The 72089-nt window shown below is 42.4% G+C and overlaps 2 protein-coding genes across 3 annotated transcripts in view; one reads left to right on the top strand and one right to left on the bottom strand.

The window, feature by feature from the left end:
• tmem242 (transmembrane protein 242) overlaps nt 1-1470 on the top strand; it is an 8032-nt gene extending 6562 nt beyond the window's left edge. The window contains exon 5 of the mRNA XM_036130546.1: nt 825-1470. Coding sequence (XP_035986439.1) covers nt 825-938 — 114 coding nt within the window. The 3' untranslated portion in view covers nt 939-1470. The remainder of the gene's footprint in view (nt 1-824) is intronic.
• Nucleotides 1471-5183: 3713 nt separating this feature from the next.
• Nucleotides 5184-48682, bottom strand: arid1b (AT rich interactive domain 1B (SWI1-like)). 2 transcript variants are annotated; one of them, XM_036130548.1, is made up of 22 exons: nt 47913-48682; nt 43664-43855; nt 36144-36287; nt 30917-31030; nt 28553-28793; nt 28394-28477; nt 26245-26379; nt 25847-26171; nt 24413-24528; nt 24221-24327; nt 20739-20882; nt 20451-20660; nt 20160-20361; nt 17333-17468; nt 17044-17222; nt 15150-15297; nt 14941-15057; nt 13037-13118; nt 11233-12001; nt 11025-11155; nt 10501-10933; nt 5184-7142 (listed from the first exon to the last, which is right to left on the bottom strand). In XM_036130548.1, exons 1-22 carry the CDS (start codon nt 48573-48575, stop codon nt 6082-6084), a joined length of 5733 nt encoding a protein of 1910 aa, XP_035986441.1. In that variant the 5' UTR covers nt 48576-48682; the 3' UTR covers nt 5184-6081. The 2 variants fall into 2 exon arrangements, with proteins under 2 accessions (XP_035986441.1, XP_035986440.1); XM_036130547.1 differs by having other exon boundaries at nt 20739-20885; nt 47913-48575.
• Between the last annotated feature and the right edge of the window lie 23407 nt (nt 48683-72089).

Here is a 72089-nt window from a genome sequence, read left to right on the forward strand (position 1 = left end):
AGTTTAATTTATCATGTGTTTTAAAATATATACAAACAACAAATCAATTTGTTTCCTCGCCATGTGGATTAGTTGCTAAAAGACCCGCAGCATCTAAACCTGGAGCAGAAATGATTGATTTCTGCCTACAATATATTTCAACCAAAATTGCAATTTTGACTTTTCTCTGCATTAACCACAAGCAACAAAAATGGCCTCTAAATAATTATGTTTGTAAACAAGGATTATTTTAAATTTGAACTTTTAATGTTTCTATTGATCAGAATATTATTCAAGAGAACAGCTTTTAGTTTAATTGTACATCAATCCTTGTTGAACATAAAGTGCAACCAACAAGCAAGTCAATGTATTAAACTGATTGACCTGTACTTAATGCTTTGTATGATTATATAAACTCTAAAACAAGTAATAAAATTAGATTATCTCACTGCTGCAACTGTCTTCCCTTCCATGTGGAGGCAAACCCACTTTAAACATTTTACCAACACCTAATGGACGCGTCTAATTCACTAATTGTTACATAGCCAAAAATTGCAGACTCTGCGATTTGGATTTGGAAATTGCGTTTTTTTAAATCACGATTATATTGAAAATGCGATTCATTGTTCAGCCCTATATCCTAGACTTAAATTCGGAGAAGTTGGAAATGTTTCCATAAGCCTTATTTAATAATTTAAATTTCAAGTTCAAACTAATCTGTAAAAACAAAGAACAATTGTTAGCTTGGCTAAAAACACTTACAAATATTTAAAAAAACAATGATACACGAATAGTTTGGTGGATTTCCATAAATATCAACGTTCCTCTTTCTGTGTCTCCCTCAGCTGGCAGAGTTCAGGCAGAAGATGCAGTCCATCTTCCCGGCCATCCCCAAGAGCCCGGAGGCCGCGGCCGGATCAGAACCGCTGGACTGGGACGCCGTGTTCAGGTCCAAGTGATCGGAATCAGCCAGAGACTGAAAAGCCGTGCAGTTCCAGAACTGTTCTCAGTTCTGGTCGGGTTTCAGGACGGACGAGGCTTCGTTTCTCCGTCTGTGGAGTTTACGGCTGAAAAAAATGGACAATTCTGACGTTAAAGTGACGCTGGAACAAGAACCATCACCAATATTTAAATATTTTGAAACTTTAATATAAAAAAAGTTCATTATGGAGCTTTTTTTCCTTCCTTTTGAGGATCTAAGAGCAGGAATCTTCATTTTTACTCTTGTTATTCAGCTCTTCCACAAAACTGTGTTACTCAAGAAGTCTGGATGTTTCCAGATGAGCTTCACGGTTTCTGCAGTGGAAAAAAACTCCAGATTAATTAATGATTAATTCCCGCAGCACCACTCCAACGGCCACGTCTTTGTTGCAAGATGCAACAGAGAAGAGTTTTGGAGCAACAAGCAGTAAAACAAGGAGTCCTGCTCTTAAAATGTATATAAATGTATTTAAGTTTTTGAAAAGAAAGCAAATGTTTCTGTAACATAAACTTGTTTCAGCAGCTCTGATCAAACACGAGAGGAAAAATGTCCTGAGAAGGCCACCATACAGCAGACCCAGACCATTTTGAGTTACGGCGGTTCTGGAAACAGTTTTTTTCCAGCCTTTCGCTGAAAGACATGAATTAATAAATATTTCTTTGAGTCGGTTTGTTTTCATGTGGTAAAAAGCAGAAAAACCTGAAACTGTTCAGTTACCTGCTCACATCAGCTGTAGGTGAGTTTTTACTTTTCACGCCATCTTTAATCTGTGAAATTCTTTTATACAAATATGAGATCTGAGAGATTTGAAATGTTCTGGTTCTTATGAAACAAACAAGCTGCATTTACAGGGTTAATGTTTGCAAACAGGCCCGCAGTCGGAGGCTAAACTGTGTTTCTTAGGCCTTTGGTTGCATAATTTTAATCAACATTATGGGGTTTTCTCCTAGGAAAACAATTAGTGTAATGAACATTCCCAGCCACACGGGGGCGCCAAAGAACCATTTATTTTTTTACCTTTAGGTCCAGACTTCTTGGTTCTTTCCTCGTAAATCTGATCTGTGAGTTTTTGTTGTTTCTGCTCCTGTAAACCAGAATCAAGGCAAAAATAAAGGAAAACCTGCAGGTGCCACACGAATGAGAGAATGATCAATCATCTCATTACGTTTTCAAGCTTTAATATGACGCTTATGCTGCCCAGTTAAAACCGTAAACCTTCCTGCAGATGCTTCAGGTTCTTCAGATGATCACACACGTTATCCTTCACATCTGGATCTGATATCTTAAGACTTTCCTTTTGCTCTCATGAAGTCCTGCTGATGTGGATCCATGTTTGGACTCACCGTGACGCTGATGAATAAAAAATCCTTCGTCGTCTTCTGCTGAATTAATTGATTCTTTTTTAAATAAACCAATTTCCTATGACAAAATTCTCATCTAAAAAAAAAAAGTCACCCCTCAGCATGATGCTACCACCACCGTGTTTCACAGGGAGCTTGGTGAAGGTCAAATATTTAACGTGTTTTTAAACAGTAATTCATGCTGGCCAACATGAACATTACCGCCCAAAGCCACAGGAGGGCGCTCTAAGCTTGTGAAAACTACATGCTGCTCCTGTAACACTTAAAATTAATTGTGTAACGGGCTGTTACGCTGAAATAGGTTGGTGAGAACCTTGGCAGTGACTTACTAATTGGAGTTGGTGGCTTGTTGTGCTAATTTCCTCCATTCATCCTCCCTGGTCTGTTCCAGGTTATTCAGCCGGTTATGGATGCAGCTGTAATTTAATAAACTGCAATACTAGATTAAATGTCACTTTTTAGTCTTGGATTTTGTGAAATAAATTTATAAATAAATGCAGTTTATGTTTTTTTTTTACTCTTTAAGACACATTGTTTTGACCGATTCACATGAAAACCAGAAGAAAAAAAATCATAAACGTTCACACGCTGCCATGAATTATCCTTAATTACATCCCGAGGAGGTAAGGATAAAACACATTAAGTTTTACACTTAATGTATGCATACATTTTACGCTCTTTTGGGAGTTTTTTTAAAATATGCAAATTTTCCAAGAGGGATTTCATCAATGGTTTCATTGTTTAACGTGACAGAAATCTGCCATTTTAACAGAGCTTGTAGGTTTTTTATTCCTGCTCTAAGCGCTAAAGAGAAACCGAGAACTAAGACTTAAAAACAGATTATTTTCCAAAGCTGTGAGGCTCTAGCGCCCCCTGCTGGAAACCAACAAACCATCAATCCGGTTCATATGTGTTACACTTTACCAACCTGCCAAGTTAGACCATGTGACAAACATGAGGCCTGCGGGCCGAAACCAGCCCGTCAAGGCAATTTATCTGGCCCTCAAGAGCCAAAAAAGGCATTTCATGTGATAAAGTAGAGGCATAAATCCTTTTAAAGTGTATAAAGTGGCTAAAACTGTTGCTCCTGTACCGAATGTTGATTGTTTTTTCTAACAGTGTAGTAACAGCATCCTGCCACTAGATGTCAGTTTTCCCACAACACTTTAAAACAACCCAGAAATGGCCATAAAGTGATGCAGCATTATGAGTTTAAAGTGTAAAATATCAACTTTTTTGCAGATAAACTGAATAAACTGGTCCAAAGGTGCTACTTTTTATACTGTGCATTATTTTACATTTTTATTTGAACTGGAATGAAATTATGAAATCAAATGTATCATCTGTAGAGGTGCAAGCAGCCCTTTTAATGACTTCATGACGCCAAAGTGGCCCCATGTAGAAATGATTTACACCGTCTCTGACTTGCAAATGTGTATCTGCCCACTTCCACCTTTCAGGAATGATCTGCTTAGACATTTATGCAAATTAAACGTCTCTGCAGCTAAATTTATTGGACAGTATCAGAGACTATCTGACCTTATGGCTCAGAGACTAAGGACTCTGCAGGCTTACGCTCCGGATGGAGAGTTGTGGCTCAGCGGCTTAGTTTGGAAAGCTAATGTCATGTTATGTGTGACTATGAGCGTCCTGAATTATAGTCGCACATAATGACAATAAAGAATAAAGATTCTGGATATGGTTCTAATCCTGAGATCTTGAAGTCGTTTAGCGCATAGACATCATATACGTAGACGCGTCATAGGGCGCAGGTTCGCACGTCAACGTCACCGCCATATTGTATGTGGCAGAAAAAAAGTTGAGTTCTGTTATTGTGAACGTGAATCAGAAAAGATGCCTCATTCCTGTGCTGCATGGAAATGTATTCTGGCTGATTTCACTACTTGTATCTGCCTTCTATAAACTAAGGCTGCACCATGATGCAAAACTGGACACACTAAAGCTGCAGAGTGGCAACACTAGAAAAAAGCTGTGCAAGACCATTCTTTTTTCAAGGTTTTTAGCTTGCATACATTACAGACTATTGTATTTAGACATAGATGTGCATATATAGATTTTCAAGTATTATAAATAAGCCAAATAAATAGCTGTGAGATATATATATATATATATATATATATATATATATATATATATATATATATATATATATATATATGTGTTATGAACATAAGGATCAATTTGTTAAATCTAAACATTGTGGTCTTCATTATTTCATAAAACCGTGTCACATGTGAAACTTTAGGAACAGACTTTTTGGGGGAGTATTAAAGAGGTAAAATTAATAATATGAGGAAAAAAAGACCTAGAACAATAAAGTAAAAAACAAACAAACACAAAAGTGATAATGTTATGAGAAAAACGTCATATTATGAGAATTAAGAGGGAACATTTCCAGAATAGTCACAGTTTGCAGAATTATTTCACTCCTGGAGTAATAGGGCCAGGTTCGATTATTTAAATAATTTTTATTCTTTGCGAGAATAAATTCAAGAGAATGAAGCTAAAGGGATACGAAAATAAACTTGTAATATTACAAAAACAAAAATACTACGAATACAAAGTATATTCTGAGACTAAAGTCCCTCTGATGCTGTGTAAGTGACTGAGTAACTGCAGATTTGCCACATCCAACATGGCGGACGGTCTGACGCATCGCAGCATAGGCAGAACCCGCCCTATGACGCGTCTACGTATATAATGTCTATGGTTTAGCTGATCAGTTTTACTGCGGTTATTTGGCGATAAGTTCTTGAGCTGCCTTGTGTATTTATTTCTGACAGGAAAGTTGTTGCCCCCCCCCCCCCCGGCGTAGTAAAGGACAGCGGCTGGCGCCCGGGTCACAGTGCTCAACAGGAGTTCATGTACATTTATTATTTAACATGTGGTGGAACATATAAAGATCTCATACAGAAGAAACAAAGTCCTTCTTCTCTCTTTACATTTGTTTACAACCGTTTTCTGAAGTGGCGTCAGTAAACCCCCCCCCCCCCCACCCAAAAGCCTGTACATGCAGTCCGTCGAATCAAACGCACCAGAGCGGCCCGCTGTGACCGGCGCCCTCTGCTGGAGCTCTGATGCACATCGTTTATTTACAGGAGGATGATGCTGGAGATCTGGATTTAAAATGTGGCGCAGACGTGAAAGTCCTCGGAACCAGAATGGGACGCTGATGATGCTGCGGCGGCGGCTGATGCTGCGGCGGCGGCTGCTGATGCTGCGGCGGCGAAGCGAACGTCAAACACTGATGGTTCAAAAATTCACATTTAAAAAACGGCCCCCCCAAAAAAAACCCAACTTATTGCACCAGAACAAAGAACACGACTGAACATCAGTGCTTCCTCTGTCAGAACACGTTTATCTACAACCTCTGGCCCCGCCCACACACGACAAGCCCCGCCCACACGTGACAAGCCCCGCCCACACAGAGCAGCCCTGCAAACCGAAAGAAAGAAAAAAGGGAGCCGGACCCGAAGGTTCAAACTCATTTTGGTTCAAACTAAAGAAAAAAAAACACACAAGGAATTTTAAAAAATAAAAAAGTATTAAATATTTTTTTTTTTGTATTAAAATTACTTAAAAACCCCAAATAAACATCTGTGGATGGAAACGGAGGAGCTTTATATATTCTATATATATTTTCATTTGTACGTAAAAACTTCTCTGTTCTTTAAATAAAAATAGAAGCGGCGCCAGCCAGCGCGGCGCCACTGAGCGCGCTCCGTGGCGCTCTGCGGGTCACGAGCGGCTGAGCTTGAACAGAACCTCGCACATGACGGCCGCCACCGACGAGTTGAGGGCTGACGACAGCGAGATGTCCAGCAGCCGGCTCTCGTGCAGAACAAACTCGCCGCGGTTCTCCTCCACGCTCGCCACGGCCAGCAGGGCCTTGGCGGCGCGGCACATCATGTTGATGCTGGGCGGCTCCGGCGGCGGCGGCGCCACGGCGGCGGCGGCGTGGGGGTTCTGCTGGTACTGAGCCACGGCCAGGCTGTCCTCCAGGAAGCCGATCAGCGTCGCCACGCTGCCCTTCTGCAGGCTGACGGCCCGCGCCGCCGCCGCGTCGCCCTGCGCCAGGTTGGACAGCACCGCCACCGCCATCTCCCGGCACACCTGGCTCCGCCTCTCGCCCACCAGGCGCACCAGCGCGGCGAAGAGCTGCCGCTGGCGGGCGTAGGGGGGCGTGGCCAGCAGCAGGTCCACGTTGCAGTCCTGGATGCTCAGCTTGCACAGACACTCCAGGACGAGCCGCTGAGGCGACAGCGCCGCCGCCGCCGAGCCGCCCGCCGCCGCCGCCGGCAGCGGGTCCTGGGCCTCGGCGGACGGACACACCATCCAGTGCAGCAGGCCGTCCAGGACGGGCAGGATGACGTCCTCCGGGTACTGCGACAGGTCCAGCTGGCCCGACACGTTGGCCAGCGTCACCAGCGTGTTCTCCCGCAGCGCCGCCAGGCAGTCCCACCACCACTCGTCCCGGCTGCAGGCCCGGCCCCGCTCCTCCTGGTACGCCGGCGCCGCCCGCCTCCTCCGCGGGTGGCGGTGGTGCAGCAGCACCAGCCGGCCCAGGATCAGCACCAGGCCCGGGTGGCGCGACAGCACGGCGTCGTTGCCGGGAACGAAGGAGAGGCTGCGGACGATGTTGGAGACGCAGACGCAGCGCTTGGCCAGAGAGTCCTGCCAGGGCTCGGCGGTGGACAGCGGCGCCTCGTCCCAGCAGCGGGGCTCGTCCTCCAGGGGGCTGATGTGACTGCGAGGCCCGGCTGGAGCCCAGCGCCGACCTTTGACCTCAGATGGGGAGCCTGCAGGGGAGGAAGAGCGACGGTGGCTGAGTTTAAACGACACATTTTACAGTTTTATGACTGAGTCGGGTTTGATTACTGCTGGTTCTGATCCAGAATCAGGGTTCCTACAGCATAAGGCAAGTTAAATTCAAGACTTTTTTAAGACTTTTTAATGCCACTTGAAATAAAAAGTTAAGACCAACTTCACGATAAACAAGATAAATTTGCGACAACTTCACCCAAATGTTTATTTTAACATAAACCATTATTTTCTGGCCCAGTAGACATGTTTAAAATTTTTAAAAAACATTTCATATAGGAAGAAAGCTAATTACAGATATATTTTTAACAACTACTGAACTGAATTCACAAACTTTGTTTTGTTCCCTACTAAAATAAACTATAAATCAGTTTTAAAAACCACAACAAAACCAGTGCCAACTCTTTTTCGCAGCTATGGTCCGGCTGCAACAGTTTTTATTGGTTCCGCTATCGGGACGGAACCAATAATTGTTACATTGAGCCGTTCAGTAAATAAAAAAAAATATGATTGTGTCAATTATTTTACCGTTTGGTAAGGATTACAAAAATAAAATCCAATTTATGACTGGTAACAATTTTAAGACCTAAGAAAGACTGATTTAAGACATTTTAATGCCAATTAAGGCCTTAGTTTTAAGTTACAGAATTCAATGCCTTTTAAGACTTTAAGGATCCGCGGGAACCCTGTTCACCCAAATGTTTATTTTAACATAAACCATAATTTTCTGGCCCAGTAGACAAGTTTAAAATTTTGAAAAACATTCCATATAGGAAGAAAGCTAAAAAACACACAAATTACAGATATATTTTTGACAACTACTGCATTGAATTCACAAACTTTGTTTTGTTCCCTGCTAAGATAAACTATAAATCAGTTTTAAAAACCGCAACTCTTTTTCGCAGCTATGGTCCCGCCGCAACAGTTTTTATTGGTTCCGCTATCGGGACGGAACCAATAATTGTTACATTGAGCCGTTTGGTAAATTTAAAAAAATATAATTGTGTCAATTATTTTACCGTTTGGTAAGGATTACAAAAATAAAATCCTATTTATGACCTGGTAACAATTTTAAGACCTAAGAAAGATTGATTTGAGACATTTTAATGCCAATTAAGGCCTTAGTTTTATAATACAGAATTCAATGCCTTTTAAGACTTTTTAAGGATCCGCAGGAACCCTGCAGAGAGCAGAGCCGACTCTGACAGAAAAATCTGCTAACGTCTATGATAGAGAGAAAAGGTGGAAATTTAACTAAAGTTGGAAAGATAACCCAAAAACATCCCAAACATCTTTAAAACTTTCCCAGAGTTCTTCTAGTTTGTTTTAAATTCTCAAATTTAAAAAAGGCACACTGTGCAACATTTTTCAGTTAATTAATGTGTTCCATACCGTTTTGGATGATTAAATGAGTCATTTCAGGTCGAACAAAGGTTTTCTCGGCCGCCCTGGTGGTCTGTGGGGGAAATACCGCACTTGCAATGGCGTACCGCGCGCGAGCTATTTTTAGAAACGTAACGTCACGATGACGTCACATCACGTGGTACGCAGTGGGGCAAACTTGAATAGTCCGCCGCTGTTTCGCTGTAAAAGAGACGTGCGTTACTCTTGGTTTTACCCGGTAAACGACTGCTTTTTCCAAATCTAAGACCATGGTTTATAAACATTGTTGCTATGGAACGTGCAACAGCGACTGGAGGTACGCTGATCGGCCGCATATGAAGGATGTTTTCTTCAAGACTGCCAAGGAGAAATGTGTGCGGGGCGGTCGGCCTACACAACAGTTCAACCCGGAAAAAGTTACCAAATTCACCTACATATGTAGCAAGCATTTTGTCGGAGGAAAGGGCACAACCGAAGAACATCCTGACCCAATTCCAACGACATCAAGTCAAGGTAAGAGTATTTTGGTGGCCGACATGTTAATAAAGTAGCGCCTGCTACCAGGATAGCATATAGGCTATCATGGTAGCAGGCGCTAACATGATAGCCTGCTACCAGGATAGCTTACTCAAAAACATTTCAAATGAGACAAACATTAAACATATACCGATCCCTGGACGGACGCCATGATCGCCGCGCAGAAAAAAAACAACAAAGCTTACCGTTCATCAACTCGGCCAGTTTTCCAGTCTTTTTAAGCCCTCGAACCTCAAGCCATCGTTTGAGCTGAAGGTTGGTGTGTTCTTCGACAGTGCGACCAGTAATCCGTGCGCCTGGGACATCGTCTTGGGAAAGTTTAACGGCTGTAAAGTCGGTCAGATCGCTGGTTCTGTTGCGCTTGTAATAGCTGGGTTATCCGTGCTTTCTCTCCTGTATGCCCTACCTAAGGGGCAAAAGGGGCGTTGCTCTTGAGACGGTGACGTCACGTGCGCGGTACCCCATTGCAGGAGCTCTCGGCCCGCACCCACAGGCTCAGAAGTCTGGTGCATCGCGAGAGTCGGTCTTGCTTTACGGCGAGAACTCCATGTGTTTTTGCCCTGCCATTCACTATATGCATGCGCGAAAGCAACAACAAAGAACCGCGTGTTAACGTCAAATAAACATGCAAGCATATTGAGTTTTATATTATTATTATTATTTATTTTTTTTTTTTTTCTTATGTTGGCAAGACGCTACCGCGGCAGCCGCGGCTACGCGGCGAAACCAGAACAGCTGAGCATCTTTACGACAGTGCACTTTTACTTTCGCCCTCTGGGGGGAGCCTCGCTGGAAAATCAACCCCGGTTGCATAGTATACCTTTAAAGAACAAATTTGTGTTGAATATTTTTACAACTGGCAGAATCTATAGGAGGAGAAAAAGAGGAGGTACCAAGGAAGGAAGGAAGGAAGTGAGGTAGGACACGAGGGAGGGAGGAATAAAAGGAATAAAGTGTGAAAATAATCTAATTTTTATAAAAATAATTATAATTATAATTATTAAATAATTATAATTATCATATTAATATAATATATAATATAATTATTATTATATAATAATTGTGTGGGCTGCACAGTGGCGCAGTGGGTAGCACTGTTGCCTTGCAGCAAGAAGGTCCTGGGTTCGAGGCACCAGCACCCCCCGCGACCCCATGAGGGATTAAGTGGTTTGGAAAATGGATGGATGGATAATTATAATTAATATAATATAATATACTATAATTATAATAATCATATTAACTTTCTTTTTTCACAGGAATCTGGACCAGAAAAAAATGAGATCTCCAGATTTTCTGCATTTCTACATTTTACAGAATAAGAAATCCTGAAGCTGAAACTTTTTTCCAGGCTCAGTTTTGCAGACTTTCTAAGCGGCGGACTCAGAGCTGCAGCGGTTCTGATCAAACACCGTTTACCTCCTGGTTCATTGGGCTGCTCCTCTTCCTCCTCCTCCTCCTCCTCCTCATCCGGGCGCGGCGGGCTGAAGTCTCCGCCTCGGGGCTCAAAGTGCGTCTGGATGTGAGCGGTGGAGTCCCCCCCGCCGGCCCTCCAGTGCAGGAGGCCGCTGGCGAAGCCGTTGGGTCGGCTCAGCCGGGCCCAGCGCTCCTCCACCTCCTCCCAGCCCTCCCCCGCCTCCTCCACCCTCACAGGCCGCTTGTCGTACTTGCTGCTCTGCTGAGGGCGGGACTCCTGCGGCGGCGGCGCCTCCCTCGGCTCGGCGGCGGCGGCGGGGGGGCACGGGGGGGTCCTCCGGCCCTCGGCGCCGACCTCGTACTCCTGCAGGATGCCGAACATCTGGATGAGGCAGCGGCGATAAAACTCCACGATGAGCTCGAGGAACCCCGGCAGCTGCAGGGGGGGGAGGGAGAGAAGCAAAACGTTGGGTTCTGATTGGCTCTGACGGAGGAAAGGGGGCGGGGCTTGGCGGCGCCTGCCTCACCTGCGTCAGGCTGAAGGAGCCCACGGTGCTGTCGTCATACAGCAGGATGTTGATGGTGTCCAGCGCCCACGTGCTCTCCGCCAGCAGGCCCGACTTCAGTGACATCATCACTCGCCACGCCTCCGAGGTTCCTGACCAATGGGACGTCAGGGTGAGCCTCAGCTGACCCCTGTGTGTGTGTGTGTGTGTGGGGGGGGGGGGAGCTCACCTGTGTCCTTGGCTGTGAGTCGGCGCCGCGGTTTCAGCTTGGGCTGCGTTGACTCCACGCAGCCCGGCGGGAAGGTGACCTCTCTGTACACCAGGGGGAGGCCCTGGGCGGCCGGGGGCCCCGCCGGGGGCCCGGGCAGCCCTGGCTTCTTCACGGCGGACAGGTAAGGGCCGCCGTTGGGGGACAGGGAGCCCAGTGGGGGCCGGGGGAAAGACGAGGGGCTCTGAGAGCGAGTCACGTGATTGGGGATGGGGGGCGTGGCCTGGAAGGAGGAGGCGGGCTGCCTGGAGGTGAGGAGGGGAACAGAGGAAGAGGAAGAGGAGGAGGAAGAGTGGGGGGGGAAGGGGGGCTGGCGCTGGTTTAGGTGCCCGGGGGGCCACTGGGTGTCCTGGGGGGGCCTGCCCTCCTGGTCGTCCGCTCTGTTCATGGCAGGGAAGGGGGGCCCCTGGCCCTGCCGGTTGTATGTGTAGCCCACATCTGTCCTCGGGGGCCACACGTTTGGCTGTGGCCCCTCACCGGGGCCCCCAGGCACCGCCGCAGGGCCGGAACCCATCACTCCATGCGGCGGGGGGCCCTGCCGGTCCCGGCCGTACGGATACTGATACTGTCCGGGGACGGGCCGGCGCTCGGGGCCCGTGTAGCCCCCGGCGCCGGGTGCGTAGGGGCCGTAAGGGTCCGGCTGCTGGGAGCTGTACTGCTGCACGGCGAAGGCCTCGCCCTCGTGACGCTTGGCAGCCGGGAACACGCCCTCCATGGGCCGCTTGTAGCCCTGCGGCGGCACAGAGAGCAGAACCGGTCTAGAACCTTAACTCAGAGACGAGAACGTGCCGCTCAGAACCCGACGAGAACCAGAACCCGACAAGAACCAGAACCCGACAAGAACCCAGAACCCGACGGGTATCAGAACCCGACGGGAACCAGAACCCGACGAGAATAAAGACAAGAACGCATTTTGGGTTCGTTGACCCAAACCTGCCAACATGCTGCAACATACTGTGATCAAAGCTATTTTCTTCATTTTATTGTCCTACACATAAACTTGTTACATTTCAGAACTAAACTAACTTTAAACAGAACAACATGGAGCCAGCTCGCAGTCATTTGTTACTTCCTGTTTCCTGTACCATGTGACCAAACTGGTAGAAGCCACCGAGCTATATTATACACTGGAGTGCTAATCACCGTCTGTTTGAATGAGTCGCTTTGAAGCCACCAGCCGCCATATTGGTACTCCCTATTTCCCCCCAGTAACTGTGGAATATGTGCGCTACAGCATCGAATAACGAGGATTTTCTCACGTTCAGGGGGGCTTAAAACTTTTAAAATGTCAAATGCCATATAGTTTTATGTTATGTTCTAAAACTATCAAGTACTGAGAAAGTCATGTTCTGAAATATTTTGCATTTTATTCATTTAAATATATATATTTAACATTTATAAATATATAAATAACAATATACAAAGACATATTTACATATGTGTACACATATATATATATATATATATATATATATATATATATATATATATATATATATATATATATATATATATATATATATATATATAATATCAATAACATAATAAAATATTTTAGCACCTAATAAATATTTTAGCACCTAATTTCCCAGTAGTTTTCAAACAGCCAGAAAACTGCTTGTTGTTGCAACCAAATCCTGTGGGATTCTGTGAGAGTAGGGAGGAGCAAGATGGCGGCCAGTGACTTCAGTTTTTGGGCAAAATCAGCACTCCATATGTATAATATAGCTCAGTGGTAGAAGCTGCATGGAGGTGGAGGACTCACCTGCTGCTGAGGGTAAAGGGGCTGATGGGAACTGTAGGCCATACCGTGAGGATACTGCTGACCAAAACCATCGTGTCCATGCCTGAAGACAAGACAGAAACTCAACCCTTAGACCTTTTTGTCACGTGGGCCGAAAGTGTCAAGTCAAAAATATTTGAGGGTAAAAAAAAAAAAAAAACACAAAGAAAAGAAAAATTATCCCCAAAATTGTATTGGGATTTTTTTTTTACCTGTTCCAAATTTTTTTTATCATGTAATAGTTTTTATTAAACAAATAAGTCAGATATTTTGTGGGAAAGAGATGCATAAATCATTGTAGGTCCAGAACTTAAAAAGCATTTTGCACATTTGCCTTATTAAAAACTGATCACCCAGTTTGCTAATTGTTTTGCTACCTGGATGATCATCTCAACGAATAATAAAGAAAATCAACTATTTTTGTCTATTCTTAGCATTAAAAACAGGGTTTTGGTCACTGTTTCTTTGAAAACACTTGCTGTGTTTAGCTAACTTCATTAAATGAGTTAAAAGCAGGTTTTCATGCAGAAAAGCCTTAGTTTGAGTAAACGTTGAGTAGATGAGGTCTTAATTGCTATGAGATGAAATGGAACGCAAAAGGTGTGGTAATTAAAAGATCAATACTTTGTGTCGTACCTAATTACAATTACAAGACTTTACTTTGTGATAATTTTCATTAAAAATAAAAAAAATTATCCCGATTCATCTAGTGTTGTTACATTTAACAAAAAGTTGGCTAATATTCCACTAGGGTTGCCATATGCTAGAGGTTCAAACTCCACACATATAGAAACTTGATACCATTTTTTTTTAATAACATGACAATAATTTTTTAAGGCACAGAGTTCTTTCTAGTTAAAAACAAAAAAAAAATTATGATTAATTATAATATAAATATATTTTAACTTTCTTAATAATGGGGGGGGGGACAATAAGTTGAAGATAATGTAGCCCTCATTCGGAAAAATATTAGCGTCTTGGCAAATCAGCACACATTTTATTTATAAGTGTTATCGTTTTATGGAAGTTCGAATCTTTGACTTGGTTGTAAGATTATTTAATCATAATTGTTTGTAGTGTGTCAACGTGTTTCCATTTGACTGTCAATTTTCCTTTATTATTATTATTATAATTTATTTGTCAACTGACTGACAAAGGATAATTCATTACTAAAATAAAACGGACATAGATCTGGCGCAAACAAAGATATTTAGCAGCAGCCTTGTACAGTTGGTTTCTATTCAGTAGCTGACTGAGCAGCCAGCTGATTACTATTTTGCTTGAGAAGACGGGAACGTTGCATCTTGACTGTGTAGCTCAGACAGAACGCCGTAGTTGGGTTGTCTGTGAAACTAAAATGTTGTCCGGGAGGTTTACGACGTCGCTGTTGCAGGTACAGGAGCTATACTGACCTTTTTATTGCCATTAACTTGTAGCGTTAGCGCAGTTAGCATGTAGCATCCTTCGCCATTTCGTTATTTTCCTGTCTGCTTCATGGGGAAAGCTCCTCGAAATAACGCTTTTGTGTTTGCCTTGTCGGCTACAGAGAGGAGGATGCGTATTTTTTTTTTCTAGACGTTCTCGTCAGCGGCGTTTATAACTTTCAGCGTTAGCTCAGCGTTTTGTTCAGGTGAGCGATGCAGAGATGGTAGTGTCTCCCCTCTCGGGAACAACTGCGTCAATTTTAGACTGGTTTTGCTGCAAATGAGTATATTTGAGTAATTAAATGTTTTTTGTTTTAATTATTTAATGACTTTGACAACCCTAGTTTCCCTCATATGCATTGAAAAGGCAGGGATCCTAATTGACATGTGGAACTCCTCCAGGTTCTACGCAGAAACTGAAAGTAGCTGCAGCTTAATTCTCGTTTCGCAGCCTTCTCTCACCTCTGGTGGGGGTATCTATTGGGGGGAAACATGCTGGCCTCGTTCGTGGATGGTGCCATGCTGTTCTGACCTCCAGCGGGCACCATGCCTCCCTCTGGACCCATCACATGGTCCAACCTGCAGGACAACAGAAACAAGCAGAAGGTTTGAAGCTCAGATGTGGCATGAAGCTGATGTCTGGAATAATGACGTCTCTAACCGGCTCTTACCTGCGATCGTAGCTGGGGCTGTAAGGGTACTGCGGTCTGGGTCCCATGCCGGAGGATAAGGGGCCAGAGGATGGTCCGCGGGGGTACATGTCCTGCATTGCACCACTGGGCATCTGACTCTGATTAAAGGCCTCGCCTGGAATTGGACCTGAAGCAGAAATGTATGAAATCCCTTTAAGGCTGCAGCTAAACATCTGCGGAAACACGGTTTTTCTGCCTGAAAGGGGAAAAAATAACCAACTGAACACTGAGAGAGCGGTGATGCAACGTGGATGTAAGTGAACACGGAGAGTTAATGTGTGGCCACCAGAGGGCAGCAGAGCACACGTTGTGACATCATTTAAAGGCAGAGATGCAACACAGACATCATATACGTACACCCACTGAGCTATATAATACACTGGAGTGCTGATTTTGCCGAAAAACTGAAGTCACTGGCCGCCATCTTCCTACTCCCTACTCTCACATAATCCCATAGGATTTGGTTGCAATAACAAGCAGTTTTCTGGCTGAGTGAAAACGTTTCACAGGTAATTCTACAGTCAGTGGATGTACTAACACTATCAACTACTAGGAGATTAGGTGCTAAAATAATTTACATGTTATTCATGTTATATATATAAGTATATGTATATGTATATATGTATATATATATGTATACACATATGTAAATATATGTTTTTGTATATTGTTATTTATATATTTATAAATGTTAAACATATATATTTAAATTAATAAAATGCAAAATATTTCAGCACATGACTTTCTCAGTACTTGATAGTTTTAGAACATAACATAAAAGTATATGACATTTGACATTTTAAAAGTCTTAAGTCCCCCCTGAACATGAGAAAATCCTCGTTATTCGATGCTGTAGCGCACATATTCCCTAGTTACTGGAGGAAAATAGGGAGTACCAATATGGCGGCTGGTGGCTTCAAAGCGACTCGTTCAAACAGACGGTGATTAGCACTCCAGTGTGTTATATAGCTCAGTGACGTAGACGCCTCGTTGTGCGCGGGTTCGTATATCAACATCACCGCCATATTGTATGTGGCAGAAAGAAGTTGAGTTCTGTTGTAGTGAACGTGGATCAGAGAAGATGCCTCATTCCTGTGCTGCATGGAAATGTACCAACCGTAAACATTGTGGTCTTCATTATTTCATTAAACTGTGTCACATGTGAACCTTTTAAGTTCTGGTATAGTCACAGATTAGGAACAGACGTTTTAGAGAAAGTTACTAATATGAGAAAAAAAGTCCTAGGACAATAAAGTAAAAAAAAAGATAAAAGTGGTAATATTTTAAGAAAAATGTCATATTATGAGAATTAAGAGGTTAAGAGGGGAAATTTCCACAATAGTCACAGTTTGCAGAATTATTTCACTCCTGGAGTAATAGGGCCAGGTTAGATTCTTTTAATTATTTTTATTCTTTACGAGAATAAAGTCAGCAGAATGAAGGCAAAGGGATACGAAAATAAACTCGTAATGTTACAAAAATAAAAATATTACAAATATAAAGTATGTTCTGAGATTAAACTCCCTCTGATGCTGTTTAAGTGACTGAGTAACTGCAGATTTGCCACATTCAACATGGCGGACGCTCTGACGCATCGCAGCATAGGCAGAAGCCGCCCAACGATGCGTCTACGTTTATAATGTCTATGATGCAACACGTCACTCCATTAAATTCAGTTTGATAAACATTGATTTAGATGCTCAGTCTTGTCTCACCTCTAACTTCATTTTAATTTCCTGAAATAAAAACTGGATTTACATTTTGTTTCCCCGTTTTATTTGTACAGCAGCGCCCCCCCCTGCTATGAATTCTGGGTAAACTGTTCCAGCATACCAGAAACACGCCGACCACAGAGCTGAGCTTCTCTCCTCACCTTTCCTCGGACCTCCGTACGGGTCTTTGATTGCATCATATTGCATCCGCATCGTCGGCTCTGTTGGACCCCCTCCCTGCTGGTAGGGCCCCCCGCCGGGGCCGGGGCCTCGCTTGCTGTGAAAAGCTGGATCGCTGCCTTCTGAAAACGGGTCCTGGACGCTGACTCCTCCCATGGTCCTGAGGGACATGCAGCAGACATGCGTGAAGAACGCAGCTAACGAGAAGCTAAATCAATCTTTGAGGTGCTCTGGTTGGTTAGACAACAAAACGTTAAGCCCCTCCCCCACCTGTGTCCAGACTGGGGGCCCATCTGGTTGTGCGGGGTGGAAGAACGGGTCGGCGGCTTCAGGTCTACAGGGGCCTCGGTGAGAGAGCTGCTGCCTGACTGAGGGGTGCTGGGGCCCTGCAGGGACCCTAAATTGGCTGCAGAGACACAGAGCAGACAAAAAGTCAACAAATCTAAAGTAAGATGCGCCGTCTGCCATCTTCCTGAACCACATCCGCCTTAAACTTCTTCCTCTGCACACAAACCAACGTCACTGTCAACGTCTTTATTTGATTATTATTTCTCATCCCTTCTCTACTCACTAGAGAAGGGATGAGAATGTAACTTGTTTAGTTTTCTGGGTTTCTACCAGGGCTTTGAACCGATTTTTTTTCCCAATCGGTTCGTTCCGAACAGAAACGGAATTATAACGTTTCCGGTTATGAGTTCCACCAATAAATTGACGTTCCTGGAACGGTTAATTTCGTTCCTTTCGTTTGACAAATATAGTTATTGATATTGTGTTTGGAATGAGCGTTTTACTTAACGATGGATCGTAATTTACCTCTTATTTAAGATGTGTAGCTCTAGTGGAGACACCGCTCTCTCCATTCAGTCAGCGAATGTGTGATGTGATGTCACACAGGAAGTGAACCTCAGCCGTCATGGTAACGTGCGCAGGAAAATAATAACTTTTTTTTTTTAGTTAATTAGGCAACGAAAACTTTGAAGAACAAAATAAAACTGGTATTAACCGGTTACCATTATTTTTAAATAAGTGTTCCAGTTCCAGAACATAAAAAATAATAACGTTTCCGGTTTCTTTTCTGTTTATTGAACCGGTTCAAAGCCCTGGTTTCTACACAGTTCCCACTCAACCAATCAGGATTCACCAATTCATTCTTTGGTGAAATTACACATTTTACAAATAAAAAAAAGATGAACTTGTCATTTTTGTGCTCCAGCTCAGATTAAATGGAGAACGTCCATTTTCAAGTCTTGCCACAGACTCATGAATTCAGGTCCGGACTTTGACTAGGCCATTCTACCAGGTGAGCGTCCGGCTGCCTGTTCAGGCTGGTTCTCCTGCTGGAAGGAGAACCTCCACCTCAGTCTCAAGTTCTCCTGATTCAGCTCCATCCATCTTCCCATGTCCTCTGACTTTCTCCAGACACTTCATCTCCTACATGCAAACTGCTCCACGGCTTTCTTCTTGCCAGTCTTCCCTCAGGAGTCCGTAACTAATAGCTGACCCAGAAAAAGTTTGATTCTACCTGAGCTGTGGGTCTCTGCAGCTCCTCCAGAGCCACCACGGTCCTCCTGCTTCTCTGATCAATGCTAAATGTTTAAACTGGAGCAGAACTTTCTTGGTTTCCATGATGTTTGTGGTTCTCTAATGTTCTCTGAAGAACCTCTGAGGCCAGAACCAGAACCACAGAGGGACTGGATCGTATTTATGGGTACTGGATAAAGGGGGAAAATACACCATTTGGTTTTGGTCTGTCCCTTTAAATCCCAGTAAAATAATTGAGTTTTTGGCTGTAATAAAATGTGAAAATGGTTAAATTGATGCAATGACTTCCGGCTTTTTTAACATAAGAAAAAAAAGGATGTTTTGCATTTATTTATTCCCAGAATTGTCGACACTGGAGTCTGGGAGCAGAAATGTTTTCCACGCTAATCTTCCTCCGTCTAGTATAGGAAGTAGTTAAATAACTTCTATTAATATAAATCAGCTGGAAAACACTAGAAAACGCAGGAAGCTGAATGTTTCCATTTGCTGATGCAGAAATCGGAGGAATTTGAGACGTTTAGACTTCTCTGCAGAGTGGAATCACAGAGGCATTGTGGGTAACTGGGTCAAACTCGGGTCACTGATGTTTATATTTACATTAGTCCACGCCTGACGGCTCCGTTACGTAATCCCGGCGCAGCGTGTGTGAAACAGGATTAGGGCTGAACGATTTTGGAAAATAATCTAATTGCGATTTTTTTCTTAATATTGCGATTTAATGCGATTTTTTTTTCCCCCAGTTTAATTTATCATGTGTTTTAAAATATATACAAACAACAAATCAATTTGTTTCCTCACTGTGCGGATTAGTTGCTAAAAGACCCACAGCATCTAAACTCAGAGCAGAAATTATTCTGTTCTGCCTACAATATATTTTAACCAAAATTGCAATTTTGACTTTTCTCTGCGTTAACCACAAGCAACAAAAATGGCCTCTAAATAAAGACATTTGTAAACAAAGACTATTTAAAACAAGAACTTTTAATGTTTCTATTAATCAAAATATTGTTCAAGAGAACAGCTTTTAGTTGATTTGGACATCAATGCTTGTTGAACATAAAGTGCAACCAACAAACAAGTCTATGTATTAAACCGATTGACCAGTACTTAATGCTATATATGATTATATAAACTCTAAAACAAGTAATACAATTACATTATCTTACTGCTGCAACTGTCTTCCCTTCCATGTGGAGGCAAACCCACTTTAAACATTTTACCGACAACTAATGGACGCGTCTAATTCCCTAATTGTTACACAGCCAAAAATTGCAGACCTCGGCGATTTGGAAATTGCATTTTTTTAAATCACGATTATATTGAAAATGCGATTAATTGTTCAGCCCTAGTCACCATCTTTTCCCTTTTTGCTCTAATCTAACGCATCGGACCGGGACTCAGCATCAGGAAACGTTTGTTCCTAAAAAAAAACCTCATATGCGATTTGGAAATTGCGTTTTTTTAAATCGCGATTATATTGAAAATGCGATTAATTGTTCAGCACTAAACAGGATCCCTGAACCTGGGCGATGGCGCCGCCGGAGCGTCATCTTACCTGGAGACGGCGGCTGGACCTTGGCCTGCAGGGCTGCGGGCTTCCTGGCGTCGTCGGGCGGAGGCTCCTCCCCCCGCTCCATCTTGCACTCGTAGGCGAACAGGTACTGGATGTACTGCTTCTTCAGGGAGCTGGCCGAGCTGCTCGACGTTCCCACGCTCAGCAGAGACGACAGCTCGCGCCACTTCTTGTTCTTGTTCACCTGAGAGGAGGAGCGGTTCCAGACGGGACGCGTCAAAAACACACAAACGAGGAAACATTTGTCGCTGAGACGGAGGATAAAACGCTCACCATGGCCAGGCCTCCGATCTCCCGGACGGCCAGGTAGAGCCGGCACAGGTCCAGAGGCTTCTTCCCGACCGCCGGCAGGTTTGGCACCGGCGTGCCCCTCTCTTCCATGAAGGAGAGGTAGCGGTCCACCCACAGCCTCCTCTCCGGCTCGGAGCCCATCTCATACAGCCTGGTGATCTTCTCGTTGGTCATGGTGGCTGCATTGGGCTTCTGGACACACAGACATCACATTTCTTTATTGTCGACTCAGCTCAGCGTGAAACGACGGCGGAGGAGCGCCAGGCGTACCGGGCTGGGCGGAGTCCTGAGCCAGGCGGGGCTGCTGATGCCGTCGCTGTCCTCGCCCACGCAGGACGACACGCTGGCTGAGCTGGGGGACATGGGGCAGGGGGCCGTGGGGGCCGGCGCCACACACTGGGAGCTGTAGCTGTCCTGCTGGGAAAAACAATTCACCACCAGGTCAGAGCATGCGAAGCTGATGGATGTTAAGGGCTGAACGATTTTGGAAAATAATCTAATTGCGATTTTTTATTCTTAAAATTGCGATTTAATACGATTTTTTTTCCAGTTTGATTTATCATGTCTTTTTAAACATATACAAACAATAAATCAACTTGTTTCCTCGCCATGTGGATTAGTTGCTAAAAGACCCGCAGCATCTAAACTCGGTGCAGAAATTATTGCGTTCTGCCTACAATATATTTCAACCAAAATTGCAATTTTGACTTTTCTCTGCATTGACCACAAGCAACAAAAATGTTCTCTAAATAAAGATGTTTGTAAACAAGGACTATTTTAAACATGAACTTTTAATGTTTCTATTGATCAGAATATTGTTCAAGAGAACAGCTTTTAGTTGATTTGGACATCAATCCTTGTTGAACATAAAGTGCAACCAACAAGCAAGACTATGTATTAAACTGATTGACCTGTACTTAATGCTTTGTGTGATTATACAAACTCTAATACAAGTAATAAAATTAGATTATCTCACTGCTGCAACTGTCTTCCCTTCCATGTGTAGCAAATCCACTTTAAACATTTTACTGACACCTAATGGACGTGTTTAATTCACTAATTGTTACAGAGCCAAAAATTGCAGACTCTGTGATTTGGAAATTGCGTTTTTTTTAAATCACGATTATATTGAAAATGCGATTAATAGTTCAGCCCTACGCTACACTGCAAAAAGGGAACTAAAAGTAAGTAAAATTTTCTTGAAATTAGTGTATTTTTCCTTGATTTGAGCAGCTAAATAAGACTATTTGCCAATGGAATGAGTTTTTTGCACTTAAAATAATAACAATTCATCTCCATCATCTAATTTCAAGTGCAGGATAGCTAATAATCTTATTTTAGTGGTAAAAATACTAATTAAGTTAGCTCTGGAGGAACAGAGCCGGATCTACAGGCTGCGTTTGGCACGCTACAGGCTAAAGTTAGCATAACTATTCCGTCAAAAGACAAACAAAATTCTACTTTATATCACGGCAATTAAAAAACAACGTTAGAGGGAAGTCAGAAAACGTTGAAGCCGTTCATACAGTTTGATCTGAGGCTGGAGGAGAACGCCGTTCTCTAAAGGAAACAAGATTCTCCAGACCCAAACGAAAGAGTCAAGGCGTAGCAGTGTCCTAGTCAAAGTCTGGAGTTTAAAATGCGAACCTTTAATGAATTGAAACGATTTTCCTCTGATCCCGTCAGACCTGAGGGACTCCAGAGCCAATTATCTTCACAAGGACAAATGAACATTAAATCCAGATGTATTATTTCTGGTTTGATGCTTCAAAAGTAGAGCAGAAGCACCTTTCTTCTTCCTCCTTTTCTAATTTAAATTCATTCTGCCTCTCTTCCCTCTCTGAGTCCTGAATATATAACAAACAAGAGGAACTTGTTTCAGTAACCTGAGCCGACACGTTTCCAACAACCAGGGATTTATTATTTTTGTCTCATCTATTTCCAATGTTTCTCTGAGCGTAGAGCGTGATGGAATAATAATTTAAAAACTAGGCTACAGTCGGTTAACGTCTCCGGCGTGGAACGAGCTGCAGCATGAAAGCGTCTCAACGGCAGTCAGAGTCAGAACCCCCTCCTGCTAACGAGGTGGAGACCTGCTAACGAGGTGGAGACGTGGGAGAGGCGCTGCAGCTGGAAACGAGCTGATCAACGCTGTCAGCCGACTCACTGCCGCCCTCGTTTTAATCAAAGCTTTATTCTCCAGAACAGACCCGGTTTCTCTTTCCGCCTCAGAAAGTCAACCTGGGAACGGGAACCTGAGCTGTGGAGCCTTATCGCTCTCACCAGGATATATTTAATCAAACAGCAAGTAAATCATCAAGGTTGTAAAACTAAAAGCTCATTTCATAGCTTGATGCCTTCAACCCAATATATGTGTGAATGTTTTTTTTTTTTTTTACATATCGGTTAACGACCAGAGCAGCAATACTCATATCAGATATGATTGGATCGTTTTGGTGCACCCCTGATAATTTTCCCTGAGGAATTAAAGCTGCCTGGTTCATTTTTCTCTGCATCTTGTTGGTTTTTGCTCATAAATCGCTCAGGAACCATCAAACCTTCAGCTCCAGACGGCTGAACACAGGTTCCTACAGGCTGGGCCCAACATAACGTAGGGCCCTATCATTTCCGCGATCACGGAATCGCGGAATTGGCAAATTAACGCGGAATTTCTACATTTGAAATAAAATTCTGTTTTTGTGTGGGAGAAGAACGTACGTCTGGGGGAAGTGCACACCGGGGGACGCAAATCTGCGCGACACAACCCCTCCCGCTCTGTCATTTCAGCTTCCCCCCACCATCCCCCATCAAAACATTGAAAAAATGGCGAAGCGGCTCTCCACAGCTCCGCTTTCGGCGAAAAAGTTGAGAAACACTGAGGCTGACATCCCTTTGGAAAAGATGACAAAACTGTGTCAGTTTCTAAAGAAGCACTGCAAACAGGGAGGAGCCCTACCTGGAAATGTCAGCAGTCTTCGCCAACTTCACCTACTCATATAATTCCAGTGTTTCCCGCAGCGCTATCTTTGCGTCAAACTCACGCTACCGCCTCGCTAACATTCCAAAACTAACTCGATATACTTTCATGTTTATTTGACATTAACACGCGGTCGTTTGTTGTTGCTTTCACGCATGCATACAGTGATTGGCAGGAAAGAAACAGGCGAAAATAAATGGATACGCCCCCCCGCTCCGTCAGTCAGTCGTCCTCGCAAATCTTGTTCCGGCCAACAACTCACCGCCTCGCAGGAAACACTGAATTCTGAAATTGAGAGGTCCTATTTTATTTTTTTTACTTGAAAAAGCTAATGGAGCACTTTTATTTATAACAATTGGTTCATAAACATTAATATTTTGTTAGTACTTAGAGTGCAGTGTTATGTTGAATCATGCAGTAAAAGTATTGAGTAAATGTGATGTTTTTTTTTTTACCTCAAATTTAAGGTCATTCCTATTTTATTTGTGTACATTTTAATCATCAACATTAAAAGCACATTCTTTTTACGACTGAAATAACAGTAAAGGCTAAAAAAAAAACTGAATTCGCAAAAATTAAAACGGAATTTGGGAAAAAATAAAACGGAATTTGGGAAAAAATAAAACGGATTTTATAGGGCCCTAATAACGGGGACTTTAAGCCTGACTGCAGCAGCTCTTTGCCTGTTTACACTAAATCCATCTGAATCTCGGCTCTGTTCAGGTAAACGAGCGTCTGAACCGGAGAACCCAGCAGGACAAGCCGACGGACGAACCTTGGGTTTAGTCGGATCGGCAGCGGCACCGACGGCCTCTCTGAGCTCGATCCGCTGCTTTAGTTCTCCGTGAGGACCCATCCCGTCTGCTGCCATCATCCCTAAACCTGAAGGGATGGACAAGATGATGGATTACGATCCCAGAAACGTTCCTGATCCTAAATCTGGGGGGATTGCTGACGGCCGGCCTACCTGGAGCGGCGTAGAGGGCTCCTTGTGGGGTCATCCTGCCAGAGTTGCTGCCTGGCTGCAGGCTGTAGGGACCGGCAGAACCGCCCATCTGGGTCATTGCTGAGTAGCCGCCCTGCCTGCAGGTTAAAGAAGATAATTATTGATGTCAGAGGTCATCGACACGGCAACCGCAACAGAGTAAAAACCAGTATCAGTTTTAAATGGTAATTCATATTAACCAGCATGAACCAAGGAGTAAACATTACCGTCTATAGCCACTAGAGGGCGATCTAGACCTGTGAAAACTATATCCTGCTCTTGTATCACTTAAAATTAATTTATAAACAACAAAGACTGAACATGTTTGTACGTTGTTTCACTGTTTCAGTATTATTCACACAGCAGAGCGTTGCGTGGAGCAGCTCTAAGGAACCAGACACAGACAGAACCTGTTACTGAGCTGTAAGTGAAGCTAATAGCAGCTAGCGCTAGCTTACAGCTCTGTTGTACGGACAGGTTACAACTTCTCTGATGCTCATGAGCTTTATGTTGCTCTGAAACATCCGTGTCGCACTGTTAGCTTAGCACAGGGGTGTCAAACATACGGCCCGGTGGCTAACTGCATTATAATTATTCAAAAAAAAATTTTTTTTTTTTCCCCCAGTGTCCTGTCTGGGAATGTGGCAATAATAATTGTTGTCTTAATGCCAAAAAGAGCTCATCAGATTTGACTTTCACAAGTGGAGCAGTATTATGATTCATGTGGGGAATATCTCAAATGATATGGACACTACAATGGGAAAGTAGGAGAGGAAAGGAAGAACAAGAAAAAAAAGAAAAGTGAAAGAAAGAGGAGATAAAAGGAAGAGAATGATAAAACAATTATTGAAAAAAACATGTACTTCGTTTAATTGAAAATCTGCAGTTCCTATATTGTCCACGAGGGGCGCCGTGTTTTAATCAGCAGATGGCAGCACTGAGCTCCAGATTTGGAAAATTGATTTTAAATCATTTCCTAATTTTTATCTGTTTCATGTATTTTGTCATGCAGGACAGTGTTTTTAAGTTCCAAAAAACGTGAATAAATGTTTTTCAACATTGTCCAATCACTGTGATCAGTTCTTATGCATAATGCACTTAAGTAAATGTTTAACTGAGTAAAAGTATTGTTGAAATTGCACATACTTTTCTTAAAAACGCCGAGGTTATTCACAATATATTGTGTAAAAGTGAAATTCATTTAATATAAAAATCAACAACAAGTCCACTTTTATTAGTTCTATTTAATCTTACAATAAGTTTACTCGTGTGGCCCTCTTGAGATCAGATTAAGCTGAATGCGGCCCCTAAACCAAAATGAGTTTGACACCCCTGTTCTAGAGGCTCTAGAGGAGCAACTGCATTCAAACTACTGACATCCAGACACCAGGGGGCGCTTTCCTCCCCGTTTCTCACCTGCTCTGAGCGCTGAGTGAGGAGTTGGCGTTCGGTCCCATCTCAGGCGGCTTGCAGCTGGCATTGGGCCCCGGGGGCCCCATGCCCTGGCCTGCAGCTTGAGGCATGTTTGGGGAGGTGGGGGCCACGGTGCCAGGTCCAGCGGTGTAGAGGCGGCCTCCGGCTCCAGGCCCGGGGCCACGGCCTGATGGCGTGGAGGGGCCCTGACCGTGCATGGGGCCCGTGGTGTGCAGCCCCATGTTATTAGCCAGGCCGGGCCCCGGGGCCGGGCTGCTGTAGCCGGCAGCGGGTGTCCCGCCGTAGTGGGGGGGCCGGGGGTAGTTACCTGAGGAAAATGGAGACGACGTGAGACAGAGACGGACTTGTAGTCTGCAGCTGCAGGCGTCTTCATGTCTTACCTGGGGGCCCGTAGGAGTGGCTGCCCTGCTGGTAGGAGCTGTGGTGCATGGGGCCCGCAGGTGTGTGGTGAGGAGACATGGGCGAGGGCCCAAAGTGGGAACCCTGGGTGCTGCGCTGCATGGAGGGAGGGAAACCTGAGGAAGATGCAGAGAGCAGTGAGCGACGCTGCAGGACAGGCTGGAGGCAGAAAAACCTCCAGTCAGGGCTGAAGGTGTGACTGAAGTGAAATAACAGAACCCTGACGGGTCCAACGGGACCCCAGCTTGGTGCCCAGGAGACGGGGACCTGGAGTTAAGTCCCAGATACTTCTCAATACTTTTCAACGCGACCAGATTCTGGTGGCTTGAGACGATTAATGTATTATTAACCGTCTAATTTAGCTGCATCTGGCTCACTGTGAGCGTCTGTTTCACTCTGATAACTAATAATCAGCAGTTTCACGCTTTCTTTCACTCTGCCGCTGAAGTTAGAGCATCAACGTTGTTTTTTTTTAAACGCCGGTCGAGCTGCTTACTGTCTAAAATCCCACGTCTGACCTCAGAGAATCAGGTACGCACATGAAAACAATCAACGACGCGTACAAGCATTTAACTTTACAGAACATAATGTCCGCCCCTGCAGCGGCGGTCAGTGTTTCCTCATCCCCTCTGAACCAAATAAGCTCTTTTTCTTGCTGTGACACGTTCGTTACGTAAGAGCAAAGCGAGCTGCAGCGCTGGATTTTCCGGTGCACCTTTCAAACAGCGATCTGAAGCCGAACGTTAAGGTTGGCTGGTTTAAACACGACTTTTGACACGAGGACAGAGTGCTGTAGGAGCAGCTGAGAGCGTCAGAAGATGTTCTCAGGAAGGTAATCTGCACCACAAAGACCTCAGGTTGTTGGTTTTTCGGTACATCTAATTGTTCTCCATCGTTCTTATGTTTTGGGTTTTTGTAAAGGAGAAGTGCGAAAGTTTTAAGGGTAATTTCTGTCTCTTCTATGCATGCCTGACGTGAAATACCAGATTAAATGAATGACTCCACTTTTTACCGCTATAAGACAGCTAACTTCCATATTTATAACTTTCTTAGCTAAGAAGACATTAACTTCTTAGCTAAACAAAAGACCTGTGCAGGTTCATGTTTTTCCTCCTCTCTCACAGACAACACTGGTGTCATTTCAGTTTCTCGCCAGAGGGGGCAGACTTACGCAATAATTGGGGAAAGTGTGCTAGGCTCCTTTAAAGGCATACTATGCAACATTTTTCAGTTAATTAATGTGTTCCATACCGTTTTGGATGATTAAATGAGTCATTTCAGGTTGAACAAAGGTTTTCTCGGCCGCCCTGGTGGTCTGTGGGGGAAATACCGCACTTGCAATTGCAAGAACTCTTGGCCCGCACACACAGAAGTCTCGCTTTACGGCGAGAACTCCATGTGTTTTTACCCTGCCATTCACTATATGCACGCGCGAAAGCAACAACAAAGAACCGCGTGTTAACGTCAAATAAACATGCAAGAATATCGAGTTTTATTATTATTATTATTATTTTTTTTTTTTTTTTTTATGTTGGCGAGACGCTACCGCGTTTGAGCAATAATAATAATAATAAAACTGGCAAGGCGGCGGCAGCGGCCGACTCGCCAAGATAGCGCTGCGGGAAGCTTGATGTTCATACCTTCACTGTGTTAGTCATTGTTTGTACTGCCGTTTTTTCCACTTTTCGTTGTGTTCGCCTGTCTGCTAAGCTCAAAACAACCGCGCCTGGCTTGATGGAGAAACCAGAACAGCTGAGCATCTTTGTGACAGTGCACTGTTACTTTCGCCCTCTGGGGGGAGCCTCGCTGGAAAATCAACCCCTTTAATACATTTTTTTTGTTAAAATTGGCACTTGTGTAACATTTGTTACCATTGTGTCATTTTTATTATGTAAATGGAAGAATAAAACGCTAAATCGGCTTCAAGGATCAGTTTGCCTGATGTCAAAATAATCTATCTATCCTTAAGTCAGCCTGGATCGGCCGATTTCTCCCGTAGTCGTCTGTGAAACTCGGGCCGACAGGAGATGCACACGTTCTTCTGTGGAAAGGGTGCGCTTGATTTATGAACCGGGGACACTGATTAAACCTGAGGCTTACAGTGAATGAGAAAGTGACTGAAGGCTGTACCTCTGTCTGGAGTCATGGCCGACTGGGAGGAATGAGAACCAGCATCTGATCCGGGACCAGAGACCTGGGGGGCCACCTGAGAGCCTGAGACACAGACAGACCCGGCGTTAGAACAGCGTTAGAGTCAGGAGGGGTTTTCCTTCGTCCTCTCCAGCCCACCTGGTCCACCGGTGCTGGTGGGGGACAGGGGCCCCGAGCGGGACCCGGCGGGGGACAGCGACGGGGAGGGAGAGGGTGCCGTTCGAGCCGGAGGGGGGAGGCGTGGAGAGACGTGGGGGGAGAAAGGCGAGCGGGCCCCTGGAGTCCCCTGGTCTCCCTGAGTGCTGCCAGAACCGGAGGCCCCTGAACTCACTGGCGCCTCTGTGCCGGTGAGCAGGTCGTCGATGGAGCGGGAGAGATCCTGGAAGAGAGACACAGAGTCAGGGATCATTGGGGGGGGGGGGGGGGGGGGGGACAAATATTTACAGTAAGACAAACAGTATACCAACTTTTTATACATTACTCTTTTTTTGTATTCATCAAAAATACTTTTCTTATATTCTTTTTTGAATTGCTGGATGCTTTTACATTGTTTAATGTTTTCATGCAAGCTGTTCCAGAGCTTCACTTTGCTAATTGATAAACTAAAACTTCTTTTTGTTGTTCGAACATACTTAGTTTTGAAATTTAATTTTCCTCTTGGATTATATTTTCCATCTCTATCAGAAAACACTTGTATGTGTGCAGGAAGTAAGTTATTTCTTGCTTTATAAAGAATTTGAGCAGTTCTGAAATTGATCAGATTTACAAATTTGAGAACTCTTAAATCAAGGAATGAACAGTGGGTGTGATCTCTATATTGTTTGTTATTCGTTACTCATATTGCTTTCTTTTGCATAATAATCAATGGTTGAATGTTTATTTTGTAAGTGTGACCCCACACTTCAACACAATAGGTTAGATAAGGCTGAAATAATGAGCAGTATAATGTGAACCAGAAGACCTTGATTGAAGCACACCAAAGCGTCTCCCCCTTTTTCTCAACCTCAGACGGAGAACCGGCAGGGGGAGAGGGAGAGGGAGGGGGAGGGGGCGGCGGCACAGCATCGGAGAGGAATGCCGGGGAGCGACGGGGAGGAGAGGAGACGGTGAGAAGGAGGACGGATCACAGCTGGAGGTGAAGGGGATTTGCTTCAAGCGGAGGAGCTGACACACTTTCTCCGTTACGAGGGAAGAAAACTAGAGACGCCTCAACATGTGAGGAGAGAACTATGAATAAATTAATAAAAAATAGATGTTCTGAGAACCAGAACCTGATTAGAACCCTGTGATAAGTTAAACTAAGATTGATTAATGGTTCTCCGCTAAGGTTTAAGGGAAGGTTTTTAGTTAATGTCCTGCATGGGCTCCTAACTCATGTTTTTAAATCCTTAACGGTTTTACTTTATAGAATCATCTGAATCTGAAATAAGTAAAAAAAAAAAATCATTGAGAATCTGACTTTCATAAACTTCTGACTGGAACTGTAACTTTACCATAACTGGTATCTAATGGGTCTTATTAGTTTCTTCTGACAAATCGAAATCATTAAAGTGTTTTAATTCAGGGACGGACTGATAATCTTTCACCAGTCGCAATAAATACAAACAAAATACAGTTTGTGGTTGTAAAATCATACTAGGTGGAAAATAATTAAGGGGCAGTTAAAAATAAACTCTTTTTCTGTCATCAAGCTCCTCAAATTGCCCCTTTTTTTAAATACTTTTTTAAATCAAACATGGATATTTGGTTCCTTGGTCAGAAATAGACATTCAGGACGCCTGGAGGACAATTAAAGATTAGTGATGAAATCAGCGTTTGGTTACAGCGGGCGTGTCCAAAGTGTGTGAAACTGGAGAAGGAGACGTTTTATTTTTATTGGGGTAAAATTAATACAGACTGGTTAAGATCTTACAACTGAAAATGTTGGGTAAAAAAACAATGTATTCATGTTTTAATAACCACACATTTTACATTCTGTTTAATTTCGTAGTAAATACGATCAAATCTGTCTAAGGACTTTAACTCAGATGCAAACTTTTGTGCATTAAAAGCTTTTTTTCCAAAATCATTTAGTAAAATTATCTAAATACAGAAAGTGTTTTCACATAGATAGCGGCCCAAATCCTGGTCTCATAAGGCTAGAGCGAAAATAATTAACTTTTTCGTTTTTCAATTAAGTCTAACAGGTGATCATCTTTTAAAAATGCAAATGTGTAAAACCTGTTTTTAACTTTGGATCTACAGGAATTTAACATCCTCTTCCTTCAGAAAATCTGGGAGCAAAAGGCCTGAAATCTGTTCAACCTGCCGCCCAGAGCCTGAATCACAGCAACAAATACGAGTCAAAGCTGAACTGTAACCAAACGTGAGGAGAAATGAACTTTAATGACGAGAGGAAGAAAACTTTACACACTAAACACCTAAACTCTGAGATCTCACACCACGGTGGGTTTTTTTCATGTCAGCAGCTCGGTCTGACTTTCTCTCCATGCTTGGACTCACCGGCAGGCTGGACGGCCTCTCCTGCTGGCTCAGACTCATGTCCTCGTGGTTGGGTTTCCCAGGAGTCATTGCTGCGGACTTGCCCCGCCCCCCGTACGCCTCCTGCGGCGCCTCCTGCATGGAAGCAGACGCATACAGCCACCTTTAGGTCCCAGCAATGAGGGACGTTCTGGAGACGGAACGACGCTCAGCGGCAGATTTTATCCTGAACCTTGAAGCACAAACGGATTCACCGCCGCTGACGTCACCATCGACCAATCAGCATCCAGGAAATGCTTTCAAATCCAGATAAAGAAGATTTCTCCTTTAAAAAAGGCTCATCGCCTTCATTTATTTTTTCATTAAGTTTTAGTTTTTAAGAACTAAACTAAAACCTGATGTTCCTTTATTAGCTTCAATCAATTCTAATAATTCATAGAAACCATTTGATTAATTATAGCTTCTCAATATTTTTCAGACCATAAAGGCGCAGTAAACATTTTTCAAGTGCGTAACACTGCAAAAAGGGAACTAATGGCAAGTAAAATTTTCTTGAAATTAATGTATTTTCCTTGATTTGAGCAGGTAAATAAGATTATTTGCCAACGGAATAAGATTCTTGCACTTAAAATATGAACAATTCATCTCCATCATCTTATTTCAAGTGCAGGATGTCTAATTATCTTATTTTAGGGGTAAAAATACTAATTTCATTGGCAAAAAAAGTCTTATTTACCAGCTCAAATCAAGGAAAAATATACTAATTTGCCATTAGTTTCCTTTTTGCAGTGCCTTCCTCCACCTCCACAGCTCTCTATCGTCTCTGTGAGGAGGACAGAGTAGCTGGACTACACTGCCCTGTTTCTAACATAACATTTACAGAGCAGTGAAAGAGTATTTATCCTGTAACAGATTTTTCTGTGGTTCAGTTTAAAGCAATATTTTTTATGCATTATTATTATTATTGCCTCAGTTTCACTAGCCTCAGTGTGGCTAGTGAAAATAAACTTTATATTGAATTAACTTACTAGGTTTATTGTTGCTAGCGCGTACTCCAGGCTGCCTTAAATGAATGCACTTCTAGTTTAGACATTACAGTCAGGCAGTCTGTAGACAGCTCAGGGGTCCTCAGGTAGTGACACAGTGTACCGTAATGCTCCTAATATCCACTGATCTTAGCGGCTTCTTTGCTAACCAAAGTCATATTTACACATTTTAACAGATTTATGACGCATTCTACAACATAAAATCAGTCAATAAACACATCAGTGATCATAGATAAGGAGCAGCATCAGTTTATGAGACGATTTAAGGATTTTAAGGACCGTCCTGTGATTAGAAAGTTCTTCTGTCAGGAGTTTTATGAGGAAAACATCCTGCTGGACGTAGGAGAGGTTCTGTCCCTAAACGCCTCGTTGCTGCTCTGATCCACCAGGACCGGAGGAGTTGACCCACTGAGCTCAGAAAACCTGGAGAAAACCCGGTCCAGATGCCGTCACCTGGACACTGAGACCAGGCAGAACAGAGACGGCCCTCAGGTCCCCGGTCCCGGTTCCGGTCTGAAGAGAGATCTTTGAACAGAACAAAGGCGGTTCTGTTCTCTGTGGGTCAAACCTAGTTTCTGGTGCCATCTTCCGGCGGCGCCCCTGGCGGCAGCAGCCGAACACAGCTCTGTACCAACTCGCGGACTTTTTGCATAAAAATGCATAAAAATGCCGCCAAACTCGCTGGAAACCACTCATCTACCCAGCCGATCAGTACTTAACCGCGAGCGCCTGTTGGAGTTGCGATCAAGTTGTGTTTTTGGACTTTTAAATACCACGCTCGACTGCTTACGTGACTGTGGCGTCCTACGGAGACCAGCCCCGGAGGCCTGTGAAGCGGCGGCCTCGACGAGCAGCTCACGCCGGAGGAGAGCGACGCGGAAGCGGTGTAGCCGGCTGAAGAAGCGCGGGTGCCGAGGAGGCTTAGCAGCGAGGCTAAAGGCTAACCCATTCAGACCGCCGCTACCATCCATCTGGCTTTCCAACGTTCGCTCACTGGACAACAAAATGGACCATTTACAACTCGAGCTCTCTACAAAGAGGGAGTTCAGGGACTGCTGCGCTCTCATTCTGACCGAAACATGGCTTTCATCATCAATCCCAGACAACGCCGTTAGCCTGGAGGGGCTAGCTACTTTCCGCGCCGACAGACAGACAGAACTCTGCGGTAAGACCCGAGGGGGCGGACTCTGCGTTTACATCAATAACACCTGGTGTAAAAATGCTAGATTAGTCACAAGTTTCTGCTCTCCGGACATTGAGCTTATGATTATTAGCTGCAGACCTTTTTATCTGCCTAGAGAGTTCACTGTTGTTATCATCGCAGCGGTTTACGTCCCTCCCAGCGCTAATACTAAGGATTCTATGGGTGTTCTCTATCGGACTATCTCTGAGCTGCAATCTGCACACACAGAGGGTGTTTTCATCATTGCTGGGGATTTTAACCAGGCAAATATGAAAACTGTTCTCCCTCATTTTTACCAACACGTGGATTTTGCAACTCGGGGAGAGAACACTCTAGACTTAGTCTACACAAACATTAAAGGAGCATTCAGAGCAGTCCCCCGCCCCCACCTGGGCTCTTCAGACCACCTTTCTGTGATGCTATTCCCAGCATACAGGCCCCTGCTGATCAGAGCAAAACCTACAGCGAGGCAGGTGAGGGTGTGGACTGAGGGAGCAATGGAGGCGCTCCAGGACTGTTTTGAGTGCTCTGACTGGAACATGTTCAAAGCTGCAGCAACTTATGAGGACAAGATCAACATTGATGAGTACGCCATGACCGTGTCAGCCTACATCAACAAATGCATTGAGGACGTCAGCACCACCAAGACCATCATCACCCGAGCCAACCAACGACCCTGGATTACTGCGGAGGTCCGTCAAGCGCTAAAAGCACGGAACTCAGCCTTCAAGTCTGGTGACAAGGAGGCACTGAGGACAGCGAGAGCTAACTTGAACCGTGCCATCAGGCTTGCAAAGCGGAACCACAGCCAGAAAATCCAGGAGCTTTTCCACGATGCCAGCAACACCAGGAGCATGTGGAAAGGCATCCGGGCGATCACTGAATACAACACGCCCTCCCCCCCGGTGGGTGAAGTTGATGCTGACTTCCTCAATGGACTAAATAACTTCTTTGGGAGGTTTGAGGCACTAAACAGCACTCCAGCAGTGAAAGCTGTTCCCCATCAGGAAGAGGAGGTCCTCTGCCTTGACACCGCCGACGTGTGGAAGTCTTTGAGGAGAGTCAACCCGTGGAAGGCCCCAGGTCCCGACAACATACCTGGGCGGGTGCTCAAGGAGTGTGCAGGTCAGCTGGCTGGTGTCCTCACAGACATTTTTAACACCTCGCTGGACCAAGCCACAGTGCCAGCATGCTTCAAGTCTGCCTCAATCATTCCGGTGCCAAAGAAACCTCAAGTCACCTGTTACAACGACTACCGGCCTGTTGCACTGACTCCCATCATGATGAAGTGCTTTGAAAGGCTGGTAAAGGAACACATCGTCTCCAGTCTCCCCCCAACACTCGACCCGTTCCAGTTTGCCTACCGACGGAACCGCTCCACTGAGGACGCCATCTCCTCTGCTCTTCACCTGAGCCTGGCACACCTGGAGGAGAAGAACACGCACGTGCGGATGCTGTTCCTGGACTTCAGTTCAGCGTTTAACACCATCATTCCACAGCACCTGGTGGGAAAACTGGAACATCTGGGCTTCAACACACCCTACGAAACTGGCTGCTGGACTTCCTAACCAACAGACCTCAATCAGTCCGGGTCGGACAGAACACCTCCAATGTCATCACCCTCAGCACGGGCTCCCCTCAGGGCTGCGTCCTGAGCCCCCTGCTGTTCACTCTGATGACACACGACTGCGTCCCCAGGTTCACCACCAATCACATCGTGAAGTTTGCGGACGACACAACGGTGGTGGGCCTGATCAGAGACGACAACGACCAGGACTACAGAGAGGAGGTGGAGCAGCTGGTGGACTGGTGCAGAGACAACAGCCTGATCCTGAACGTGGAGAAGACGAAGGAGATCATCGTCGACTTCAGGAAGAACCGGCCTCACCATGCTCCACTGCTCATCAACAGCTCAGCTGTGGAGGTGGTCAGCAGCACCAAGTTCCTGGGGGTGCACATCACGGACAACCTCAGCTGGACTGTGAACACCATGTCACTGGTGAAGAGGGCACAGAAGCGACTGTACTTCCTGCGGAGGATGAGGAGAGCCCACCTGCCCCCGCCCATCCTCACGACCTTCTACAGAAGCACCATAGAGAGCATTCTGACCAGCTGTCTCTCTGTGTGCTGTGGAGGCTGCAGTGCCTCCGACTGGAAGAACGTGAGGAGAGTGGTGAGGACAGCAGAAGGGATCATCGGGGCTCCTCTTCCCTCCATTAAAGACATTTCATCGCAGCGCTGTGTGTCTCGAGCCCGTAACATCATCAGGGACCCCTCACACCCCCACCATAGACTATTCTCCCTGCTGCCCTCTGGAAAGAGGTTCCGCAGCATCCGTTGCAGGTCCACCAGGTTCTGCAAAAGCTTTTTCCCTGCTGCCATCAGACTGTTGAACTGCTGAAGTATAAAAACGGACTGTGTACCACACTCGACCCGCTGATTTGCACATTTGTATGTATCCTTCAATATCGCTGCTGCACTTTTTCCGGAAACGTACTGCAAAACTGTTTACAATGCAACTGTCTATTGTTAAATCACTGCTGCACCTTACTGCATATTTGTTTACATTGCTTACATTGTCTTTACATTTCAATCTGCCTACTGCTCACTGCTGCACTTTATCCGAAAGTTAATTGAAAGTTATCCTGTATTTGACTGTGATTTACCACTGCATTTTTCTTATCCTGTACTGTAAATTCACTGCAAGGTATCCTGTAGAGTTACTGCAATCTTTCTGAGCTGTATGAAAAAACGAAATTTCGTTCTGTATGCACTCTGTGCTACAAAATGACAATAAAGAAAGTCTAAGTCTAAGTCTAAGTATCTTGCAGCAGATGGAGCTAAAGAACCGGGCCGGGGGCCTAAACACACACCGGACTGCTGACTGCGGTAAACCAGCAGATAAAACCCAGAAGCAGAGATCCCGTTTAAAGTTCTGATTGGTCAGAACCAGAGGAGCTGGTGGAAACGACCCGGTGCCGGCTTGCTCATAGGTTGATGTGAAGAGGGAGAGTCGTACCTGTGGCGGCAGAGGGCAGGGCTGCATGTAGGGAGGCTGGCTGGGGGCGGCCGGCTGCTGCTGGGGGGGGCTGAAGTACGCTGGCTGACCCGGCTGGCTGTAGCTGCTCAGGTTCTGCTGCTGCGGGCCGTACTGAGAGCCCATCTGAGGGGAAACGAGTCCAGTTAGTGAGGCGGAAATCAGAGCGATCAGAACCTTCATGTTCCTCAGTAGAGTCGACAGCCGGGCCTCTGACCCGGTGCAACTCCTGCAGAACCAAACTTTGGTTCTGCATTCATCTAATGGCTAAACACAACCAATTCTCTGATGGTAACCTGGAGTTTAGCATTTAGGGAAAGCAGCTGTGGAGGTTCTGACTGAAAGCAGCAGCAGATTTAGAGCCAGAAAGAGATTTTTTTTTTATAAATATTTCTCATAAAGTTTTCTCACTGGTTGCTTTAATCACTGTGACGTCCATCACCGCTAACCCTCCTGAACGCCGAACCCGAACGAACTGAACCTGCTGGTGAGGTTTAATGAAAAGTTGAGAATGGGAACTTTGTGAATAAACTGAATTTAATGGAGTTTTATTATCCACAGAGGTTAAAGGAACACTGTTATTGGCCCACTGGAAACTATTCAAATGATGCTTGTATTACTGACGGCTCATTTTAGACGTTAAATAAAAGTTTTACCGTTGATCAACGTTTGGAGAAATACTGTTTTTTATTTTTGGAAGCAGAGAGTAATTAAATGCGTAGTATTTTTCCATCAGAACAAGATCTGGGGAAACCGTTCCAGGCAGATTTTCTTTTTTTATTATTAAAAGCTGAAATGTTTGCAAACAAACAGTTTCTACAAACCTGCTTTGGTACTTTTCTGTCGTAGAGGCAAAGAGGAACGTTAAAATGCTCAGATGACGGGTTTAGATCAGGAAAATCAACAATATTCTCAGACAGCCTTGATGTCTGAGAATTATGGGTAACGTAGTACAGAAACCAGACAAAGCATAGAAATAAACCGGCCTCCAGAACGAGACCTAAATATAAAAGTTGATGAGATCTGCGCCTACGTACTCCATGACAACCGCGACTTTGACCTCTGCTGATGCAGATGGAAGATTTTAGTTTTTATTTAGGGCAAAATTATTACAGAAAAGTTAAAATGCTACAATTTTAAATGTTAAGTTCAACACAAAGTATTCATCTTTTGATAAACACACTTTTGAGTTTCTCTTTAATCTCATAGTAACATCTATGCAATGACATTTAATCACTTAATGCAGACTCTGGTGCATTATAATCTAATTTGAATTCAGTTACTAAAATTGGCTGATTACAAAAAACAACCGACCCAAATACTGTTTTTATATTGCTAGACCAAAAAGAGTAAAGTTTATTATTGGTAAAGAGTCAAATTAAATTATTCTAAATAATTTGCAAACTGGATGACAATCTTTTAATATGACAGATGAGAAAAACCCTTTTGGATTTTGGATCTACAATGATTTACACATTCACGTCATACAAAAAAATCTGACAGATTTATTTATTTAAAATTATCTTATTTTGTAGAGCAGGTAAAAAATTAATTTTTTGGTAAAAAAAAAAAAAAAAAAAGCAATTGTGTTCATTTTTTGGCCCAAGAGTTCCTTTTATTGACAACTCTGTACCTAAAAGTTTGGGCCCCCCTGGTTTAGATGATTGCAGAAAGTGAAGCTCGTGAAATTTATAGACAGATTAAAACATTTCAAGCCTTTATTTCTTGTAATTTTGATGAATCGGGTCTCAGAAAATGTGAATTTTAGAAACTCCTGGCGTCTCAACTTCATCAGCTAAATGACGTCTCAGTCCGGCTCAGCAGGCGACGCCATCATGGACCGCTGACCGGGCCGAGGTCCAGGAGACCAGAGTCCGTGTGAACGGACGGGAAACAGAACCGCTCCACATCCAGTTTGCCTGGAATCAGAACCCTCCTGGGTTTGCCAGGTTTGGACCCGCCTCTGTAGGACAGCTGGATGAGCACCAGGTGTGTTCTGGTCCAGAACCAACCCTGAACAGAGGGAGTTAGGGCTGAACGATTTAGGAAAATAATCTAATTGCGATTTTTTTTCTTATTATTTATATATTTATTTATTCTTTTTTTTCCAGTTTAATTTATCATGTCTTTTTAAACATATACAAACAACAAATCAATTTGTTTCCTCGCCGTGCAGATTAGTTGCTGAAAGACCCACAGCATCTAAACTCAGAGCAGAAATGATTGCGTTCTGCCAACAATATATTTCAACCAAAATTGCAATTTTGTCTTTTCTCCACATTAACCACAAGCAACAAAAGTGGCCTCTAAATAAAGATGTTTGTAAACAAGGACTATTTTAAACAAGAACTTTTAATGTTTCTATTAATCAGAATATTTTTCAAGAGAACAGCTTTTAATTTAATTAGACATCAATCCTTGTTGAACATAAAGTCCAACCAACAAACAAGTCTATGTATTAAACTGATTGATATGTACTTAATGCTATGTATGATTATATAAACTCTAAAACAAGTAATAAAATTAGATTATCTCACTGCTGCAACTGTCTTCCCTTCCATGTGGAGGCAAACCCACTTTAAACATTTTACCAACATCTAATGGACGCGTCTAATTCACTAATTGTTACATAGCCAAAAATTGCAGACTCTGCGATTTGGAAATTGCATTTTTCTTTAAATCACGATTATATTGAAAATGCATTAATTGTTCAGCCCTAGAGGGAGGTTCACAGCTTCTGTCAGAACCCAGAGCATTTCAGCACCAGGCGGCTCTGAATTGGATCCTGACCTGAGCTGAACCCGAACGGGTAACGGTGGAAGCCCCCCCCTACCCCCCCCATACCTGCACCAACAGAACCGTCCTCAGAAAAAAACAAGAAAAAAAACAACAACTCTGTTCGTATTCTGGTCCTGATTCCTTCCTAACAGCCAACAGGTTCTTCTTCTCTGCGTGCGCCGACACGTTCCCGAGAACCCGGCCGTAAAACACCAACAGTCACATTCCTTCAGCTCTGCTCTCCTCTGCACAACCATCAACGACTTGTTTTCACTTCCAGAACCGGCACACATCTGGCACATCTGTGTCAGCAGGTAACTTTACATCAGAGACGACAAAGATCACATGTGGGGTTCCCCAAGGTTCCATCCTGGGTTCCTCCTGTTCTAGATCTACATGCTCCTCTAGCTCAGATCATAAAAAACAACATCATCAGCTACCATAACTATGCAGACGACACACAGCTCTACATCACCATGTCACCAGGTGACTATGAACCAGTTCAGCCTCTGAGGAAATAGAAGAATGCAGGATGAGACAAAATGTTCTTTAATTGAATAAAAACAAGCTAATAATTTCTGGACCAATAGATCTAGAGTTATCTCACAGCTTCAGCTGCTTCAGCTAGGAACCACTGATCAGGCCTGAAACCTGGGAGTAGTGATGGACTCACACCTGAACCTCCATCTAAAGACAAAGTGGACCTTCTAGAACCTGGAGAACATTTCCAGGATTAAAGGACTGATGTCTCAGCAGGATCTGGAGAAACTAATCCATGTTTATCTTTAGTAGAACTGATCACTGCAACGGTGTTTTCACAGGTCTGCCTAAAAAGTGGATCAGAACGCTGCAGCTGATCCAGAACCTGCTGCCCTCCACTGATCTGGAACAAACTCCCAGAAAACTCCCAGAAAACTGGAAAAGTTCCTTTAAATTAAGGTTAAAAACACATTTGTTCAGGACTTTAACTGTTCTAGTTAAACTGTTTTACTGAAACATCATTAGTTCAACTTTGTAGTCCAACTGTTTTTAATATTTGCTTTAAGTTTCTATTCTCCCATGTTTTATTTTGTTTCTACATTTTATTCCAACTTGCTTTTATTCTGTTTTTATTTTCCTATGTTTTAATAATGTAAAGCACTTTGCGTGGTCTCTGTAGTGAAATGTGCGTTACAGATAAATTTGTCTCGCTTTGGTACCGGCGGCTGTCAGCCCGCATGTTCGCTTCAGTCACCATTAGGGCTGAACGATTTTGGAAAATAATCTAATTGCGATTTTTTTTCTTAATATAGCGATTTAATGCAATTTTTTCCCAAGTTTAATTTATCATGTCTTCTCGGTGCAGAAATTATTGCGTTCTGCCTACAATATATTTCAACCAAATTTGCAATTTTGACTTTTCTCTGCATTAACCAGAAGCAACAAAAATGGCCTCTAAATAAAGATGTTTGTAAACAAAGACTATTTAAAACAAGAACTTTTTTAATATTTCTATTGATCAGAATATTATTCAAGAAAACAGCTTCTAATTGATTTGGACATCAATCCTTGTTGAACATAAAGTCCAACCAACAAGCAAGTCTATGTATTAAACTGATTGACCAGAACTTAATGCTATGTATGATTATATAAACTCTAAAACAAGTAATAAAATTAGATTATCTCACTGCTGCAACTGTCTTCCCTTCCATGTGGAGCAAACCCACTTTAAACATTTTACCAACACCTAAATGAAATGAAATGAAATGAAATTTATTCGAACATGATACAAATATAAAAATAAAATAGTGCACAGTAACAAGAAGTGCATAAGAAAGAAGAGAAAATACAGATTTTTTGTTTCAGTTAACATATCATGCTCAAAATGGGGTCGGAAGAAGTGAGAACTTATAAACTCCTACCCCTAAACACTTGAGACTTTAGAGTCCTACTGTCATTAAAAAAAAAAAAAAAATCAAAATCAAAGTGGCAGTTAGAAGTAACAGTTACTAATATTTACCTATACATTTTCCCATTTTATGCTAGTTTATCTTTCTAAACCCTTACACCAAGTTATTATCTTCAATACACACCTTATTGCTTTCTGTCCCCATGTGTGTATCTATTGAAAATTACCTCTTTGTACTTTCTTTTGAATTGTGTTAAACTACCTAATGGAACCTAATGGACGCGTCTGAGTCACTAATTGTTACATAGCCAAAAATTGCAGACCTCTGCGATTTGGAAATGCATTTTTTAAAATCGCGATTATATTGAAAATGCGCTTAATTGTTCAGCCCTAGTCACCATCTTTTCCCTTTTTGCTCTAATCTAACGCATCGGACCGGGACTCAGCATCAGGAAACGTTTGTTCCTAAAAAAAAACTCAAATGTGAATTTGTTGCACGTTTTAATCTGTTTTTCACTGAAAAAGGTTCTCCGTCGTTAATACTGCTCTAACTATTCTGACTTCATTCATTTATTAAACACTATTAACGTAAACATGATCAGAACCGCTAATCGGACCCCAGCAGATCAAGCCGAACCCACAATGCTGACTGAAAAGCTGCAGAATGAAACCATGTGGACGTTTCGCTAAGACGTGCTGCAGGAAACACAGAACCGTCTGAAATCCACCATCTGTGAGTCCGGATCGGCGCCACGACGCCGGTTCCAGCTCTCAGGACGTCTCTGCCAGAAATCATCAACAAGGCCTGGGAAGCTCAGACCCAAATCAGCAGTCTGGGGGCTAAAAATAGCCCGGCACCAGAAATAGGCTGACCCGGACCGGCCGGGCTCGACCCGCTCCGCTGCAGCCGTCTGGTCCGACAGCACCGACGTGTCTGTTGTCCCCCGAGCGGCTCGCTGCCGATGTGGAGGAGGAGACTGACCAGAACCTTTAAGAGCATTCGTTTGTGACAGAACCGGACCAGAAGCAGCAGAACCTCCTGAATGCTGCAGCAGATTGAGACGCTTGCGGCTCTGAATCAGACGCCTATAACCCAGTAATTAAAAACTGTAGAGGTGATGTTAGCGGCTGAAAAGAAGCGAGCCTCGTTAACTCAGTGAAGGTGTAATTAAAGCTCGACAGCCTGCAGTCGTTAAGTCGTCTAACGATGAACACGGACCTCACACAGCAACGAAGAAAACCACGCTGGTCAAACCTGCCTGGAAGACCTTCAGTCTGACGCATTAGCTTTGATTTCTTTTTGAATTAATACCTCAGACCAGTAAGCTGGCGTCCTTTTAATGAGAGAGAAGATGTGTTTTCTGGATAAAGTTAAAAAAGTTTCAAGCAAGTTGTTAGACAATATAAACTAAATTTATCAGACCTTTAGCTCTCCAGCGGTCATTAAGAGCTCCACACGTTCATCAGGTTGTAGAGTTTGTTTCTGACGGCTAAGCTGTTTTATAAAGAGGTTCTGAAATTAAAATCTCACCAGACGTCAAATGTGAGTAAATCTTCTGTTTGGCGAGTGAATTTCAGAGCGCTAGCTGTCTGACAACAAACGTACACAAACATTCGCACAACGACAGCAACTACGTCACGTCCTTTTGCTAACAGCTAGCGGATAGCTCAGGCTAATTACGTAGCGGGATTATGTGGAGATATTTAGCAGGAGTCGGTCACAATAAAAAATTTAGCTTGGCTGGTTGATTTTTACATCTACCAGCCAACTTGGCTGGTGAATCAGGAAGTAAATGTTGGACACTGTTTATAAAACCACCTCAACAACATGCGGAGTTCCCCAAGGTTGACATCTTGGCACATTTCTTTTCCATTCTGAATGTTTCAAAATTTAATAAAAACAAAACCAAAACTGTTCTGATCGTAGTCAATAGCAGTGATTCTCTTCCTTTTTCAGTTTGAGTTCATCTAAAAAGGTAGAAAATGTTCCAGCTCACCTGAATTAAGACTGTAAAACACACGAGGAGGTTTAGTTTTAGTTGAGCAACACAAGAGAATCTAAATTTATAAAAGCTATTTTTGTATTTCCTGTTTTTCTTTTATCATTTGCTCCCTTTTTTTTGTTCTGAGAAAAAAAGCAAACTAGTTTCCGCAAATGTTAACAAATGGTTGGTGTAGCTGCTTTTCTTCTGCACTGACTTTGATAGTTCTGCTATGATTGTAGTTCAGTTTCTGGTAGCAAAACTAAGAAAGATTAATTTTGGGGCTGTATGACGCAGACGGCAATCATTACCACAACAGAGAATATTATATTTTCTGGTGAGAAAACCAGCAGAAGTAATTAAAAGAATGAATGCCAAGCGAATATTTTGCTGAAATGATTTACATAGTGAACTTTTTACAGATTATACAATTTTATTTTGTTGAATTAAGTAATTTATGGTGAGCAATGTTAGCTGAAATCCACTAAAATGTTCATTTGTTCTGTTATGACACGTTTGCAAGCTAAAGGAGTCATTTGGCGCTCATTAAAGATGTGGAACATCACGGCGCTGCCTGTCCTGATGGATAAAAGCTGTTGATTATTTGACTGGCTAACAGACTGGAACGCTCTACATTAGCTTTGATTAAAAAAATTAATAGTTTCAGTCCAGAGTTTCATTCAGATCACTGAAGCGTTTTTACACATTTAACCCAGAGATCCTCCTTAGATTCTCTAGTTTTAGGGTATAAAGACCCAAAAGATTCCAGGTTAACATAAATGATGTGAATCAGGAACTATTTCAGACCATTTCATAAATAACATGGATACATAGGACGATGGAGCGCCTCCTACCTGCTGCTGAGGGTAATGCATCCCGCCCATTCCCATCTGCCCCCTGCCAGACATTCCCATCGGGTATCTGTGGGGGGGCGGGGAGCTGTAGGGTTGCCCGGGGTACGGCGCCCCCTGCTGCTGGGAATACGGGCTGTTGCCCATTCCATAGAGCTGAGAGCGCTTCATCGCCATCGGGTCCATGGGCGGCACCTGAAGACGAGGACGAAGAAAAATCATGAAGCACATTCTCTAAAAATTTCCTCTGAAACCTGCTGAAAGATTCCAGAAATGCACATTTTCAGCGTACAGTCGTCACAGTACCAGCGCGTGCCGCATCGCACAGTCGCAGATTTTAGGTTGCGTGGTGCATTATGGGTAAGTTATTTATTTTTTTGGCTACCAAACAACAGTTGACGAGCGGCGAAGAGGCTGGAAGCAGGTTCTAGGTACACCGCATCAAACCATGATAAAATGATGATAAAACGATGATAAAATGATGATAAAACGATGATAAAACAATGATAAAACAATCATAAAACGATGTTGCACAGCGCGCCTTACTGCCATGACAGAGAGAGGGATATATCGTTGTGTTTTTAAACCCAATTACCCTGAATAAAGTGCTGTTTGGCCACATTAATGTGAGTGAAGCGATATGACGCCGTTTGGTGCCGCTAATTTAGACGCAGAGCGTTCATCTACTACATTTATCAACTTTTTTCTGTTATTTGAATTACTTTAAAAGTGACAGTGAGCAAAATAACATTTCTATCAGGCTGTGGGATGTCGCCCACAGAGCAGCCGCTTTAAGCCTGACAGCTTCCTCGGTTTCACATTAAATAGCCTATAAAGATGAAGATTAGACTAAATAAATGTGTGCATAAAAAACGTTACATTTTTGTCCATATTTTACGTCCCGTTTTGATCTTTCTTTTCTGTCGAGAAGTTGTGAAATCCTATAAAGTCCAAATTAGAGCAACTGAACTTGGCACAAAGTGCACCGGTCATCGTACGGCTGGTTTTAAGGCTTAGAGCCTTAAAACCAGCGTCTGTGAGCCTTTAGTTCAGGTCTGCTACCTGAACTCCACGCTAACAAGTGACGGCGGGGTTATTTCGGCAGACAAATGTTTTTAACCCGTATAAATCGCGTATGTGCAAATGCAGTGTGTCATTCGCTTATGTAAAGGCCTTTACAGTCTATAGAACCACTACAATTAAACTTGTTCAGAGACGCAAATGCCTTTTTAAAAGACAAGTTAGAATTTATGATAAAGATCTACTGCAGGAAATATGTTGTCATCGTTAAAGAAACGGCCTTTTATGTCTGTTTTGAGGTTTAAAACAAGAGGATGGACGGGATGTTGATATTTGTGGATACTGATGTAAAAAAAAACAAAAAAAAAACACAATTTCCAACATAATGAAAAATTATTGATCTAAAATGAAATTATTGTGGCACTTTTAGCATCATTCTGATGTGAAATTTAAAAGCAATTATTCCAAGAAAAAAATGCTAAAACCTGCATTTATTATCATTAATACATTGTAAATACCATAATCAAAATATAATTTGTAGCCAAAGTTATTAAGAGCCCCTGTGGAAGGTCCACAGCGCCACAGATGCAGAACCCTGGCTTATTGTTAAGGACTTGTTGGACACAATATTTGGTATTTTGGACTCTCAACGGCCTAAATGCTCAGACCTGATGTACGGCCCGCATCTTACAGACGATGAACATAAAACATGTTGGGTATCGATCGCTATTCTCAACAGAAGTACAGCAACTTCATATTTTCCTGATATTGTTCAGCTCTAGTACAGAACTCTACCTGAAAAGTTCAATAACTCAATAATCTCCCTTGACATATTCTCGTTTTATTGGCTACTTAATGCAGAAGCAGTCAGACTATTTCTACAACCACTTTTAAAACTGGTTTCATTTTGCTACAGCGTCACAAAGCAGGACGGTCACAGATTCTGGAAAAAATTTTTTTTTAGAGCAAACAACTGGAGATGAAAGCAGAAACACAAACTCTGTTCAGGAAACATTTTACTGCTGATGGACGGTTTCACACACAAGTCTTCCTCTGAATGCGTGTGAGCAGAAACCCCGGAGCCCGCTGGGTAAACTTTAATATTCACGATGACACGTTTTTGACGGTCAGCTGGATGAAGTAAACAAAGCAGCTCCACACGGCTGGAAAACATCCGACACTTCTGATCTGAAGAGGAGCTCTGATGTTGCTTCCTGGTTTAAAGCCGGACAGCTCAGGTGTTTTTAAATGCAATAATATGTAATGGCTAATATTTTTAATTTTGTTGAAATGATTTACATAGTGAACCTTTTACAGTTTATACAAATTTATTTTGTTGAATTAAGTAATTTATGGTGAGCAACGTTAGCTGAAATCCACTGAAATGTTCATTTGTTCTGTTACAACATGTTTGCGAGCTAAAGGAGTCATTTGGCGCTCGTTAAAGATGAGGAACATCGCGGCGCTACCTGTCCTGATGAATAAAAACTGTTGATTATTTGACTGGCTAACAGACTGGAACGCTCTACATTAGCTTCGATTAAAAAATAAATAGTTTCAGTCCAGAGTTTCATTCAGATCACTGAAGCGTTTTTACACATTTAACCCTGAGATCCTCCTTAGTTTCTCTAGTTTTAGGGAATAAAGACCCAAAAGATTCCAGGTTAACATAAACGATGTGAATCAGAAACTATTTCAGACCATTTTAACAACGTGAACGAGGAGCTCTGGTGTTACTTCCTGGTTTAAAGACGGATTATTATGGTTCTTTTTAATAAAATAATATTTAACGGCTCGTCAACTGCAGCGCCTCCCAAAACTATTCATATCTTTTTTCACATTCGTCACATTAAAACCAGAAACTATAAGGTATTTCTTTTAGGATTTGATCTGATAGCCCAACACAAAGTAGTGAAGATCTGTAAAGTGAAATAAAAATGAGTCCAGATGTTCTGGTTCTGGCCTCAGAGGTCCACCTTCCAGCAGGACGACACCTCTAAATGGTCAGGATGGTCCAGATCAAAGCATGTTGGCGTCTAATGAGACACGCCGCTGGTTCTGATGCGTGATGCAACATGTTAAACATAAAAAAATTAAAGGTGGGGTCCCAAATTTTAGTCGGTAGGGTCACTAACTTCTCAATACCTTCCTAGGCTATTAGATGTCATCTCACTATTATTATAATTTTCAGAGGAACAATGTCACAACTTTTCTAATGATAGTTGACTTATTTAACATTACTATCAGTGCTTTGGAGATGAGAAGCGTATCATCTGAGAAACGGTTTTCTAAACATAACTTAATAAATAACTTGTAAGATAAATTGTTTTTTCAGTCTGAGATTCAGATGGATTAATTGTTAACAGGAATAATTGTTCATTAATCCTCCACGACGTCCCCGGAGGAGCTGCGCTGGTCCCGGATCGCTGGGTGACCGGTGTCAGAGACTGCTGCCTCCGGCCGGCAGCTGTGTATTTATCCCGGTGCTGATGGGCACATGGCTAATCTGCATGTGTGAAGGTCAGGGCTCCTGTGTGCAGTCTGGAGCACAAATGGGCGTTTTGCCCATAAATTTCCCCACAGATCAGCCGGGGCTGAAAGCTAAACAGCTCTGATTCATCAAAAACCGGGTTCCAGCCTCACTGGGAGCTGATTTCTGACAGAAATAACTGCAAAAGTATATAAAAAACAACCTTATGATCGCCTTTATTGACTTAAAAAGAATGGCTGATTAGCATATGAAAAGAAGTTGCAGGGTGTCAAAGAGGAAATGAGCTGTCAGTTGGATTCTGGCAACTGTTCTGCCGCTTAATGTTCTCAAATGTTGGCAAATAATTACAGTTAAATTGATTAAATTAACAAACGTGACCGTTGACAGTTTGGTTGTGTCCGCGAGACCCGCTCGGGCCTACGATGCTAACATTAGCTTAGCCTAGTCAGCTAAAAAAAAATGGAGTCACCTTGGACACAAAATAAAAACGTTGACTTCAGTTATAGTTTTTACCTGCGGTTGTCGATATTCGATATATATCGTACAAATGAAGTTAACAGCGTGGTACTTTGTTGAGTTGGTGGTCAAAAATACCAAGAATCCGTGTGTCGTGTTGTGTAAATCGGCGATACCAGTGAAGCTAACGGGGTTAGCATAATTAGCACAGCGGCTAACTGGAACGTAACGGGCGGTGGTGGTGGGTGTTAGGGCAAAAAATGTGGTTAATTCGGCGTAAATCACCTGAGATCTGCCGCTGTTCGATCCGTTGTTCCCCGGGTGACTCCTCTGCTGTCCTCCCCAGCCGTGAGCTGCTGCGGAGCCGTACTGGGAGCCCGTGTCTTCCGCCGGCCCCACGGCCGACTGGTGCTGCTGTGCAGCGGGATTACTGTAATCTGAATATCCGCCTCCGTAGCCGCGCATCATCGGGCTCGGAGACGTCAAAAGCTGGTTTAAAGTCGGCGTGGCCCCCGAAGGGTGCTGCTGACCCTGTCCGGGAAACCGCTGAAATCCTCCCCCGGCTCCAGCCGGGGAGCCGGCGGCTGCCATAACCGCCTTGGCCGGGCTAGCAGCGGCCGGGCCCATCAGGCTGTTCCCCTGCCGTGAGGGGCTCATCATGCCCGCGTAGCCGCCGCTCCCGTAGCCCGCTCGGTAGTTCGGGTAGTGGTTGTACGGGCTGTTGTTCCTGTAGCCGTCGTGGGAGTTGTGGACCTGGTCCATGGTGCCGTGTACCGTGTGCGCCGCTGTTGTTACCCCAGTCCCGGGGCTTTGTTGTCCGCCATGTTGATCAAAGCAAGGCCCTCCTCTTCCATTCCCATAATAATGATTAAACTGGGAGCTGGTCCCGGTCGGAGGAGGGTTGCTGCTGCTGCTGCTGCTGCTGTCTGATCCCAGGCTGGCATCCATCCGCTCCTCCTCCTCCTCTTCTGAGTGGCTCAGCTGGTGCTGCTCCTCTTCTCGGCGGCTCCCCTCCAGGAGGAGGTGTTCTTCCCCCTCATGGTGCTGCCTGTCCCCGCTGGATGCTGGTGTTTACACCGATGTTGTTATTGTTATTGTTGTTGATGATGATGATGATGATGATGGTGGGGTTTTTGCTCCTGGTGCTGATGCTGCGGGATAAACTGGCTGAACGGTCCAGGAGTGGGATGAGATGATGGTGATGATGACGGAGATGATTGAGGAGGGAGGAGGTCTGAGCCCAGGAGGAGCGGTTCTCTCCTTTCTTCCAAGGTTTCTCTCTCTTATATCCGCTGAGAACATCAGTCTCCATCTCTGGTGTTTATTTTTTCATTGCTTTGGAGCCCAGGTTGTAGTATTTATTTCTGAGGGCTAAGCTGTTTCATAAACCACCTCAACAACATGCGGAGTTCCCCAAGGTTGACATCTCGGCACATTTCTTTTCCATTCTGAATGTTTCAAAACTAAAATAAAAACAAAACCAAAACTCTTCTGATCGTAGAGGACAACAGTGATTCTCGTCCTTTTTCAGTTTGAGCCCATCTAAAAATGTAGAAAATGTTCCAGCTCATCAGCATTAAGACTGGAAAATACACGAGGAGGTTTGTTTTTAGTTGAGCAACACAAGAGAATCTAAATTTATAATGCTATTTTTGTATTTCCTGTTTTTCTTTTATTATTTGCTCCCTTTTTTTGTTCTGAGAAAAAAAGCAAACTAGTTTCTGCAAATGCAGCTGCTTTTCTTCTGCACTGCTTTAATGTTCTTCTATGGTTGTATTGTAGTTCAGTTCCTGGTAGCAAAACAGAAAGATACATTTTTGGGGTAAGAAAAATATTCAGAGTTGTATGACACAGACGGCCATCATTACCACGAGAGAGAATAATTATATCTTCTGGTGAGAAATCCAGCAGAAGTGATTAAAAGAATGAATGCTAAGCTAATATTTTCAAATTGTTCAAATGCTTTACATAGTGAACCTTTTACAGTTTATACACATTTATTTAGGTGTTTACACTGATGATGTTGTTGTAGTTAATGATGATGATGATGATGGGGCCTTGCTCCTGGTGCTGTTGCTGCGGGATAAACTGGTAGAACCGTCCATGAGTGGGATGAGATGATGGATCCCATCTGGTGTTTGTTTTTCCACGCTTTGGACTCAACCGATGGTCACCAGAGCTGCCAGACTGAATCCATCTCCGGGTTCTTCTTACCGTCCATCTGAAGACAGCAGAGAACATTAAATGCAGTTTTGTTTGTTTAATCAGCCCAACACAGATGCATTTAAGGCACTTCCAAATTATTGCAAACATTTGGAGAATTTAATTATCTTTTTTGGTATTTTTGTAAACAGTGACGCTTGTGGATCAAATCATGCCAGCGAATAAAGGTTTCCAAAAGACGAACAGCTCCTTTTTCTCTGTTTGTAAAGAAGTTTCGGCTCTCCTCCAGAGAATAATGCTATACGACATGCAAACCTGATAAATACCAGGTTTTTCAGATGTACTAAAGCTAAATAATTTAATGCGGCAGTTTATCCTGTACTATTCAACCTCAACTGAAAAAAAAAAATCTGTTTACCTGTCGGTTCAGGTGTCTCCTCCAAAGCTGACACGTTTTCTCTTTTATTTAACCTTATCCCACTAAGATCCAGAATCTCTTTTGCCAAGACGTCAATAGCTCCACATCAACAACAGATGAGACCATAAACTCATAAAACAAATACTTTATAACTGACATGAAGCCACAACAATCAGCAGCAGCTTTCATTAACAGAACATGCACGTTATTCTAAGAAAATCCATCGATCATCAACCACTGATGAGCAGCTATATGAGATAAACATTCAAATGATTCAATTAATCCAATGTTGAAATAAATTAGCTAAATTTTTTGTTTCTGCAATCGATTCTCTTTGCCATGACTTTTAAAGATGCAAAATAAAATAAAATAAAAATCTGTAACATTAAGGGAAATATCAGCTGGTGCTGCTTATTATTGGACAACAATGCTGTGATTGGTACAGCTAAGAAATGTTCAATTATCTTATTTAATATCTTTATTTTTACACTCTAAAAATAATCTATTCTAACAAGTGTCAGAAACAAAATGACATAATCATTTTTAGTTTCTTTTTATACTTTTTAGGAGAAATTTCTTAAATTACAGAAGAAAAATTCAGACTTCTCTTGAATTTTTTCTTTACAATTTTTTAACCAGATGTTACATTCTGAACTAAAATGGACAGAATTTATTCTAGTTTTCTATTAATTATGACCAAATAAAAAGCTGAGTAAGTAATTTTGTCAAATTAACTTTTCTCTTTTGCAAATACGAACAAAAATAAATCAGGTCAAAAACATCTCAGCCATCTAAATGAGTTCCTGTTAACCATCAATTCTAAACAAACAATATGAAACAAGTCTTACAGTCCTAAAGAGATTATAAAGATGTGTCATTATTCTGAGAGAGAAAGGGTTTTATTACTGTACCGGGAAGGCAAAACTGAATTTGAATAACCTAAATGAGGTTAATTAATTCATTAATTTTTTTTATTTGAGCAATAAATAAATAAATAAATAAATAATAAAAGTATACCAACTTAAATACCAAACATAGCACAACTGCTCAAATGGAGTAGGAAAAAGTTAAATATTTATAGGGTCCTACTCCACTTCTCTCCTTTACACAAAATACTGTTGTTGCGTCACAAGTCTCATAAATACAGCTTTCTACCATGTGTAAGCAAATGCACATGCACTCTAATACATGCATGTGCATACTACTACCTAGACCAGTTTTATATGTGTTTACTTTTAGTTATTCATGGTAGTGGATGTCATATTCCATGCACACAATTGCATGCCTGTGCGCATAATAATCCTTCATCGCGCAGACTTGTTAAGCCCATTGAGTATGGGACAGAATATATGATTAAAGGTAGGGATGCACGATATATCGGCTTTAACCTCGGTATCGGCCAATGTTACCTATTTTTTAACATATTGGTATTGGCAGTGACATGCGGTAGAGTTCATAGCTGGTGAGGCACTGACGTCATCAGAGTCAGATTTACAAATATATACACTCTACAGAGTAGACTCATTGCAAAGTGCTGAAGGAGACTGGTTGAACCAAACCAATTCACCAAGAGACATTGAAAAAAATATTCATTCTTTGATGAAAAAAAAACTAAATTATTTGTCATTTGATTGGTAACAGTTTATGAGTTATGATGGATTTCTGCATTTGTAACACATTTAAAAACTATAACCCACATTACGCACATTTCATTACAAAAACAAAACATAAATAATTATCGCTGTCTTACCTCTACTTATAAATCAAGTCCATGCGGCGCTCTTTCTGAACAAAAATATTGGTCATTTTCCGGTAAAAGTTCTCGCTGCGGCCTCACCGGCTTTACTATCAAGCGCCACCAAGGATTTACATGAAAAACAGCGAAAAGTCTGCGATTTTAAAGAGAATATGATCTAAAATTAGGAAATTAGAATAAAAAAAATACTTATTACAAATGACTGAGTGAATCAAAATTTCTATTATGTTATTATATATTTTCTTTCTTTCCATGATGACAAGTGAGGCCTGGCCCTGACTGCACGTCATGGGGTATCGGACTGATTAGTAAAACTGGGCCAATATTAAGAACCGATGTTTATTTCCATCTAGTTGCCCTTTGTGCCTGTGTTTCAGGGGGTTGCTCCTGCTTTTTTGTATGTTTTTGGATCATGTGACATTGACAGTAATGCATCACAGCCAGGATTGTGGGTTTATTAAACGAAACAGAGATGCAATGTCTGCAGTGTGGCCATTTTTCACGTTGTCAAAAGAAGACATACGAAAAGCAGCGTGTAAGTCTATATATAACCCACATTCAAAAATTCAGTTAGAATAGTTTTCAATTGGTACAAAAACTATGTAAAAGTTGATCATGGCAGAAACGTAAATGTCTGTGTACATCGGTAAATATCGGTTATCGGACACAACAGCAATATTAATATTGGATATCGGTATCGGCCTAAATTTTCATATCGGTGCATCCCTAATTAAAGGTAAGTATGCTATTTGAATAATCCTGAAACTTCATAATCATCATATTTTCTGTTCCTTGGCATATTTATTAAATGTATGGTTTTTGAACATACTTTTGAAATGATTCAAGTTTAAGCACTCTTTAAGGGAATCTTAAAGACTGTTCCACATGGTTTAAACCACGCCGGGTGATGCAGATACTTTTTAGTATGCGAACATAGTTTACCTGTTAATTCATATGTCCCTTGAACTAATTTGTCAAAATTAAACCTTAAATAAATATTTTGTGGTTTATCAAAGGAAAGAAAAATATATTAGAATAACGACATTGAACTATTTCCTGACAACTTGGCTAAATATTACATTATTATATTTAGTTGGTTTATCAAAACTGTTTAAACAACATCTTATCGTTTTATATTTTAATATCCTAAACGTGTTTTCTTTATTTATTTTTTTGTTCAGAAAAAAGATCCACCACTCTAATAAACTGACTTATTTCACATGACCAGTCTGAAGCACAGTCTTTATACTCCATGTTTATTAATATCTCACCCACAGCTTTTTTAGCATCCTATTTTTCTAACATTTCTGCGCTGATGAGGATTATAAAGGTTTATTTAAAGCGGATGATTCAACCTGCAGCAACACTAAAACCAGGAAGCAGAAAGTAACAGCCTGCTGCCCTCTGCTGGAGCTCAGTGTCACTGCAGCCCAACGCGGCAGACACTGAACTGCACTGATGGGGTTTAGATGTTACTACGGTGATAAATAATACAATAAATGAGACATCTTTTACACAACGGTAATGTTTGATAATATTTTGTAAAAACCTCATCATAAATTTACTGAAGGTGCTTGGATAATTCACAGGGGAACGTTAGACGTGAGCGTAAAAGGCATGTTCAACCGTTTAAACCGCCAGAGGCGAAGAGGCTGTTTTCAGTTTGAGAGACGCTTTTCCAAATTAAACATGCCCATCTGAATCCTGAAATTAATAACTAACTTGTTGAGAACAAGTTATTAAAAACTATCTTACTCAGATTAAATGAATGTGCAACTGAGAAGAATAAAGATGTATACATCCATCCATCCATTTTCTACCACGCCTATCCCTTGTGGGGTCATGAGGGGTGCTGGTGCCTATCTCCAGCTGTCAATGGGCAAAAGGCAGGGTACATCCTGGACAGGATGTATATCTGTGCATTAAAAAGCAAGACTTACAAGGGGTGGAAAAACAGTTCAAGTAGTGATAACCCAGTAGAGCATGGGTACCAACCCATAGAGAGCTACCTCACTGGTACTGTGTCATACCTGTATTGACCTTTCAACTAGAAGAGACAGCGCTTACCTTAACTTTATGTGATACAAACATGTTTTTAATGCATTTATGATTACAAGTATGATTACAAAGCAAGAGCAGCTTAAAGGCACCACATGTGGTCCTTGGGGGCTACCTGGTGCCTGCGGGCGCCATGTTGGTGACTCCTGCAGTAGAGTAAACAACCTATTGGATTTGTTGGGAGCAGTTATGGTTATTAAGTCTAACAGATGCTGTGAGGAAGGATCTACCCACACGCACTAGGTCCAGTCTCTAATAGAGCTGGCCTTGCTGATGAGCATATTTAACCGCTTCCTGACAGCTGTACACAAGCTGCTGCTCCAACAAACCACCTGGGACGGTCCTCACACTGAGACACAGTTCAGCAGAAGGTCCTCTAAAGAATGGACTGCCTGCAGCAAATCAAGAAGTCCAGCCTTCCCCAGGAGCTGCTGGTATTTCTTCTCCACCGCCATCATACAGGTTTGGTGCATCTGCAGAACAGGACAGGTCCAAACTGCAAGCAACAATTTAAAAAATATCCATTCTCCTTTGGTTGGGCCTTAGACATTGTTGGATTTTCCATCGATACGTTATCAAGATGTTCCTGTCCAGAGAGAGACGTCAAACAAAGTAGATCAGACCAATTACCAGATCCTGGGGAAACTTTAACTATTGGAGGAGGAAGATTTATCATTCCCGTTGGAAAACTGGGATCTTTCAGGTGAATACTGCTTAAAGTTGGCTTTACTGTTCCCTTTTTGTTGGTTGATTCTTTTTCAGAATCTGGCAAGAAGACAATCATAACATAAAAGAGTGAAAGTGAAACTGAGTCCGGACCAGATAATTATGAGCGAAGAGCTGGTGCTGCTGCCAGAGAGGCTGTGTGGAGATGTAAGCTGGAAGAACCATGAAGTAAATTCAACGTTTAGAGAGGATGTTGCTCCAAGAACTGCTACAAGTAGGAATGGAAGAACATCTCCAACAATAAAACGGGGAACTATAATCCACCAACTACCAACGCACGCACACACAAAGGATCTGCAGATGTTGAAAATGTCTATTCTGACTATTTTGAATGTTCTCCAAATGTATTTTAGGATCTCCTCAAGAGCCCAGAAGGTTACTTTTCAACTAAACCAGTCTGTTAGACATTTGAAAGTTAAGATTGTGATATAATTATTACAATTACGTGAAGAATACTTAACCAACAAAGGTTATTTAAAGAACAAAATAAAAACAGAGAGTTTAGAGTTTCCCTCTTTGTTTTCCTCCATTGTAAATTTTTATCCAGTAATAATAAACGACTGTATCTTTACATGCTACTTTCTAAAGTGTAAAATCCCACTGCATGCAGATAAAGAGATTATTTCCTTTAGGGTTAGGTTGCTATGAATATTATTACCACATTAATATGGAACATTAATATCGATTTAATGGTGTTTTGTATAACTTTAGGATTAACTCATTTAGGGACCGATCACAACAGCGACCCCTAGCCTCCCAGAGGAATAATTGTGCTAAAGTTATGGATTTTACTGAGCAAATCATTCTTTAAAATGTTTTTTTTTAATCAGATATTTGTTTACCTCAGGATTTGCATTGTGAATGGGTTGAAACACATATCAAACATTGTTCTAAATTAGTTAAGCTAATTTAACTTCACTCCACTTTCTTTAAGATGAACTTTGGTTCTTTAACTTAAATCTGCAGTGAACCAGGATTAACGGAATCATTCTGATGGTGATCAACCACTTTATTTAGTCTTTTGTTTCTTTTGTGTGTACATAGTTCCTTAGCTTTATTTATCTTAATTTTGGTGTGTAGTTTTAGTTAAGTTTCATTAGCCTAGTAGAGAGAATTGGTTGATTAAAAATACAGTGTTATTTCAGATAAACAACATTCTATAGTTCCCTGGGTGTTAATTTTATTTATGTTATCCATCCATACATTTTCTGATTTAATAACATAAACACTGTGTTTTATTTATGTTATTTAATAACATAAATAAAACGAACACCCAGAACTTCTCTTGAACTTCAAGAGAAGTTGTCACTCCTTTGTGCTATATGTGTGCAGAGTTTGCTGTTGAAAGAACGCTAGTGTTCGTATCATCCCTTTCAACTATTGTCCTGATATCAGCTATTTTAGCTGATATTCACCGGGTGATACCTAACAGACTGAGAGTTATTTATTAAACATTAAATAACATAAACAGTGTGTAATAGCACAACAATTGGCGTCTCTGGGTGGGTATTCGTTAACACAGCTTGCACTGCACACATATAAAAATGTCACCTAAAACATTTTTAGACTTTTGAAAAGAACAAGTTAACTCTAAAATTCATGTTTGTATAAACCACAGTTCTTAAATGAAAAGTCCACAGTTATGTATTTTCAAAATTAACTTTCAGTCCAGAAAAGTTACATGCTCAAATATCTAACCTAAGATCCATATTTGTCTAATAAGACAATTTAAGAGCTTATTCTGTGTTGTGTAGAACAGATGTGTTTCCAGATTTAACTCCTGGTTAATCTGAGGTGCCACCCTGCTAGTGTCTGGAAAGGGGGGTGCTCATAAAGCTAAGCTGCTAATTTCCCTTTAAAGAAAGGTGAGAAGCATAAAAGCAAAATGCTAGTAATTCCTAAAAAGGTTAAGCAGGTGCTACAGAGCTAGTAATTCTTTAAAGTTAAGCATCTTAACACTGAAAGAAAATTGTTGTCATAAGCCGCATGTTGAATTGTCAACTTGCGCACCTGTTTCTACAAACACAAATAAGTATTTGCAAAATGTGCATTTAAACATAAATGCATAGCTAAGCATGCAAGGACTGGATCTTGTGTTGTTTTGAAAGCTTTGTCATAAGCTGTTCGTTGTTTTGTGTTAGCAAGATGGAGCCAGAACTTCTCACATTTGAAGCTACACCTGTGTAACACCTGCGTTGCCGAGGCCAGGCCAGGCCAGGGCTGACGTGGCTGACCCTCCTGCGTGGAGGTGCTGCAGCTGCAACTGCCTCGGGTCCCAGGCCCCGAGGTCTCTGACGAGGATGTCCAAGTGGATGTGCCTTGTATTGGAGATCCTGAGGTCTGTGAGTTTATTCGGGTGGTCGAGGCTCCTGTCTTGGCCCCAGAGGACCCCAGCATGACAGCTCCTAGCCTTCTTCTGGGGTTCATTATTGGATTCCTGTCAGATGACCTCAGTGGTCCCCGGTCTTCAGAGGTTCTCAGTGGTCCAGAAATCTGGTTTTGTTGACCCCCCCTACCCCCGCCCCCTTCCAAGGCCCCCTCCACCCACCCTGGTTGGGTTTTGTTTCTTTTGGGACTCAGGTGTCTGGAATCTGCCCGTAAAGAGGGGTAATGTCATAATGGTTATGTGTTTGTGTTCCAAGATCATGCCGTCTTTCATTCTCACTCAGCCTGAGCCAGCATTAATTAGTAAAGTTTGCCTAAAATTGCTGATCAAAGCCCATTATTTACCTCTGTAAATGCTTCAAACAAAACATAGATTACAATAAGATAAAGTTTGTAATCATATTTATTTATAATCTGACACATACATGGTGATACAAATGTCTATTTTTCAGCATGAAACCAAGAGTTGATTGCCACCAAGGACAGAACTTTATTTTTAAATCACCTCTTAAATGTTTTCAGAAAACCCATACAGTTAAATCAAATCTTTTTTCACAAGCTGCAAAAAATGTTTAATTCTTCACAAGACACCAACTTCTTTTCTGATCTGTAGAGGAACCAAGAGGACAATCATGCAACACTTCAGGAATAAGACTGTGTCATACGTCAGATTTCATTCATACATAACTGATTTTGGCATCAACAATAAATCAGCGATAGCAGGTTTTATTCATCTGGAAAGCGACTCGCTTTTAATCTCATGGAATCATCCCCGAACTGGACGATGTGTTTCATGGCACTCAGAATCAGAGAGTCGACACGTGGCATCAGGTCGATTTCCTCGTGATAGTTCCTGACAGGGAACATGCAGTTCAATGGGATGCCCACAGAAGCAGACGCCTTCTGCATCTAAAAAGAAAAAAAAATCATGTTTTTACAAACCACAGCTCCCAGTTCAGGAATGTGGTTTCCATAAGTGTTCAACAGTCAGACACCGTCCAGACAAAAAAATGTCAAAGGTGAGAAAAATTTCTGTGTGTCTCATGGTAACTTTAACACAGATCTAAAACAGATATTCTCTGGATGTCAATGGAAAAATATGGGAAATATTAGGGCCATTATTAATCAAGTAAGTAAATGTGCACAAAATATGTTGGAAAATGGATATCAGTCCCAATTGGAAGTTTTTGTTTAAAAAGCACGACAGATAAACAGCTATCAGGCCAAACAGCAAGTATTAAAAGTGAGAGACAATTTCTTTTACTAGTAATCAACCTTTTACCTCTGTCCTCCATGCATTATGAACAAATACGCATAAATATCTTTCAACTGTTGTTTTCCAGAAAATTGTTTGTTAAAAGATGAGCAGCTGGATTATGGACTGGCTGAAAGTGATTTAGGCCCGTTTGGAAAACATTGACATAGAGATTCCACTCCACAAATGATAAACGTAAATTACTTAATAAAACAAACCTTTTCCTTTATATCAGGAATCCTGTAGACATTTCTTTCATCAGCTTGTATCTCAGGACAGACCTCGTCAATTCTGGTGAGAACGATCACCTGGGCAATGTCTGTGGGCACAAAGGCAGGAAAACTAGTGAAAACATATCGACAAATGTAGCAAACCATGGTGGCTTTTCTTTATATATTAGGAATTTATATAGATTTTTTAAAATGTTTGGCAGTGGTTGTGGAGGAGGCAACATGTCCTGAGGAATAGGGATGTTATTCCTTTCAACCATTGCTACATAACAAGAAACTAAAACTTCAGTCGTTGTGGGTCAGGGCGCAGTAACTTCTGGTGGCCCTTCGTCCTGCAAACATGAACCCACTGGCTAAATCACCTCAACAAATTGCAGCCTATTTCAATATTTGATTCCAGCTAATTGAAATGTATAAATGTTGTTGTATATCTGTATTTCTGGAGCGTGTAATGAAAATAATTTCCCTCTGGGATTATTAAAGTATTTCTAATTCTGATTCTGATAGTTATAAGATTTGCAAGACACTGTCCATAAAAGACTGGAATGAGTTGTTCTTGTGTCTTTTGTGTTAGAAAAAAAGATTTATACCAACTTGATTTTATTTATACGGATTCTGAAAGTATATATGATATGGTCCAAGCCTTAACCTCTTAGGACCTCAAAATATATGTCCAAACATAGGCTTTAAACCACATGTGTCAAACTCACGGCCCGTGGGCCGAACCAGCCTGTCAAGGCAGTTTATCCTGCCCTCAAGAGCCAAAAGAGGCATACGATGTCATAACGTAGAGACATATATCCTTTTAAAGTGTACAAATGCTTAAACTGAGCCTGTAGCAAATGCTGATTTTTTTTTATCTGTTTAGTAACAGCATCCGGCCACTAGATGTCAGTTTCCCCACAGCACATTAAAACAACCCAGAAATGTCCTAAAAGAGAAGTTGTGACGCAGAATGATGAGTTCATAGTGTAACTCACCCCAATATGAAATTTGCAGATAAACTGTATAAACTGGGCCTAAGGTGCTACTTTTATGTTACTGTGACTTTTTTCATACTTTTATGTGAACTGAAATTTAATTATGAAGTCAAAGGAATCATCTATGCAGGTGAAACCAGCTCTTTTAATGATGCCAAAGTGGCCCAATATTGAAATGAGTTTGACACCCCTGCTTAAACTCTTAAAAAAAAGTCTGAAAAAGATCAGTCTCTCCTCAAACACATATGTTTGGTCAGTGGATCAACCTCATCAACAGATCTGTCAGGAGAAACAATTGATTGATATGATTTTCAGGCATAAAACCCCCTAAAATGATCAGGTCTTAAGAGGTCAATTGGGGGTCACCTACTACCCTGTAATTCACCCCATGATGTCAGCTCTTTGAATGAATTACCAGTGGAAGCCAATGTACTTTAATTTTATCTATTGTTCCAACAACATATTAATTACACTTAATAGGACAGAAAACTATTGTTTTTCTAAATATGGTCCAGTTCAATGTTATGAAAGAATAACTGTAGGAAAAGGTAACAGCATAAGATGGTTCTAATATTATAAATGACAAAAATATAAATTGAAGTCTCTTGTTTTAAGTATTAAGAATGATAGGGGGGCTATTTCCTCCTGAAAACATCATTCTGAGTTAAGGTCAGCAGACAAACAGTAAGAAAAGTTTGCACATACTTAGCTTAGTGGCTTCCAGTCTGATCCTCCTGATCTTCTCAAGAACGTCTTGGTCCATTATGTTTATTTTGTCAGTCGGAATGACACAAACCAGAACCTGGACTTTGTCGTTGGGCTTTGGTCTGGCATTGTAGAACTGACTGTCATCAGATAAGGGAGACTCAGGATTGAACTGAAAAATATGTTTAATGGAAATTAGCTGTATGCGTTAAAAAAAAGAAACAAAGAAGAAAAACATCTAGATATTTGCAGCATACCTTGTAACCTTCCTTGACATGACCCTTCATTGTCAGTACTAGATCTTCTTCCAGGACACCTTTGGATTTTTCCAAGCCCATAATGTCATTAAAGACGAAAGGATACCACGATCCATCTGGCCTCTGGATTTTATGGGTTATGTACTGAATCACACAGAAAACAAAACTTTGAAATGACTTCTGGCTAAGTAACAGACGCACCTTTTAAACGCTCAGCAAATTGGGCAACTTTCGCTGTTCAAAACTCAACAAAACAAGAGTTTTCGTTGTTAAAGTACTCTGATGTAAACCTTTTGTGTTTGACATGTGTTTTAATCTTTGCCCTTTGCTCATCTGTTCCGTAAAAACAATTATGTGTTCATCTTACTCATTAAATGTGTCTAACTATAAATGTTGGCATGTATAGACCAAACTATAAAGTTAAAGTGCACTGAAGTTCTGTTATTTTTATCAGTTTTCTTTAGATTTAAATTCATGCAGATTTTCTTAAAATGGCTGGAATTTCCTCTTAGAAGACCACAATGAATGCTACCTTACCTCTTTGGTAAAAGAACCATGACCAGTGTTATCAACCAAAGCATCAGTGCAAACTCTGCCCAACAGGACGGTCTTAACAGAGTTGATAAAACTGGACTTTCCAGCTCCAACAGGCCCGACAAGGAGAATCCTTAGCGTCTGATTTTCAAAATGAGGTTTGTATTGGTTCAGGAACCTCAGCTCTGTCTGGTTGTTACTAATTAGGAAAGGAAACACAGACAGCATTATTATTAAAATTTTTTGCATTTATTTGTTAAAACACTGACTTTTAAAAAGGGTGAAATTTCAAGGAGAATTTAGGCTGCCTGATTAATTCAACTTGAAGGTTTCAGGTCAACCGGAGGAGGCTGGAGAGAAGAACCTACAAAGTCAATGCAGAAAGACTCTAACAGAAGCTCAAGCATGGGATGTTCTTCCTAACAGACACCAGCACCAGAAACTCCCCCCAGTGTGTGTTTTCCTTGCTTAATTTCCAGTCTGGGTCTTTTATTTGGTCTTTACAGTGCCGTGTGAGCAGCTGTTCCAGCAGCTCCTCACTCAACTCTGAGTTTTTCTTTCTACTTTTAGACATATTGTGTAGCTGTTCTTTCTGCCTTGCTTGTACAAAGCATGGAGCTGAATATGTTGTGGACGGCTTTGTTGTTGTTCTCTTTCTTCACTGTGTTTTTGTTCAGAGACTGCCAATCAGTGCCTCCATTGTTCACACCAGAGATCAGACTCAAAATGAAACTGAAATTCATTTTCACTTTTGAACTCTATTCTATGGTTGATGATTTGTCTAAAGCTTGTCTAGCTTTAGAACTAGATTTACAAGTATTTACCAATATTTAAACGGCAGGAATAGACAATAAATGAAATAGTTTTACAATAATGTCCATGACGTCTATTTCTATTCAAAATTAAATGTAATCAAAACACACTTACTCCCAGTTTATGGTCCTCCAGGGATCCTGAAGAACTGAAATTATTCACACAATTTAAGAAAATTAATTAATAACAACATAAATATTTAAAATAAATAAAACAGATATTTTTTACAAGATAAAACCTCTATTTTTATTTAAATGGAAGATTTTTGGCTAAACATTTCCATTTTGAGTAATATAAATATAAATATAGTTTGAGAAATTTGGAGCCTGAAACCATTAGTTATATTTTCTTACAATGGCTCCAGAATGCCTGAATATTTTTAGTAGAAGTTTTTATTGGCGTTTGAAGCTTGACATGAGAAGAAAATTACAAATAAATAACTCTGCTTTGCCATTAGGTGGTGATATAGTTTATTTGATTTACATGTAAGTTTGTCATATACTTAAAGACAAAAATGTCAGTTTAAAAAAAAAAACATTTAGAAAATATTTTGATCATCTTTTTATTTCCTTACCCAAATGTTCTGACCTATAAAGCTGCAGGGGAATGAAGTCAATATTTTTTGGTCAGAGTGACCTTACAGGAACAGCTCATCATATCAGTCATCGGGTCAGAAGAGACATAATTATATATATATAATATTATATATATATATATAATATTATATATATATATATATATATATTATTATAACTATATATATAATTCTAGATGACTTGCTTGGTTAAAACCTGTTTACAAGTCACATAGATGGTTGTTCAGGATAATAAAGCAAATGGCTGAGCCTGCCGGCTAGCTGGTAGTGATGTCTGACTCACAAAACGTGTTTTTTTAGGGCCAATAATCTACAGGTTTTAGTTAATTCACCAAACAAATCTCTCTAAGAGTAACCTTACTCATATTAATCAATTTTGTTTTTAAGGTGATTACTTGCAACCTGCAGGAAAATTTCCCACAAAGTTGCACAAACAAAACAAATGCATGAGAAAGAAGTTATTGTCATACCACCCACCAGTCAACAAGGCAAAAAGGTTAGAAAAATAACTGATTTATCAAAATCAAACCCATAAATATTAGTTTCATAAAAACTATTTATGAAATTACTGAAAACTAAACAGAAAACTTTACAAGACTTACCAATGGATTTAGATTTAGACGATCCCATGTCTAGAAAAAAAAACATCTCATTTGTGAATCAATTGCTTTTATTTTCTGCAAATAAAATTTTTGTCTTGATATTTTTTCAAATGTAAGTGCTTGTAAATGATTGATTGTCTATCTATCTATCTATCTATCTATCTATCTATCTATCTATCTATCTATCTATCTATCTATCTATCTATCTATCTATCTATCTATCTATCTATAGATAGATATAGATATAAAATTCTTACCTTTTGTTACCTGAATACAAGTCTGAGAAGCAGATCATTCAGTGGCCAAATTGGCAGTGAGAAGATTTTTCAAAGACTCTCTTAATTCACTCTCTCAGTTTTGCTTGCACTTTCAATTTTAAACTGTTGTGTCTGCAGACTTTGCTCTTCACTGTTGTTTGAAGTTATTCAATGTTTAATAAATAACTCTCTGTCTGTTAGGTATTGTCTGGTGGATATCAGCCACCCACAAGTTTCGACCTGCCTATGTGGGGATAGCTCATGACGCGATGTTAAGAAGGATGAAAAAAGCAGTTTACAACTATTCCAAAGATGTGGTGTACAGGGTTGAAGCTACTTCAACAACAGGCATGTCTTGATGACATCAAAAGCTGGAAGAATTTAAATTTCCTGCTTTTAAATTCTGACACAACAGAAGTTGTCATCTTTGGACCACAGTCCTCAAACAATAAACTTCTTAATCAATCACTTAATCTGGATGGCATTAAATTGGCCTCTGGTAATAAAGTAAAAAATCTTGGTGTTATTTTTGACCAAAATATGTCATTTAAATCCCGTATTAAACAGGTTTCCAGAGTTTCCCCAGATCGGACCCCAGCCTTTCTCCAGTGAGTTATCAGCCCAGGACAATCTTCCAGCAACTGTTTCCGTTCATTCACCAGTCTCCTCATCTTCCCTAACCTGACTCCGCCAGATGGATTTGCTCCGCATATCCATCTGGAAACCTTCCGTTGAAGTAATTTTGGGAAGGGGGGAAAATACTGGTTAGCTGATTGGCCTATGTTGGTGATAGACGGGCCAAATAAACCAATCAGATCAACGAAGCATATGACGTACTAACAGCGACGACGAAAACACAACCACAAGCTCTTGCCGAAACCAGTCGGGAGAAGAGCAAAAACGTATTTTCCTCTGAGAAAAGCCTCCAGAGCAGTGTTTTGCTCTTCTTTCAGTGAAGAAATACTCTGTAATTCCGATAAAACTTGCTCGATAGCCACGCTGACGCTAGTTTCATCGGCTGAAGCCGCCATGTTCTTTAGACTGAACTGTCGCGCTTCTCGTTGCGTCACACCTCAACCCGCCTCAAAGCCAACGCTGATTGGACGTTCGTTTGGTGAACTGCTCCAAATTTTCTTTAACGGAAAGTAGCCAGACTGATCTGCGAGTGAAACCTTGAAAGCTCGCGAGATCAGGATGGTCTCACGAGGCTACATCTTCCCAGCAGAAGCCCAGAAGAACCAGACCAGACCACACGACTTCTTGTACAAACCCATTATTTTACAATAAACCTTTTAACCAAACCACCTGCCTCTGTAGTTGGTCTCGTTCAGAGTCTTCTTCTTAAATCATGACATCCTGTTAAATCAAGAATAGAATTTAAAATTCTCCTTCTCACATATAAAGCCCTTAATAATCAAGCTCCATCATATATCAGAGCTCTGATTACCCCGTATGTTCCTAACAGAGCACTTCGCTCTCAGACTGCAGGTCTGCTGTTGTTTCCTAGGGTCTCTAAAAGTAGAATGGGAGGCAGATCCTATAGCTATCAGGCTCCTCTCCTGTGGAACCAACTCCCAGTTTTGGTCCGTGAGGCAGACACCCCGTCTACTTTTAAGACTAATCTTAAAACTTTCCTTTTTGACAAAGCTTCTAGTCAGAGTGGCTCATGTTACCCTGAGCTATCTCTATAGTTATGCTGCTATAGGCTTAGGCTGCTGGAGGACATCAGGGTCTATTTCTCTCACTCTGCTGAGTTCTCCTACTGCTCTCCAATTTGCATTGACCGATCACACTGAGCCTGGTCTGCTGGAGGTTTTTCTTTCCTGTTAAAGGGGAGTTTTCCTTTCCACTGTTACTTCATGCTTGCTCAGCATAAGGGATTGCTGCAAGGCCATCAACAATGCAGACGACTCTCCCTGTGGCTCTGCGCTTCTTCAGGAGGAGTGAATGCTGCCTATCAAGACTTGATGCATTCTACTTGGTTTCCTTAGTATTTATTTTGACAAATGTGTATAATCTGACCCAATCTGTATAGTCTGATTGAATATGACTTTGGAAAGTGCCTTGAGATGACATGGCTCACGAATTGGGGCTATATAAATAAAACTGAATTGAACTGAGTTGAATAAAGGTGACTTTGTGCCTCTCATTGATCATTAGTGTTCCCTAGAAGCTATTGACATGCTATGTATGAAACTCTTACAAGCCTCTATTTGTGACTGTTTATAAGCCAACATGTATATTATCTAATGGACCAGCTGCTTAAGAAATATACTGCTCAAAAAAATAAAGGGAACACTAAAATGACACATCCTAGATCTAAATGAATGAAATATTCTTATTAAATACTTTTTTCGTTACATATTTGAATGTGCTTTGACAGACTGGTGACCTGTCCTGGGTGAACCCCGCCTCTCGCCCAGTGAACATTGGAGATAGGCACCAGCAACCCCTGCGACCCTATGAGGGATTAAGCGGGACAGAAAATGGATGGATGGATGGATTTGAATGTGCTGACAACAAAATCACACAAAAATTATCAATTAAATCACATTTATTAACTCATGAAGGTTAATAACACTCAAAATTAAAGTGGAAAAACACACTACAGAATCTAACTTTGATGTAATGTCATTAAAACAAGTCTAAATGAGGCTCAGTAGTGTGTGTGGCCTCCACATGCCAGTGTGACCTCCCTACAACTCCTGGGAATGCTCCTGATAAGGTGGAGGATGGTGTCCGAGTGATCTCCTCCCAGACATTGACTAACGCATCCGCAAACTCCTGTGGTGCAACTTGCCGTTGGTGGATGGAGTGAGACATGATGTCCCAGATGTGCTCAGCTGGAATCAGGTCTGGGGAACGGGCGGCCAGTTCATTGCATCTATACCTTCATCTTGCAAGAACTGATGACACACTCCAGCCACATGAGGTTTAACATTGTCATGTATTAGGAGGGACCCAGGGCCCACTGCACCAACATATGGTCTCACAATGGTTCTGAGGAACTCATTGCTGTACCTAATGGCAGTCAGACTACCTCTGGCGAGCCCCACCTGTGGATGTCGGGTCCTCATACCATCCCCATGGAGTCTGTTTCTGATCGTTGTAGCAGATTTGTGTCCTGCTGGGGGTCATGTTGCAGGGCTCTGGCAGTGCTCCTCCTGTTCCTCCTTGCTCAATTTAAAAAGGGGGACCAGAGGGTGTGTTCCAACTACAGAGGAATCACACTCTTAAGCCTCCCTGGTAAGGTCTATTCAGGGGTTCTGGAAAGGAGGGTCCGTCGGATAGTCAAATCTCGGATTCAGGAAGAGCAGTGTGGTTTTCGTCCTGGCCGTGGAACACTGCATCAGCTCTACACCCTCAGCAGGATCCTGAAAGGGGGCATGGGAGTTTGCCCAACCAGTCTACATGTGCTTTGTGGATCTGGAGAAGGCATTCAACCATGTCCCTCGGGGGGTCCTGTGGAGGGTACTCCAGGATTATGGAGTACCGGGTCTTTTAATGAGGGCTGTTGGGTCTTTATATGACTGGTGTTTGGTCCGCATTGCCGGCAGTAAGTCGGACTCGTTTTCGGTGAGAGTTGGACTCCGCAGCAGCAGCAGATGGAAGGTTAGATAGTGAGATCAAATGGCAAGCTCAAGAAAATGTATCTACAATGGTGAGAATTACAGTTTTGTTCTTGGAATGGGATGACCAGTAATTAACTCTAAGGCAATGCAAGAGCAGGAGTGGCCAGGCACATAGATGGGGTACTTTGCAAGAGGTGTTCCAAGTCCCAGGAGAGATCACTAACACCAAAGGATGGAGGGATGATGGTGGCTGGTTCCTGGGTCTCATCTTCAGATTAGAACTGCTGAGAGAAGGCATCCGGTAAATATTCTTTGAACCTGGATGGTAGGTGATGGCAAAATAGAAACATGACAAGAATAATGGCCAGCGAGGTCGGCTGGGATTGAGCTGTTTGGCAGCCTGGAGGTAAACTTGAAGTATTTTTTTTATTGAGTATCAATGATACATTATATCGTTTCGATTACAAGAGGCATGATACTCATATTTATATTTTAACCCAACATCCCAAGAACATGTTGGACACCAATCCAGTAGGAGTAGATAATTGAAGGTAATACAAAAATAAACAAGAACATTGAAAAGACAAACAAAAAAAAAAAAAAGAAAAAGGAAAAAGTTTGTTTTACATACATATATACAAATCTAAATATACACACACATATGAGCGTACATAACAAAAACAGCATATAACTCGGCTCGCTAGCACTAAGGCTGTGCACTAAACCAGGCATGGTACACATGTGTTCAACCACAATCACAGATACAAATGCAAGATGACTACCAGGAGATCATTAAGTGGGGACAGTTTTAAGTTTACCTAAATATGTCAATATCAGACCCTGGACAGAGAAAAATTTGTCTCTGGAACCCCTTAGAGTATATTTTATTTTCTCTAATTGTATGAAGTGTGTCAGGTCACTAAACCACAAAGACACTTTGGGTGGATTTTTTGATTTCCAATGCAATAATATTCTTCTACGTGCAAGCAGCGCTGTGAAAGCAATTATGTTTCTATGGCCTTCCCTTAGTGTTGTATATCTTCTATCTGCAGCACCAAATATGGCCATAACTACGTTGGGTTGAAGATTAGTATTCAATGCTTCTGAGAGCATTTTAAAGATGGTAGACCAGTAGGTTGCCAGGGCTGGGCATGACTAGAACATATGTGTTAAATCAGCCAGAGTGTTTCGGCACCTGTCACAGCTTGCATCTGTGTTAGGATATATTTTTAGTTAGTCTTGCTTTGGAATAGTGGATGTGATGTAGGACCTTAAATTGTATAATGCTTAGCTTGGCACAGAAAGAGCTGTTGTTTACTTTCAGTAAAGTGCTCTCCAAAGTGTCCCTTTCCAAGTCCTCTCCAGGCTCATCCACCCAGTCTGCTCTGATCTTTGCCAATGTTATGTTTTTAAAAGTGGATATACTTTTAGAATTAAACAGATATTTTAATAGATCATCTAAACCAGAAGTTGATGGTATGACTTAGACCTTAGACAACTTTATTTGTCATTTTGTATGCACAGAGTGCGTACAGAATGAAATTTCGTTTGCATACAGCTTCAAAATTACAGTAAATTAAAGTAAATTACAGTAAATTACAGGATAAAGTGCAGCATTGATTTAAAAGTAAACAATTGAAATGTAAACAATGCAGGAGAAAGAGACGGTGTGCGATCACAGTGTACTGGTGAGTATTTTTAAAAACCATTTGTGTGTGCAGAAGTGATTGTGCAAAAGGCATTTGTGCAAGAATGCATTTTAGAAACTAAGAGTTCGGCAGCATTTGTAATGCTAGATAGAGGTGCAGTGAGGGCAAATGTGCAAATATGCGAATGTGAATGTAGTGCAGAGTCCAGTTTATAGTTCAGCAGCAGTTCAACAGTCTGATGGCAGAAGGGAAAAAGCTTTTGCAGAACCTGGTGGACCTGCAGCGGATGTTGCGGAACCTCTTCCCAGAAGGCTGCAGGGAGAACGGTCCATGGTGGGAGTGTGAGGGATATCTGATGATGTTACGGGCTCGGGACACACAGCACTGAGATGAAATGTCCTTAATGGAGGGAAGAGGAGCACCGATGATCCCTTCTGCTGTCCTTACCACTCTCCTCACGTTCTTCCAGTCGGAGGCACTGAGGCCTCCACACCACACAGAGAGACAGCTGGTCAGAATGCTCTGTTTGGCGCTTCTGTAGAAGGTCGTGAGGATGAGCGGGGGCAGGAAGGCTCTCCTTATCCTCCGCAGGAAGTACAATCGCTTCTGTGCCCTCTTCACCAGTGACATGGTGTTCACAGACCAAGGGAGGTTGTCCGTGATGTGCACCCCCAGGAACTTGGTGCTGCTGACCACCTCCACAGCTGAGCTGTTGATGAGCAGTGGAGCGTGGTGAGGCCGGTTCTTTCTGAAGTCGACGATGATCTCCTTCGTCTTCTCCACGTTCCGGATCAGGCTGTTGTCTCTGCATCAGTCCACTAGCTGCTCCACATCCCCTCTGTAGTCCTGGTCATTGTCGTCTCTGATCAGGCCCACCACCGTTGTGTCGTCTGCAAACTTCACGATGTGCTTGGTGGTGAACCTGGGGACGCAGTCGTGTGTCATCAGGGTGAACAGCAGGGGGCTCAGGACGCAGCCATGAGGGGAGCCTGTGCTGAGGGTGATGACATCAGAGGTGTTCTGTCCGACCCGGACCGACTGAGGTTAGTTGGTGAGGAAGTCTAGCAGCCAGTTGCGAAGGGGTGTGCTGAAGCCCAGATGTTCCAGTTTTTCCACCAGATGTTGAGGGATGATGGTGTTAAACGCTGAACTGAAGTCCAGGAACAGCATCCGTACGTGCGGGTTCTTCTCCTTCAGGTGTGCCAGGCTCAGGTGAAGAGCGGAGGAGATGGCGTCCTCAGTGGAGCGGTTCCGTCAGTAGGCAAAATGGAACAGGTCGAGTGTTGGGGGGGAGACTGGAGACGATGTGTTCTTTTACCAACCTTTCAAAGCACTTCATCATGATGGGAGTAAGTGCAACAGGCCTGTAGTCGTTAAAGCAGGTGACTTGAGGTTTCTTTGGCACCAGAATGATGGAGGCAGACTTGAAGCATGCTGGCACTGTAGCTTGGTCCAGAGAGGTGTTAAAAATGTCTGTGAGGACACCAGCCAGCTCACCTGCACACTCCTTGAGCACCGGCCCAGGTATTTTGTCGGGGTCTGGGGCCTTCCGCGGGTTGACTCTCCTCAGAGTCTTCCACACGTCGGCGGTGTCAAGGCAGAGGACCTCCTCTTCCTGATGGGGAACAGCTTTCACTGCTGGAGTGCTGTTTAGTGCCTCAAACCTCCCAAAGAAGTTGTTTAGTCCGTTAAGAAAGTCAGCATCAACTTCACCCACCGGGGGGGAGGGCGTGTTGTATTCGGTGATCGCCCGTATGCCTTTCCACATGCTCCTGGTGTTGCTGGCGTCGTGGAAAAGCTCCTGGATTTTCTGACTGTGGCTCCGCTTTGCTAACCTGATGGCACGGTTCAAGTTGGCTCTCGCTGTCCTCAGAGCCTCCGTGTCACCACACTTGAAGGCTGAGTTCCGTGCTTTTAGCGCTCGACAGACCTCCTCAGTGATCCAGGGTCGTTGGTTGGCTCGGGTGATGATGGTCTTTGTGGTGCTGACGTCCTTAATGCATTTATTGATGTAGGCTGACACAGTCATGGCGTACTCATCAATGTCAATCTTGTCCTCATAAGTTGCTGCAGCTTTGAACATGTCCCAGTCAGAGCACTCAAAACAGTCCTGGAGTGCATCCTTTGCTCCCTCAGTCCACACCCTCACCTGCCTCACTGTAGGTTTAGCTCTGATCAGCAGGGGCCTGTATGCAGGAATTAGCATCACAGAAAGGTGGTCTGAAGAGCCCAGGTGGGGGCAGGGCTGCCTTGAATGCGCTTTTAATATTTGTGTAAACCAGGTCTAGAGTGTTCTCTCCCCGAGTTGCAAAATCCACGTGTTGGTAGAAATGAGGGAGAACAGTTTTCATATTTGCCGGGTTAAAATTCCCAGCAATGACGAAAACACCCTCTGTATGTGCAGATTGCAGCTCGGAGATAGTCCGATAGAGAACAATCATAGCCTCTTTTGTATTAACGCTCGGAGGGACATAAACCGCTGTGATGATAACAACAGTAAACTCTCTAGGCAGATTAAAAGGTCTGCAGCTAATAATTATAAGCTCGATTTCCGGAGAGCAAAAGCTGGTGACTAATGTAGCATTTTTACACCAGTTATTATTGATGTAAACGCAGAGTCCGCCTCCTCGGGTCTTACCGCTGAGTTGCTTACTTCTGTCGGCGCGGAAAGTAGCTAGCCCCTCCAGGCTAACGGCGTTGTCCGGTATTGATGATGTGAGCCATGTCTTGGTCAGGATGAGAGTGCAGCAGTCCCTAAACTCCCTCTTCGCAGAGAGCTCGAGTTGTAAATGGTGTATTTTGTTGTCCAGTGAGCGGACGTTGGAGAGTAAGATGGATGAACGCGGCGATCTAAAGGGGTTAGCCTTCAGCTTAGCTGCTAAACCTCCGCGACAGCCGCGCTTCTTCGGCCGGCTGCATCGTTTCCGCTTCGCTCTCCATCGGCGTGAGCTGCTCGTCGAGTCCGTCGCCTCACAGGCCCCCGGGACTGGTACCCGTAGTACTCCGAAGCCGCGTAAACAATCGAGCGTAGTAGTAGTTACAAGTCCAAAAACACTACATGACCGTAACTCCAGCAGGCGCTGGTGGTCAAGTACTTATCAGCTGAGTAGACCAGAAGTTTCTAGCGAGTTTGGCGGCATTTTTTATGAAAATGTCTGCGAGTTTTGACGGAGCTGTATGCCCAAGCCGCTGCCCGGAGGCGCCACCGGGCAGGGCCCGTATGGAAAATTGGGATCATGATGTTGAAGGAAATGGCGGACTTTGAAATAATGAAATAAGCTGGACCAAGGGAGTTTAAATTTGTGCGTCCTCAAAATTATGAATGTCAAGTCTCTGCCAGAGAGTAAATTCAGAGTCTACCTTAGCTGGGAGGAAAGGGTGATTATTGTGTATGGGACCCAGATGGAGAAGGTTTTTAAACCCAAAGCTCTGTTTAAGTTTAGCTCATATTTTGAGGGTGTTTTATGACTATAGGATTGTTAGTATATTGTGTGAGAGAGAGGGGAA

The sequence above is a fragment of the Fundulus heteroclitus genome, unplaced genomic scaffold (assembly GCF_011125445.2).
Source record: "Fundulus heteroclitus isolate FHET01 unplaced genomic scaffold, MU-UCD_Fhet_4.1 scaffold_36, whole genome shotgun sequence".
Lineage (NCBI taxonomy): Eukaryota > Metazoa > Chordata > Actinopteri > Cyprinodontiformes > Fundulidae > Fundulus > Fundulus heteroclitus.

Bases quoted from the DNA above. Each gene is read 5' to 3' on its own strand.
- arid1b (XM_036130547.1), bottom strand. From the start codon at position 48,575: ATGGATGCCAGCCTGGGATCAGACAGCAGCAGCAGCAGCAGCAGCAAC. The intron at 36,288-43,663 runs GTAGGAGGCGCT...GTTTCCCCTCAG, and splicing joins TGCATTACCCTCAGCAGCAG to ATGGGCTCTCAGTACGGCCC. The intron at 26,380-28,393 runs GTACAGCCTTCA...CATCTTCCTCAG, and splicing joins GGCCATGACTCCAGACAGAG to GTTTCCCTCCCTCCATGCAG.